A 60948-nucleotide genomic window follows, 5' to 3' on the forward strand; every position below is an offset into this window, starting at 1 on the left:
CTCCCAGCATTAGGCTCTTCTCCAGGGAGTCCTTCCTTCTCATGAGGTGGCCAAAGTATTTGAGTTTCATCTTCAGGATCTGGCCTTCTAAAGAGCAGTCAGGGTTGATCTCCTCTAGGACTGACCGGTTTGTTCGCCTTGCAGTCCAAGGGACTCGCAAGAGTCTTCTCCAGCACCAGAGTTCAAAAGCCTCAATTCTTTGACGCTCGGCCTTCCTTATGGTCCAACTTTCGCAGCCATACATTGCAACTGGGAATACCATAGCCTTGACTAAACGCACTTTTGTTGGCAGGGTGATGTCTCTGCTTTTTAGGATGCTGTCTAGATTTGCCATAGCTTTCCTCCCCAGGAGCAAGCGCCTTTTAATTTCTTTGCTGTAGTCCCCATCTGCAGTGATCTTGGAGCCCAGGAAAATAAAATCTGTCACTATCTCCATTTCTTCCCCATCTATTTGCCATGAATTGAGAGGGCCGGATGCCATGATCTTTGTTTTTTATCTATGTTAGTCTTATCTAATTTCTCCCATAGTAATTCCCTTGACACAGAGTCAAAAGCCGATTTCAAATCAACAGAAGCTGCATACAGGGTTGTATTTAACTACGAGATGATCAAGTATTGTACAGTGATCTTGTGTTGAACAACCCTCTCTAAATCCTACTTGTTCGTCTGCCAGAAAATTATTCTGGTCCAGCTAATCCCGAAGTTTCCACTGAAGATATTTTGTGTAGAGTTTGCTTATTATGCTTAGTAGACTTATCGGTCTATAATTGGCCGGGTCATTCAGATTCCCTTTTTTATGTATGGGTACAATGATTGCCACCTCCCAACCCTTTGGAATTTTCCGTTTTATCAATTATCGTGAATAAATTGGCCCACCATTCTGCATTTCTTTTAATTAGGTCCGGGGGGACTAAATCAAATCCACCTGCCTTACCCGGCTGCAGTGTACCTATCAAATTTTTGATCTCAGAAAGTTGAACAGTAGGCCATAGGGGAAGATTATCCAGACTTCCTGAGTTTACTTGGCATGTTTCAGAGATGTCCAGAGCCGCATAAAGTTCTTGATAGTGTTTTTCCCAAATCTCTGGTAGTATGGTTGAACTTGGATAGGATTTACTTGTACAACCAGAAACTAGTCTCCAGAATTGCGATGTGTTATTTTGTTTAATTGCTTGCCTTAGCAGCTCCCATGTTTTGTATGTATCCTCTAACTTTTTGTTTTTAATTAATGCTTTGTAATAAGATTTCTTTTCCTTTAGTTATTCCCATAGGTTTTGTGTAGGGTTATGTCTATACTCTCTATGTTTAGCTCTTAGGGAATTCTTACATTGCCTACATTCTCTATCGTACCAAAGTTTAGACAGATTACTTGCCAACTGCTTCTGGTTCATATTCAGACTTTTTAGGGATATCTGTACTTCTCCTACCAGTTGTTCAAAGACCATTATGCCAGTATCTATCTGTTCACAGTTTAAGAATATCTGTGACTTTGGTTTCTCTTCAGATCGCATAAATCTTTCACCTGACTGCAGTGGTTGGAAGTGGCTGGAAGTGAAAAACTAAAACAAGATGGAAGCAATGCTGGTTGGGAAGCCTAAGGTTCTGAAGGTCTTTGTGCTTCTTACCTTCAGTGGGATTCAGCTAACTCTTGTTGAATCAGAGTTATACTGAGTATTGGATTCATCATTTGACCAGTGAAGCAAGTTAATGGAACTGCACACACACACACACACACACACACACACACAAAAGCCCTTTCCAACTTACTTTAGCCTGGAAAATGCCTCCCCTGCTTTGATTTGGTCAATCTGGTCCCCTGGATCCATGTCATCGTAACCTCAAGATTGGATGACTGTAATATACCCTACATAGTTCTCCTCTTCAAAATCAACTTGGAGACCTCTGTTGGTACACAAATTTTGCACCCAGTTATTATTGGGCGCTAGATAGTGCATGTATATTACACCCATTTTACAGCCACTCCATTTGCTGCTCATCAGGCACTAAGCTCAATTCAAGGTATTGACTCTCACAGACAAAACCATTTATCATTCTGGACTCTCTTATCTGTTCCACCTATTTCGTACTACAATGACCCTATCATCCTACAGATGAGCAAGATCAACCACTGTAGTCAGCCTCTCTCTGTGGAACAGCCTGCCTGAGGAAATTATGAACGTTAAACAGAATTGTTCAAGAGGGAATTTTTGTAAAATAAGTGTTACAACAGATTGGCCCAGGAAAATGCACCATATTTATATTGGTGTAATACCTTGTTCTGAATTGATTAGTATGTTTAAAAGTTATGCTTTGTTCAGATGACAGTTCAGCTTCAAGGTTCTACATTCCTAGTCCTATTACATCACTTATTAATAGGGATGGGCACAAACTGGGAAAATGGTTCATGGTACATGGCATGCTTGGTTCAAGAACTGTAAACCATTATGAACTTTTAGCCTACAAACCAGTTAAGTTAATGAGACTCATGACCTAGTAAAACAGAACTTGTGTAAGACACCTCATAGGGTATATCTCCCTTCTCAACCTCTCCACATTTGGTGAGGATTGGCTTTACAGGCTCTGAGTTATGCTCCCCCAAGAAGGTGCCCCCAGTAAAGTGCTTTCTGGGGGAATGGCAAGCAGTCATTTCCCCAGAAAGCACTTACCTGGGGGCACCTTCTTTGAGGTGGGGGCATAACTCAGATCTCATGAATCCAACCTTCACCAAACTTGGAGCGCAGGTGTAGGAAAGAAAACTGGAGATCTCCTCAAAGTTAGATGTCTATGGCTTGCACAAGATCTGTTTTATACACTCCTGAACCTGCACCTGTCAAAATGACCACCTGTTACTGAGTAGAGACAGTCTGTCTGGAAATGTAACTGTTTATAAACTGCCACAAGCAGCTGGAAAGTTCATGCTGATTGACCTACCACAGATGTCACTTCATGAACCGCAAACTGGCCAAAATCCATCATGAACATTCATGAGCTGGTTTGTGCCCATCCTTACTTAAGAGATGTGCACTATATACAATATAGATTTGTTTTAAGACATTAAAAAGAAAATATTTATTCATTTTCCTATTATTTATTGTCAGACAAACTTTATCGCAAGTACATACTTGAATATGTGTCATTTCTGTATATTACTGAAGATCAATGTATGGCATCCAATGCAAGCAGAAGTTTATTTAGGGAATGTGATAATTATAGTAACTTTGAATGTAAAAGTACAGATCCCCTCTATAAATGATAGTTTAAGATTTCAGTCATCTTTAACACCATTAATGTTCATATACCAACATTACAAACCAGCAAAGATATCTTGTAACTAGTGTCCACTAAAAATCTCAGAAAGAACTAGCCAATCAAAACATGGGGATCCTTCACCTATCAATCCTGTGTAACCCATGTAATTTAATACAACTGGTAATTGTATGTTCTATTTCATCTAACACAATAATTCATATGAATTGGGAAAATTTCCCACTGCAACATAATAAAATAAAATCCAACCAAGAGAACTTCCTTTCAAGACTAATGCTAACAAATGAAGCCATACTTATCTTCTGACTGTTATCTAAGGCAGCTGGTGGGAAAGCAAGTGGAGCAGGGGCTAAGGCGGCGATGGCGACGTCCCTTGGCAAAAGAGTACCCCCCCTCGGGCCTCAGTAAAATCGTCAAGCGTTGACCGGTTCCCGGTGATAAAAAGGTTGGGGACCACTGATCTAAGGTGTATTTCCTATTTTATGCTGACAGGATGTTTTTCCTGTTTCTGGCATGAATCTCTGCATGAATTAATCTGTTTTCAAATAACTAGAGATGAGGTTATCCCCAGATACCCAAAAGAATGACAATTGAATGTACATGATTTCTAGAATGTGGTCAAGTATCTCAGTGCTTCACTCCCTGAAACTACAGCTAATGTCTCTTTGGAAACACAGTACAGAGCCTCAGGAGCATGTTCTGATTTATCCCAGAGTTGAGTTGTGTCATTTAAATCCCCTTGTACCCAGATGCAAATTCAACTTGGGCATGCCTTCACTACTTACTAGTCCAGCCTATCAGCAAATGAGTGAGTTTATGGAAAGGACCAGCAAAATGAGAAGAGTTTAAAATGGGAAGAGGAAATGAGTTTTTAAAGAAAAGCTTTCCACAAGCTCATTCTTTTGCTGAAATATAGGGGGTTTTTAACCTATGGTGTTTAAATCATGAATAGATGTGGACAAGTGTGGGCCTATGTGACTCATGGGGAGGAATATCATCTTCTCCCCACTTTCTTAATGGGCCTGCTGCCACTCCTGGACTCTTCTGAAGCCACAGCTCCCAGGCTCTCCTGCAGCTGCCACCAGATTCATGGTGGCTCCTGTGCTGCCTTGTTGCTGCCTTGTTGCTCCTGGGTCCAGCTGCATCTCCCAGGATGCTTTGTTGCCACCCGCTATTGTTTCCAGGCTGCTCTACCACTTCCTAGATAATGCCATGTTACTTTAGGGGGAATTAACCATCCCCATAGTTTTTAAAATGATTTCAGATTTTTCTGTAAACTTGGAAGATCACCAAAGTTAGCAGAGAAATCTGTATGGGTTATGGCCCCAGTCCACAGATTTGGGTATCTGCAGATGGTGGCCACATATAGATATATAGATAGAGACTTGGATGATAGCACATAAATCTGTCCATTTTGAAATATCTTTTTTAGGATAGGATGAAACAGAAAAGAACATAGTTAAGGAAGAAAGGTACAGCCAAAAGGAGGAGACTGTCTTGCCAGGTCAAAGTTGGAAATGGTTCTTTTATTAGGATTTGGAAACAATAGGCACACTGGTGTAAAGGTATATTGGTTGTGGTTTATTACTTACTAGAAAATAAGCCCGCTGTACTCTAGATACAGCGGGTGCTAGCTGTTTGTCAACCCCCCCCGCGTCGCGGCCTATCCGTCTGAGCGGCATCCGAGCAGATCTATGTGTGGGTGGGTCAGGGGCGGCGGGTGCTGGTGGGTCCGCTGCCACCAGTCTGCTGCCACCGCCGGGTCTGCCGCCACCGCTGGCTATGCCGCCGCAGTTCGCGGCTCCTCCACTGCTGCTGCCGTTGCTGCTGCTACCGCGGCTGCTGCCACTGGCTGCTCCTCCGCCACTGTTGGCTCTGCCGGCTCTGCTGGTGCCGCCGGCTCTGCTGCCGCCGCCAGCTCCACCACTGCTGCCGGCTGTTCCGGGTCTGCTGCCGGCTGTTCCGGGTCTGCCGCCGCCGGCTCCTCCAGGTGTGCCGGCGCTGCCAGCTCTGCTGCTGCAGCCGGGAAAGCGAGACAGGTAATGGCGGCAGGCGGGCGAATGTGCGGAGAGTGGAAGGGGGGCGGCTCGCACATGGCTCACAATTGGTCCCTTGCCACTGGACTGACAATCGCTTCGCACCTGCCGATTGGCCCCTTTGATTGTCAGTCCGGGGGAAGGGGCCTATCGGCACCCTTCCTTATCCCGGACAGGGCCCACCCTCGGGGCCCTTACTGCTTTATTTAATCCGCTCCGCTAGGAGCAGTTAAAGATAATTAGCAGGCAGTTGCAATATAGGTGTTCCAATTTCACAACAATCATACATACCCAATGAGACAGGTTCTAACTTCTAATCAGCCACCGGTCAGCAGCAGAAATATGGACCCCTGGCCTGAGGTGTACAGCATCCAGCGCTAGATCTGTACTGAGCTTCCAGTGTCCAGCTAACAGTGACTTCTTAAGCTAAAGCTAAAAATCTAAAAAAGGGGGGGTCTCTTACTACCCATCATGTCATGTACAACTCTTTTCCATAATAAAAAACAGAGGCTGGTGAAGTCTCCCAATTATAACACACCCCCTCTTTTTAACAAGCTGAGATCATACGAATCTTCACCCAGCTTCCTGTGTCTGTTCAAAAGGTTGAGATAAGCATGCTTACATATGAACAATACTTGCCGCTTACAGCTGCGTTTCAGCAAGAAAACTAAAAGCAGGACAGCTAAAAAGCAAGGCCTGTCTCTAGACTCATACAAAATGGAGGGAACAGATCTATGTGATGTGAGAAAGGACAAAAGCCTGTCACTAACTCCTCATAACAATATCTTCTGCATAATTTTCCCATACAGAGACCAATAGGAGAGGGTTGTTTAGGGGAGAAATTGGTTGTACCAAAATGGAAATGGTGCCTGGTTATGCTCTGTCATTCAGGATGCACAAAAATCTGGCACTACTCCTGGATACGTGCTTTAGGGCAGGGCAAGTTTGGTCTTGTTGGAACAGATCGGGTTTTGCCCTAGTTCACAAACATTCTGTGTATACTTGAGCAAGTAAAGCTAGACATTCACACTTACACATATCATCAGTGTCTAGAATTTAGTAGATAAAATATTATTTTTATTTATTTATTACTCTCCATGATATGCCCATAGATGGAAACCTACCTGATGTATTTTCATTTTGCTTTTGTAGGAAATGGCAGCTCTGGGTTGAGGTGGAGAAAGAAATAGGTTGGGAAAATAGTACCGAGAGAAAGGGTTAATCCTTCCGCTTTTCATCAATCCCAATTCAAATCTTCCCTTTTGCACAGTTGCAAATAAACCTGAAAAAGTGTCTAGTTTGGCTTAAATAGTCAAGAATGCGTTAATTCAGCCAACCTCAGAGTGGTCAACGTAGATTTAGGTATGAAGTTGCACTCTTTCTAACTGTACAGCATATGGTAGAATCCAGGGGCTGTACTCATATGAAGTCTTAGGAACTGTGGTCATGATGACCTATTATATTGCTTGTTTTAAAATGTACGTATCCTGTTCTTAGAAAACATACATATCCTGTTCTTTAAAGGCCAGCTAAGCCTAGTAAGCAAAAAAAAAATCTCATAGAAATTTGAGGACCTGGAACTGCAATCTTAAAATTCACCTTCATGTAGGCCCTGTCCAGATTTTGGGGTACCCCTCTATCAAATTCAAATACCTTTATTGGTATAATGATAGCAATACATTTATATAAAAGACAAGACATACCCCTCGATCTTATCAAGTTCTGCTTTTCTAACTTCACTCTCTGGAACCTTTTCAGACAAAGAAGGCATTACTTTGTGCAAGGCTAAATGTCTTTCCCTCAACCATGATCCGTGGCAGGTATTGTCAAATTCCAGTAGCAGAAAGACTTTGCTTGCATGGTTGTGATGTTCCTGATACCCTTCTCACATTATTCTGGCTTTTCCTGCTTTCTCTAGCCAATGTGGTTTGAGTCAGAATCATATAGTTAAGTAAAGGTCAAACTATCAGTGCCATACTTAGCAAGAAGGATTCTCCTCTACTGTCCAAAGATGCAAATGTCCTCTGCTCAGTGTTAAGATTTAATACTCTCTTCCTGTTAAAATTGCTAATTGTGCATTGGTGCTTTTGTGTGTATTTCTTTGAGCATTCATTTGAGTTGTATTCATCTGTATGTATTTAAGTTTTATTTAATGCCCGTTCTGTTCAGTTTATTGATCAGCCATTTGGCCATTTCAAACAAATTAACTGTTGTATACAAAATCAGTTAAAATTGGAATATAAAACTGATTTTAAAAAAGGGTTTAAAAGTTGTCCAATGGGTACTTACATGGTAATATAAAATTATACAAACCGTACAATATTAGCAAAAAAACCCAGGATGATTAGGGTTTTAGCTCTAGTTACACAATTTGGACCTTATTTTCCTAGCAGAGAGGGCAAATAGTGCAACTCTATTGGTGACGTAGGCATCCATATCTGACAACAGAATAATCATATTTTCAGTTCTTGAGAGACCTGAGGTGGTAGGGAATATTCTTTTGATAAACTTACCATCATAGAGGGGGCAGTCCATTCCATTGTGCGTGAGGTCCTCAATCATTCCCCTATCACATATAATGCCATTAAAGGTCATCTGTATCTATCTATCTACATATCCTATTCTTAGAAATTTAGCTTCAAAGACCAGCTGACGTGGTAGGCAAAAAAAAGGGTGGGGCTTTGTGTATTTAATAAGATTATTTTCTGAAGAGAATATATATCTAATAACACTTTTAATCTCATATTCAGTGGCATCATTTCCAGTTTATCTACCAAGCTCTTTCAGTAAAAGGTGGGACAAAATTCTAATAATAGAATAATAGTAGTAGATTACAAAAAACCTCTTAATAGGTGGAAGGAAGATTGTAGTGATAATGGTACATGATGGGGAAAGAAGTAGATTAATTGATTAGTCAAATAACACACAAACTAGTCATCTGAGTATTTTTCCATTATGTCTTCACATCTTCTCCACTTTGGTTGTGCACATAAGCATTGGAAATCATTCCTATATCTTTCTCATTGCTTTTGGAGATTAGAGTATACAAACTACCCTTGTAAGGACAAATAGAAATGTATGAAATTCTCTTTTGTTTGACGTGCAATTATGAAAAGTCTGCACTTCTTAAACATGGGTCAGATGGTAGGAAAATAGAGAAAGTATCTTGGGGATGCTTCAGACAAGAGCTAACAGGGAAGTGTAAAGTACTTTCCTTCCCTTTCGGTATGTTTCCAAGTCATGGTTGGAGATTCTTAAACACCTGCTCATTCTGGTAACATTCTGTTCACAGTTGTAAACAAAGAGTCAATTGTTCAAATGTCAGTTTGACTGTTCATTGATCTGTTCATGGCTTTTTGGTACGTTGCTTCAGTATATTCCTTCCTAATAATGTAGCATAGTGCTCTTGACTTTTTGCATATTAGACAGACATATGTTAAACACTAGGGGACAAACCCATTGCATTCAGGAATACAACAGGTGCTAGACTGGAAGGGTAGGCTGGAAGAACTCTGCATATGGCCCCCCCTCCCCCCAAGACCTGGAAAGGCCTACAGGCAGGGAACTCACCGGCAGGGGCAGCTCTCAAGCAGCAGGGATCTACGGATATATCCACCAATGGATGATATCATAGAAAGTGAGTGCTGCATGATATCACCAGGAAATGAACGCATTGGTCGCCTTGAAGGAGCATTGTGCATTTTGAGAAAATAGAGACATCATCATCAACTTGAACTCTGCATAGCTTATGAAGGAAGATGGAAATCTTGACTTGAGGTATGAGAATATTCACCACATTTCAGTTGACTCATCTCTTCAAAAGTGGGGACATAAGGGGACATCTGGAATGCTCTGCAGGACCCGATGCCTCCTGGCAATTCGTTGAACGCCATGGTGGAGGACTGGCAATCCCACCTGGCAGATGCCATCGATACGATTGCCCCTGCACTTATCGAAACTGGGGAAGAATGTGTTTGGCAGGAACCTGGGGAGATTCATCAGGAGAGCTTTAAACTAAAGCCACTAGGGGAAGGAGACGATCAACATAGGGAGTGTATGGAAGGAAAACGATCGGAGGCAGCCCAACCGGCAAGGCCAGCTCATAGGGAACCAAAAGTAAAAGGATTCAGATGTCTTTATACTAACGCCCGAAGCATGGGCAATAAAAAGGAAGAGCTGGAACTTCTCATGCTGATGGAAAGGTATGATCTAGTAGGCATCACAGAAACTTGGTGGAATGATTCTCATGACTGGAATGTAATGGTGGATGGATATGAACTGTTCAGAAAAAACAGAATAGATCGAAGAGGTGGAGGAGTGGCACTGTATGTGAAGAAAGGGCTTACCTGTCAGGAAATTCTAGTGAAGGAGAGCATATCTACAGTGGAAAGCATCTGGGTGAAAATAAGCGAGGGGAAAACAAACAGTGTGGTGGTTGGTGTCTGCTACCGACCGCCTGACCAACGAGAGGATGTGGATGCTGCACTTTGTGAGCAGCTTGAGAAAATATCCAAACGGCAGGACCTTGTCATCATGGGTGACTTCAATTTCCCAGATGTGTGCTGGGAAACTAACTCTGCGAAGCCTCCTCAGTCATGCAAGTTTCTGACCTGCCTGGCTGACAATTTCATTTATCAAATGGTAGATGAACCCACAAGAGGTTCAGCCATATTGGACTTAATACTGACCAACAGGCAAGAGTTGGTGGATGAGGTGAAGGAGGTGGGGACCCTAGGGGGAAGTGACCATGTCCTCATAGAATTCCTTTTGAGATGGGGAGCCAAGGAAGCTTGTAGCCAGACGCGGATGTTGGATTTTCGTAGGGCAAACTTTAATAAACTCAGAGACATGATGAGTGTCATACCATGGACGAGAATGCTGGAAGGGAAAGGAGCATGTGAAGGGTGGGCGCTACTCAAACAAGAGCTATTGCATGCTCAATCAATGACTATTCCAGAAATACGAAAACACTGCAGGAGCTCTAAGAAGCCTATTTGGATGAACAGAGAACTTCAAGAGGAACTAAGAAAGAAAAGGAAAATGTTCAGGAAATGGAGGGAAGGACAGAGCTCTAAAGAAGAGTACCTACAGGTTACTAGGCACTGTAGATCAATCATCAGAAAAGCCAAAGCTGAGAGTGAGCTAAGATTGGCCAGGGAAGCCCATTGTAACAAGAAAAGATTTTTCAGTTACGTGAGGAGCAAATGTAAAGTAAAGGAGGCAATAGGCCCGCTGTTGGGTGCGGATGGACAAACTCTAACGAAAGATGCAGAGAAAGCAGAAAGGCTTAGTGCCTATTTTACATCTGTTTTTTCCCACAGGTCAAAGTGTTTAGGCACATCTAGAGATGGCTGTAGCCAAAGGATAGTGTCTGGGTGGCAGGTTAACATGGATAGAGAGGTTGTCGAGAGGCATTTAGCTGCACTGGATGAGTTCAAATCCGCTGGTCCAGATGAAATGTACCCGAGAGTACTCAAAGAACTTTCCAGAGAACTTGCACAGCCCTTGTCCATCATCTTCGGAACCTCTTTAAGGACTGGAGATGTCCCGGAGGACTGGAAAAGAGCAAACGTTATTCCGATCTTCAAAAAAGGGAGGAAGGATGACCCGGGAAACTACAGACCAGTGAGTCTGACCTCTGTTGTGGGGAAGATAATGGAGCAGATATTAAAGGGAGCGATCTGCAAACATCTGGAGGACAATTTGGTGATCCAAGGAAGTCAGCATGGATTTGTCTCCAACAGGTCCTGCCAGACCAACCTGGTTTCCTTTTTTGACCAAGTAACAGGTTTGCTGGATCGGGGAATTTCGGTTGATGTCATTTACTTGAATTTTAGTAAAGCTTTTGACAAGGTTCCCCATGATGTTCTGATGGATAAATTGAAGGACTGCAATCTGGATTTTCAGATAGTTAGGTGGATAGGGAATTGGTTAGAGAACCGCACTCAAAGAGTTGTTGTCAATGGTGTTTCATCAGACTGGAGAGAGGTGAGTAGCGGGGTACCTCAGGGTTCGGTGCTCGGCCCGGCACTTTTTAACATATTTATTAATGATCTAGATGAGGGGGTGGAGGGACTACTCATCATGTTTGCAGATGACACCAAATTGGGAGGACTGGCAAATACTCCGGAAGATAGAGACAGAGTTCAACGAGATCTGAACACAATGGAAAAATGGGCAAATGAGAACAAGATGCAATTTAATAAAGATAAGTGTAAAGTTCTGCATCTGGGTCAGAAAAATGAAAAGCATGCCTACTGGATGGGGGATACGCTTCTAGGTAGCACTGTGTGTGAACGAGACCTTGGGGTAATTGTAGATTGTAAACTAAACATGAGCAGGCAGTGTGATGCAGCGGTAAAAAAGGCAAATGCCATTTTGGGCTGTATCAACAGAGGCATCACATCAAAATCACAAGATGTCATAGTCCCATTGTATACGGCGCTGGTCAGACCACACCTGGAGTACTGTGTGCAGTTCTGGAGGCCTCACTTCAAGAAGGACATCGATAAAATTGAAAGGGTACAGAGGAGAGCAACGAAGATGATCTGGGGCCAAGGGACCAAGACCTATGAAGATAGGTTGAGGGACTTGGGAATGTTCAGCCTGGAGAAAAGGAGGTTGAGAGGGGACATGATAGCCCTCTTTAAGTATTTGAAAGGTTGTCACTTGGAGGAGGGCAGGATGCTGTTTCTGCTGGCTGCAGAGGAGAGGACATGCAGTAATGGGTTTAAACTTCAAGTACAACAATATAGGCTAGATATCAGGAAAAAGTTTTTCACAGTCAGAGTAGTTCAGCAGTGGAATAGGCTGCCTAAGGAGGTGGTGAGCGCCCCCTCACTGGCAGTCTTCAAGCAAAGGTTGGATACACACTTTTCTTGGATGCTTTAGGATGCTTAGGGCTAATCCTGCGTTGAGCAGGGGGTTGGACTAGATGGCCTGTATGGCCCCTTCCAACTCTATGATTCTATGATTCTATGATTCTAGACGTCCTCTCTGTCCTCGACTCACCACGGCGCTCCGGGAGAAGAAGAGGGAATTGAGATGATTAGAGCGAGTGTGGCAGAAAACACACGACGAGGCTGCAAGAACATCTTATCGCACGCTTATCAGGTCGTATGAGATGACAGTGAAAGCGGCAAAACGTGATTACTTTGCTGCGGAAATTGCGTCCGCAAGCTCTCACCTGGCCAAGTGTTTAGGGTAGTTCTAGCCTTGAGGATGGGCGCCAAAATACTAGCAGATTGGATCTAGGCTGTGAGGCATTAGCGAGCTTTTGTGCAGATAAAGTCTTGTCACTCAGCCGTGACCTTCCCGCCACGCTTAATACAGTAAATGAACTGGAGGCCTGTTGGCCGCCTTTGGATGTGGTGTTTGATGGCTTCAGACGGCTCTCTATATCTGAAGTGGACAGGTTGCTGGGCCGGGTACAGGCGACCACTTGCCCCCTGGATCCCTGCCCTTCTTGGTTCCTCAAGGACGGGGGGCCTAGGGTAGGAGAGCAGCTCCATGATATCGTTAACTACTCCCTCCAGTCGAGGGAGTTTCCGGAGCGGCTTAAGGAGGCAGTGGTCTGTCCGCTCCTGAAAAAAACATCGCAGGACCCGCAGGACTAGGCCAACTACCGCCTGGTTGTACATTTAGTGTTCCTGGGAAAGGTAGTTGAAAGGGCCGCAGCGGACCAGCTCCTGGTGTTCATGGAAGAAACTTCAGTGCTTGATCCATACCAGTCTGGCTTCTGTCCTGGTCACGGGGTGGACACGGTGCTGGTCACCCGGATGATCTCCATTGCCAGCTGGATCGAGGCGGCTCTGCTGTGTTAGTTCTTTTAGATCTGTTGGCCGCATTTGATGTGGTCGACCATGAACTACTACCATGCCGCCTCGCCGGGACGGGGATAAGGGGCACAGCATTACGCTGGATACGCTCCTTCCTCCTAAACCGGACCCAGAGGGTAGTGTTGGGGGATGAGCTATTGAGCTCATTTGGGCTCCCCTGTGGAGTACCACAGGGCTTGGTACTTTCCCCCACACTTTTTAACATCTTTATGCACCCTCTGGCCCAGCTGGTCAGGAGTTACAGCTTGGGTTGCCATCAGTATGCTGATGACACCCAGCTGTATCTCTTGATGGACGGCCGCCTGGATTCCCCCCCCGGATCCATTTGCCAGATGTTTGGAAGCCATAGCTGGATGGCTCGAGTCATTGATAATCAACCCTGCCAAGATGGAGGTCCTGTGGTTTGGGGGGAAGGGAGCAGATCAGGAAGTGCAATTACCCACCTTGGCTGGGACGCAACTGACCATTATGCCCCAGGCAGGGAATTTGGGGGTGACCTTGGATGCCTCATTAATACTGGAGGCCCAGGTCAAGAAGGTAGCGGGCCTGGCTTTTCTCCATCTCCGTCAAGCCCGGCTACTAGCACCCTACCTGTCTCCTGACCACCTAGCCACTGTGATCCATGCAACGGTTACCTCCAGAATAGATTTCTGTAACTTGCTCTACGCAGGCCTACCCCTGCGCCTGATTCGGAAATTACAGCTGGTACAAAATGCGGCTGCTCGGGTCCTCACAGGAACAGCTTGGAGGGCCCATGTCCAGCCTGTGCTGAGGCAGCTGCATTGGCTACCGATTGCTAGCTGGATCAGGTTCAAGGTTTTGGTTTTAACCTTTAAGGCCCTCCGCGGTCTGGGACCCACATACTTGAGGGACCGCCTGATGCCTTATGCCTCCCGCCAGGCGTTACGTTCGGTGGAGACTAATTTATTGGTGGTTCCTGGCCCCCGGGAGGCACGTCTGACCTCAACCAGGGCCAGGGCCTTTTCGGTCCTGGCTCCCGCCTGGTGGAATAAGCTCCCGGAGGAGCTGCGGGCCCTGCGGGATTTGCCATCCAAAACGGAGCTCTTCTGCCAGGCCTATGGTTGAGGCCGGCGCCCCCCCCTTTTTAGATTGCCCCCCCTTTACATCTACATCAGCAGTGACCCCTGGTTTTTCCGCCGCCATCAGGGAGGGTGAGTTGGGTGGGTTGGGGATTGTTTTAGGTGTTTCATACTAGGGGTTTTATGGGGGGTTTACATGTTGTTACCCGCCGCGAGCCTCAGGGGAGCAGCGGGCTTGAAATCTAATAATAATAATAATGATAATGATAATGATAATGATAATGATAATGATAATGATAATGATAATGATAATGATAATGATAATGATAATGATAATGATAATGATAATAATAATAATAATAATAATACGATTAAGTTCAAATTAAGTTGCTGCACACTGCCTGGCAAAACAACCAACTTAAACAAGCAGGACCTGTGGTTCCATAGAAATCTCCTTCCAATGGCAGAGAGATAATGAAATGATTTGCAGAAAGTTGAAACACTGATGTTATTCCTGAGCTCCTACAGTACCACTGCTATATGGCAGGAGTCCCTGCCCATGTTCTTTTTGAGTCTGTGGGCACTTTTGGAATTCTGACATAGTGTTGTGGGCACAACTACAAAATGGCTGCTGCGGGAGGTGGAGCCAGCTATAAAATGGTTTCAGCAGCTTATCTTCAACCACACAGTGAAGATTCTTATGCTGTGGTAACAGCTGCTGCAAAGATAAATGTTTTTAAAAATATGAATAGTCAATTAAAGTTCCATTGGCCAATCAGAAGCCTTTCTAGGCAAAAGCCCATTTGGCTTCTCCTGCTTTCTAAAAATTCTTGGTGGATGCTAGAAACAGTGTTGGTGGTTCCTATGGGTACTATGATGACCATCCCTGCTGTAAGGTGAAATGGGTACAGGTGCCCTCCATCTTAAGCAGGAAAATGGGTATTTAACTGACTACTGAAGAAAACGAAATAAAATGCCATCTCACCATCAGTTTCTCATGAGAAACTCTCCAACCTATCGGCCTTAGAGGTTGTGATTGATCAAAACCCAGGTGGACACATGGGTATTGCTTGAAGGCACTGATAAATATTCCAACACTATTAACAATTTCCCAGATCATACCAAATCAAGTCACATTACTGAATCAATCAGATATGACCACTCCCTGTTGCCATTGGCATAGCCTGAATGAGGCAAGGCAACCTATTTTTCTACCACAGCAGAAAGGGTACAAATATATATAGTATATAAAAAGACTAGCATTAGACTGGAGTTTTGGGTTCAGTTCTACCCCAAAATTGCCCCCCTCTTTCACAAAACACTTCAGGAACATGCAACACATCATGTTTCTCATTCTCCCCCATATTCCATCTCTCATTCCTTCCTAACTACTTTTCCCTTTCTCATTTGATCAGCTCCCCATGCTAAAACTTCCCTCTGCAAGTCCCATCTGTGCTCTCACCTTTCATGCTTATCCTCCTGTCTGGCTGGCTCCCTTTTCTTTCCCTCTCATGGATAGCCTCTCCTGAATCTGTGCCTCCATTCCATGTACCTCCATTCCTCAATCCCCAACAGGCCTGCCTCTTGCTTCTTCCCAGCCTGCTGCTTTCACCCTTCTCTCCCTTGGGGTCAGTGGACATAAAGTAACAGATGAAACACATCTAGTTACCATAAATTTTGCCAGTTAGATTATCGGAGGAGATTTTGTTTACATTACCCAAAGGAGTCTCAAAGCGACTTACATTCTCCTTCCCTTTACTCTCCCTACAACAGACACCCTGTGAGGTGGGTGAGGCTGAGTTAGCCCTGATATTACTGCTCAGTCAGAACAGCTTTATCAGTTCTGTGGTGAACCCAAGGTCACTCACCTGGCTGCATGTGGGGTAGCAGGGAATCAAACCAGGCTCACCAGATTAGAAGTCCACACTCCTAACTGCTAAACCAAGCTAGAGGCCCTGTGACTGGGGAGGAAGGGTTCAGCACATCTCCCTAGCCTGGATGGGATGCAATTGGAGATCGCCCCTCTAGCCTGGAATCTAGGGGTGACCTTTGATACCTCCATTTTTATGGAGGCTCAGGTCATGAAGGTAGTGTCACGCTTGGAGAGAACTCACAACAGGCTTCTTAATTAAAGAAAGCTTTATTGGAAATTACTACAAGGCATAGGACTGAAAAGTCAAATCTGACCAGAGGACAGATTTGCCTCAGCTTATCAATACATTTCTCCCGCCCAAAACTTGACAGTTCCCAAGGGAGGGGAGGAAGAGAGAAACCACATGTAATAAAGAAAACAAGCATACATTCTCATAACCTTGGGGAGGTGACAACAACCCAGGCTCTGCCGAGAGGCTTCAAACAAGAGATAAGGTTATCACAACAAATTGTTAAAACTAGCAAGAATACATGACCTGGGACTTCCAGGCGCCTAGCAATATAAAACCATATAACTGACATGGAGGAACTCAAGCTAATTTATGACAGGAATTCTACAATCCTGACATCCCTCCGCACTAAAAAAAGACTCCCCCTCCCTCAACCGGCGTCCACGGGACGGGGGCAGTCAGGGAAAGCTCGATGGAATGCCCGCAGGAGGCGGGGTGCTTTTACATTCTCTGCCGCCACCCATTCCCTCTCCCCAGAAGGAAAATCTTTCCAATCCACCAAATATTGGAGGTGGCCCTTGTGTATACGAGAGTCCAAAATTTGTTTGACATCGTAGTGGGTGTCTTTATCGATGTAGATCGGCACAGGCGTGGACAGGGGGGGGTGCCAATCATCCGGGGCCGGAGCTCTTCGCAGCAGGCTGGAATGAAAAACCGGATGCACATTCCTGTAAGTTTTAGGTAGGGACAACTCTACAGTCACAGCATTAATCAATTTCACAATTGGAAAGGGCCCCACATATTTAGGACCCAGTTTCTTGGACTTCTGTTGACAGCGCAGGTTTTTAGTTGATAGATACACCAGATCTCCCACCTTCCAGGCAGGAGCAGGGGACCGCTTCTTGTCAGCTTGTTGTTTGTAAGCCTGTTTAGCAGCCTTCAGACTGGAGACAATGTCAGGCCAGCCTGCACTGATGGATGCAGCCAACTTGGTGACTTCAGGGGCTTCATTAGACTTTAACTCCCAAGTGGGGGCTGCCACTAAGTCGGTTCCATACACTATTTTGAACGGAGACACCCCTGTGGAAGCATGTGCCCCATTATTATAGGCAAATTCAGCAAGCGGCAGCAAAGCTACCCAGTCGTCCTGCTGGTGGTTGATAAAACAGCGCAGGTACTGTTCCAGGATTTGGTTCACTCTTTCCGTCTGGCCATTGGATTCAGGGTGATAGCCCGATGTCAACGCTTGCTCCACCCCCAACAACCTCAGGAGCTCCCGCCAGAACTTGGCAACGAACTGTGGCCCCCGGTCTGTGAGCAGACGCCTCGTGATCCCATGTAGGCGTATTACGTGATTTACAAACATGGAGGCCAGTTTGGCCGCGGAGGGCAAGCCCGCGCACGGGATGAAGTGGGCTTGTTTTGAAAACGCATCTACAATCACCCAGATCACTGATTTGCCCTGGCTGGGAGGTAGGTCCGTAATAAAGTCCATGGTGACATCAGACCAAGGGCGAGAGGGAGTAGGTAGGGGCTGCAGCAACCCTTTCTTTTTTCCCCCCGCGGGCTTGGAAACTAGGCAAGTAGGGCACCCCTGCACATATTTTTCCACGTCGGCCCGCAGCGTTGGCCACCAGTAATGTCTCCTGACCAGGTGCAGAGTTTTCACAAACCCAAAGTGCCCAGCGGTTTTGGCATCATGACAAAGTTTCAAAACGTCCCCGCGCGCTTTGGCCGGGACGAAGATTCTTTCCCCTTTGAAAAACAAGCCCCCCTTCTCGATCAAGTCGGGGCGGAGAGAAGGGAACTCGGAGTCTTGAAGCACCTCCTTCTGGACCCACCCCCCCGGGATTGAGTTCCCCGTCTTGGTTTGACTGCGCGTCACCGCAGCCATTCCCAGTTGGGCGGGGGTGAACACCGTGTCCACCAATGGGTCGCGTTTGCTGTTGTACTGGGGCAGGCGTGATAGGGCGTCCGCCAAAAAGTTCAGTTTGCCCGGCAGATGCTTGAGAGTAAAGTTGAAGCGAGAGAAAAACTCCGCCCACCGCATTTGCTTGGCAGAAAGCGAGCGGGGTTGTTTCAGCGCCTGGAGGTTCTTATGGTCTGTCCAAACCACAAAGGGGACGGCGGACCCCTCTAACCAATGCCTCCAGGTGGCCAGGGCTAGTTTTACTGCGGCTGCCTCTTTTTCCCAAATCGCCCAATTTCGTTCCGCCCCCAAGAATTTCTTAGACAAGTAAGCTAACGGGTGCAATTTCCCATCCACCCCTTCCTGTAGGATTACGGCCCCCATTGCCACATCCGAGGAATCTACTTGCACGGTGAATTGCCTGGTTGGGTCAGCGTGAGCCAGCACGGGCTCAGACGTGAACAGGAGCTTCAGCTTCTCGAAAGCCTCCTGACACAGGGGGGTCCACTGGAGCGGGGCACTCGGCCGGCTTGCTGTTTTTCCCCCAGTCTTTGTTTTCAGTAGGTCAGTGAGAGGCAATGCCACCTTAGCAAATTTAGGGATGAATGTCCTGTAAAAGTTTGCAAATCCGAGGAAACTTTGTAATTGCCGCCGAGTGCGGGGCGGTTCCCAGGACAGCTAATCACGCACTTTGCCCGGGTCCATCTCAATCCCCGCCTGGGAGACCCGGAAGCCCAAGAATTCCACCGAGTCTCGGTGAAACTCACACTTGGAGAGTTTAGCAAACAACTGATGCTTCCGCAGCCGCCGTAGCACTTCGCGGACCAATTTTGCATGCTCACCCACATTCTCTGAGTACACCAAAATATCGTCAATGTACACCAACACCCCTTGATACAACAAATCATGCATAATCTCATTAATCATGTTCATGAACACGCCCGGAGCGCCGGCGAGGCCGAACGGCATGACAGTGTACTCAAACTGGCCCAAAGGGGTGTTAAAGGCAGTCAAGTATTCATGCCCCTTCTTTATCCGGACCCGGTAGTAGGCTTCCCTCAAGTCCAGCTTTGTAAAGACTCGTGCCCTCCCCAAATGTCCCAGCAAGTCCTTAATTAAAGGTAGAGGGTAGGCATTACAGGTGGAGACGGCATTCAGCCCTCTGTAGTCTGTGCAGAGGCGCAGGGACCCGTCCTTCTTTTTCACAAAGAGGACCGGAGCTGCCAAAGGCGAGGTCGCTGGCCTGATAAATCCCCGGGCTAGGTTTTTGTCCAAGAACTCTCTAAGTTCTTTCATCTCCCTCGGACTCATCGAATACAGTTTGGCTTTAGGGAGGGGCTCCCCCTTCTTTAATTCAATAGCGCAGTCCGTTTTACGGTGGGGAGGGAGTTGATCGCACTCTGACTCTGCGAACACATCTGCAAAGTCTCGATAATCCTGGGGAATGGCTTCCCCCCCCACAGGGGAGAGCGCGGCCACAACCTGGTTAGGCTGGGACCGCACATGCTGCTTGCATCGGGGTGAGGAGAATTTCACCGTCCCCTTTTTCCACTTCACTGTGGGATCGTGCTCTCTCAACCAATCCAGCCCCAGGACACACGGGAATGCGGAGTGGGGCGCAACCAGGGGTTGAATTTGTTCCCAATGCTTTTCTACATCCAAGTCCATAGGGAGCGTTTTGACCGTGGCCTCCCCCCCCGGGGCGCACTTCCCATCCAGTTGGGTAATGGGTAGTGGTTCCTCCAAAGGCACTTTTCCCACCCCCAAAGTCTCGGCCAGATCTGGGCTTACCAAAGTCTGCGTGCACCCAGAGTCAACTATGCAACGAACCCCCACACTGCGCCCCGACTCGGGCTCCGTGAGGGTCGCCGGCAAAAGAATCAGGGGGGAGGCACTCACCACTCGTTTGCCCCTACCGGAGGCCTGCTGGCGGGGCGGCTTTACAGCAGACCGTCTTCGTTTCCCGACTGCTCTCCAGATTGATTGCCGTCATCCTGGCCGCTACTGTCCTCGGACTCCTCCACCACTGAGGCGACTCCCGCTGGTACCAGGAGAGACTTGGCGCTTTTCTTCGGAGCCGGTTTCTTGGTGGAAGTTGCTCTGGTTGGGGTCCCTCCTGCAGGCTTGGCACTGGGCACCACCTTAGTTGGGCACTGTGCGAGGAAATGGCCAGCTTGACCGCAACCCAAACACAGTCCCTTTTCCATGCGCCGGGTGCGCTCGCTCGGCTCCAACTTCGCGCGGGGCTTGACTTTCTTTGGAGTAGACGTCTTCGCCCCCGTCTTGTTGATGGCTCCTTGAAATGCGGCCGCCCTTTCCAGGTGGCTTTCCATCTCTCCGGCCAGTTGGACCCATCCTGCAACCGTGAGCGGGTCCTCCAGGAGGAGACACTTGCTGGACAATTCTCCGGAGAGACCCCCTATGAACGCGTGCACACGCTGGGGCTCGGTCCAATCTGGAACAGCCAAGGACAGCTCCTTGAACTCCCTGGCGTACTCGACAACGGACATCTTCCCTTGCTTCAGGGCTTTGAGCTTCTTCTCCGCAGTTTCCTTCTCAAAGGGCTCTACATACATGGAACGCATGGTTCTCAGGAAATGGTCGTAGTTACGAACGGCTCTCGGGTTGTAGCGGTAGAGGTTCAAGAACCATTTCGACGCCTTCCCTTCCAGAGCTTCCCCCACGAACCGAACGCGCTCCGCGTTGTCATTAAAGGTGAAACCCATGTCCATCATGTAGGCTTGCAATTGCACCAGGAACGCCGGAAAAGTTGCCGGGTCGCCCGAAAACTTGGCTTTAAATTTGTAGGTACTCCTCATCTCCACTCCACGGAGATGGGGGGCAGGCGTCCCGGGCCCCAGTTCATCGGGACCATGGCTCCTCGCCCAACGCCTCGACCGATTCCTGCCGCTGCGCGTGCCGCCGCCGCTGCTCGCTCCGCCAACGCCGCTCGCGCCGCCGCTGCCGCCGCCGCCTGCTCTTCCGCCGCCGCCGCCGCCTCCGCTTCGGCCCGCTCGGCATCCCCCTCCGCTCCTTCAGCTCCACCGGCGCCTCCCGCTGCTCCGGCGCCACCCTCGGCTCCAGCCCCGCCGAGATCGGCTCCCTCTTCCCTTTGCCGTCGTGCTGCCGCCCTTGCCTCCGCCAGGGCGAGGGCTTCGGCCTCCGCTGCCGCCTGCATCGCCGCCTCTTCGCGCTCCTGCAGGGTGGGGAGTCCTTGTGTCGACCGTCCGCCGACCTCTCGGGCGTCCCCTTGCAGCTCTCGCAGCAGACGCCGCGCTTCGCGCTGTTCCTCCGGATCCAACCGGCCCGAGACGTCCTGCAGCCAATTGGTCACCTTCTCCAATTTCTGCTGTAGGTCCCGCATGTCCCCGACGGGCTCCGACCCGTAGCTGGGCATCCCCAGTTGATCCGGCCACTGCTCATCCCCCGTCAGGTGGTCGTACTTCGACAGCCTCCTGCGTTCGGTGATGTGCTTTTCCAGGAATTCGGCATGCCCCGGAGTCGCCTCCGTAAGGGCTCGGAGCATGCCCGAGCTATAAGGGCCGGCTCCCGCCCCATCGCTCTGGGAGAGGTCCCAGTCCAGGCCCTCTCCCGGTTCAGAAAAAAGGTTTCCTTCACCCTGCATGTTGGCAGGTGAAAGGAGTTGTGAGATTTGACTTAATGTCACGCTTGGAGAGAACTCACAACAGGCTTCTTAATTAAAGAAAGCTTTATTGGAAATTACTACAAGGCATAGGACTGAAAAGTCAAATCTGACCAGAGGACAGATTTGCCTCAGCTTATCAATACATTTCTCCCGCCCAAAACTTGACAGTTCCCAAGGGAGGGGAGGAAGAGAGAAACCACATGTAATAAAGAAAACAAGCATACATTCTCATAACCTTGGGGAGGTGACAACAACCCAGGCTCTGCCGAGAGGCTTCAAACAAGAGATAAGGTTATCACAACAAATTGTTAAAACTAGCAAAAATACATGACCTGGGACTTCCAGGCGCCTAGCAATATAAAACCATATAACTGACATGGAGGAACTCAAGCTAATTTATGACAGGAATTCTACAATCCTGACAGGTAGCCAAGCTGGTATTCTTCCACCTATGCCAAGCAAGCCTACTAGTGCCCTATCTGGCCCTGGAACATTTAGCTACTGTGATCCACATGACAGTCACCTCCAGAATAGACATCTATAAATTGCTCTACTCTGGCTTCCCTTATCCTTGAACTGGAAGTTGCTGCTGGTACAAAATGAAGCTGCGATGGTCCTCACTGGAACATCATGGAGGGCCCATATCCAGCCTGTGCTGTGGCAGCTGCATTGGTTGCCAGTGGTGTTCCGGATCAAGTATAAGGTTTTGGTTTTGACCTTCAAGGCCATTTGTGGTCGGGGTTTGGTGTACCTATTCCTTATGCCCCTAGCAGGGCATTACACTCTATGAATCTAAACAGGCCAGCAGACCCATCCCAAGAGAGTTCTGCCTGGCCTTTTTGGTCCTGGCCCTGACCTTGTGGAATGAGTTCCCAGAAGAGCTGAGGGCCCTGTCAAAGCTCTTGCAGTTTCACAGGAACTGCAAAACAGAGTTCTTCCACCAGGCATTTTGTTGAGGCTGGGTGGCCGAACATCCATCGGGCTCCCCCTCCCAACCCACCCCACCTTTGGTGGTAGGTACATTTCCAATCATTGCATGGTGGGGGGGGGTTGGTTGGGGTTGTTTATTTTAATTTTTTTTCTGGTTTGGTTTAAATTGTATTTTATTGTTGAGAAACTGCCCTGAGTCGGCTGGCTGGGAGGGTGGTATATAAGTCCAATCATAGAATCATAGAATAATAGAGTTGGAAGGGACCTAATGGGTCATCTAGTCTAACCCCCTGCACTATGCAGGACACACGACACCCTATCGCTCATCCAATGTAACTTGCCACCCCCTTAAGCCTTCACAGAATCAGCCTCTCCATCAGATGGATATCCAGCCTCTGTTTTAAAATTTCCAAAGATGGAGAATCTACCACCTCCTGAGGAAGCCTGAGCTGAGAAACTGCTCTGTCAGGAACTTCTTCCTGATGTTTAGATGGAATTTCTTTTGAATTAATTTCATCCCATTGGTTCGGGTCCATCCCTCCAGGGCAAGAGAGAACAACTCTGCTCCATCCTCTATATCAGCGGTCCCCAACCTTTGTATCACCGGGGACCACTCAATGCTTGACAATTTGACAATTTTACTGAGGCCCGGTGGGGGGGGGTAGTTTACTCCTCTACTCTCAACCACTGCCCTAACGCTCTCTGATCGCTATGGTAATGTTTAAACATCCCTTCAAAATAAGATACAGACACGCCACATTTTCATGGACATTTTAACTCATGACAATGACAAATCAATGGGAACCTGAGCTTGTTTCTCTGTCTGGGAGTGATGGGAGACAATGACACCCGAAGTGTGTTGTAAAGGGCCAGGGGGGATTAAGTAAAGGGCCGGGGGGGGAGAAGGCGTCCTTCGTGGCCCACCCCCAATTAGTCGACGGACCACATGTGGTCCGTAGCCCACAGGTTGGGGATCGCTACTCTATATTGCAGCCTTTTAAATACTTGAAGATGGTTATCAAATCCCCTCTCAGTCATCTCCTTTCCAGGCTAAACAGACAAAGCTCCCCCAATCTTGCTTCATACGTCTTGGTCTCCAAACCCCTCACCATCCTTGTTGCCCTCCTCTGGACATGCTCCAGTTTGTCTACATCCCTCTTCAACTGGGGTGCCCAAAACTGAACACAGTACTCCAAGTGAGGCCGAACCAGAGCAGAGTAAAGCTGTACCATCACCTCCCATGATCTGGAAACGATACTCCATTTGATACAGCCCAAAATCCCATTTGCCTTTTTAGCCACTGAGTCACACTGTTGACATGTTCAATGTATGGTCTACTAAGACTCCTAGATCCTTTTTGCACATGCTACTACCAAGACAATTCTCCTCCATCATATATTGGTGTATTTGGTTTTTCCTACCTAAATGTAGAACTTTACATTTGTCCCTATTGAAATTCATTTTATTCAGTTTAGCCCACTTCTTGAGCCTATTAAGATCATCCTGTATTCTGATTCGGTCTTCGGTTGTGTTTGCTACCCCTCCCAGTTTAGTATCGTGTGCAAATTTAATAAGTATCCCCACTTAACCCTCATCCAAATAATTTATAAATATGTTGAACAACACAGGCCCCAGGACAGATCCCCGGGGAGCTCCACTTGTCACTCTTCTCCAAGAGGAAGCTGAACCATTAACAAGTACCCTTTGGGTAAGATCTGTCAACCAGTTATTGATCCACCTGACAGAATTAGGATCCATACTGCATTTTACCAACTTGTCAACAAGAATATCATGTGGAACCTTATCAAACACTCTACTGAAATCCAGATAAACTATATCCACAGCATTCCCCTGTTACAGAAAGGTAGTCACTTTCTCAAAAAAAAGAGATAAGGTTGGTGTGACATTATTTGTTCTTGCGAAACCCATGCTGAATCTTAGAAATCACAGCTCTCTGTTCCAGCTGCTCAAGGATCGACTGTTTGATGATTTGTTCCAAAATTTTGCCAGCTAAAAATGTCAAGCTGACAGGTCGATAGTTACCCGGGTCCTCTTTTTTCCCTTTCTTGAAGATGGGGACAACATTTGCCCACGTCCAATCATCTGGCACCTCATCTGTTCTCCAATATGTGTCAAAAATAATGGACAGAGGTTCAGAGATTACAACTGCAAGTTCTTTTAGTACTCAATAATAAATTCAAAATACATCAATTAAACTAGACAATGATAAAGAGTCATGTTCCTAGTATATATACTTGGCCTAGCCAATCCAGAGGCCCCTGTCAGCTATGAAAGCTGATGAGCATGTTCCTTGTTTTTCTTTGGAGGCCAAGAGTAGATCCTATCTTCTGAACACAAAGTGCCTGGTTCAAGACCCAGATCATCTGATTAATAGTGCTGTTCTTTGCTTTGAACAAACATTCCATTTTGAAGCTAGTAATTGATCATTACGTAGTTCATATCCAGCCACCAAAATGCCCATACAAAATATTCTGCTTTTATACCTCCTTTCCCTTCTCTAGCACACAATGTTCACTTCTGCTTGTATACAATCTAGGATGTAATGTTTACTTTCCACAATAAATCACTCTTCTTGAATCATCCTGCCTGTTTATGCTTTCCATTAACTTCCTTATTCTTAAATTTCATCAACAACACCTTACATGCTTGAGGAAACAATCAGTAGAGTATTCCACAGTGTAAAACAACATAATGCCTTTCTAAAGAATATAACCCTAGCTTTCTAATAATCACTGAATTATCTTTCACATTTTAGAACTCCTTAAGGCATTCTTCTTCACTCCAAGCTGTGAAGTTACAAGCAGCATTTATAGGAGACTCAGACTTCACTCCAAGGAGGCATTTAAAACTGAATTTTGACTCTGAGGCATTTAAAGAGACTGAGCCTCAGATTCAAACTTCACTCCAAGTACAACTTTGTGGTTTGGAGTGGATAAGACATTTAAGGGATCTATCCCTTAAATGCCTCATGTTTGCAATTTTCTATTTTTTGTGGCCATTTTTAATGTTTTCTGATTTCTACTCCTGCTTATCGACATTTTTGGAATTAATGATCTAAAATGGACAGGAATGGGTGAATTTAATTCAGATGACCATCAGGTATACTACTGTGGGCAAGAATCACTCAGGAGAAATGGAATAGTCTTCATAATCAATGAAAGAATAGGGAAAGCAGTATTGGGATACAATCCCCAAAATGACAGAATGATCTCAGTTCGAATCCAAGGCAAACCATTCAACATCACAGTAATCCAGGTCTATGCCCTAACCACTGTTGCTGAAGAGGATGAAGTTGACCAGTTCTATGAAGCCCTACAACACCTTCTAGAAGCAACACCAAAAAATGATGTGCTTATCATCATGGGGGATTGGAATGCTAAAGTAGGAGCCAAAAGATTACCAGGATAACAGGCAAGTTTGACCTTGGAGTACAAAATGAAGCAGGGCACAGGCTGGTAGAATTTTGTCAAGAGAATACAATGGTCATAGCAAACACTCTTTCCCAACAACCCAAGAGACGACTCTACACATGGACAACACAGAAATCAGATTGACTGTATGATCTGCAGCCAAAGATGGAGAAGTTCTGTAAGTCAGTACAAACAAGACCAGGAACCGATTGTGGTTCATATCATCAGCTTCTTGTTGCAAAATTTAGGCTCAAATTGAAGAAAGTAGGGAAAAGCACTAGGCCACTCAGGTATGAACTAAATCATATCCCTAACGAATATACAGTAGAGGTGAAAAATAGATTTAAGGAATTAGATCTGATAGACAGAGTGCCTGAAGAACTATGGACAGAGGTTCACAACATTGTACAAGAGGTAGCAACTAAAACCATCCCAAAGAAAAAGAAATGAAAGAAAGCAAAATGGCTGTCTGAGGAAGGTTTCCAAATAGCTGAGGAGAGAAGAGAAGTGAAATGCAAGATAAAATGCACCCAACTAGAAGAGTTAAGAATGCCTACTTAAATGAACAGTGCAAACAAACAGAAGAAAACAATAGAATAGGGAGATTTCTTCAAAAAAATTGGAGATATGAAGAGAACATTTCATGCAAAGATGGATAAGATAAAGGACCAAAATGGTAGGGACCTAACAGAAGCAAAAGAGATTTTAAAAAGTGGCAAAATAATACAGAAGAACTATACAAGAGTTGAACTATAAGGAAGGCTGAGCATCAAAGAATTGAGGCTTTTGAACTCTGGTGCTGGAGAAGACTTTTGCGAGTCCCTTGGACTGCAAGGCGAACAAACCGGTCAGTCCTAGAGGAGATCAGCCCTGAGTGCTCCTTAGAAGGCCAGATCCTGAAGATGAAACTCAAATACTTTGGCCACCTCATGAGAAGGAAGGACTCCCTGGAGAAGAGCCTAATGCTGGGAGCGATCGAGGGCAAAAGAAGAAGGGGAAGACAGAGAATGAGGTGGCTGGATGGAGTCACTGAAACAGTAGGTGCAAACTTAAATGGACTCCGGCGAATGGTAGAGGACAGGAAGGCCTAGAGGATCATTGTCCATGGGGTCGCTATGGGTCAGACACGACTTCGCACCTAACAACAACAAATTCCTGCTTATGTTGAATTGTACTCATGTAGTTCTATCCTTCATATTGTAAAGATTTCAGTTCGCTTAAAATATAATTCTGGTTTTTATTCTTATTTTACTGGCTGTAAGCAGCTTTGCTCAATATTAGAGAGCATTATTAATACATAAAATAAGCATCCTTGCCTCTGCAGGTGTTGTAGGGCTCCCTACTTATAGTCAAAACAGGGCAGGGACATGCAAATGTCAGCAGTTGCAAAAGAGCCACTCCATAGATGGTAGCAAGTGATTGATTCAAATCTCAGTATTACTGAGGGTTTCTTCCATTACTCATGCCTCATTGAGTATTTCCTCTGCCCTCTGGGCTTGCCCATAATTTCAGTTTCACTTGCTGGCAAACAGAATGAAGTCATAGAGATGGTAGTCTCCTGTTCTGCAGAGCTAAATGGAACACAGTTAACAGTTCCTGTTTGTGGTACCTGATGTCACCAAACTGTGATTCTACAAAGCAAACAAGGTCACGAACATTTGGCCAGTGGTAGCAATGTTTAGAATAGAATTACTGGTACTCACCAACAAAGATGGCAGAATCCCAACCAAGCTGCTTCCATAGGTGCCTGGAAATGGACTTCTCCTTGCAAAGGTTAATAGTCTATAAACCTTTGTCCTGTATGCTGAATACAGATATAATGGTGTGTGTGTGTGGGGGGGTGGGGTGTTTATTTTGTATCTCTATTGAGTTCAACACATGTATTTTTTTAAAATCACCATCTGTTATAGCAGCTTCAGGTTCAGCCAGCACAGATGTTGGTTCGACAGGGAATGCCGTGATTTAAAATCCAGATTACGTATTATTTACCACCAATATAGCTGCTCCATGACATCTTCCTTACCTCCTGAATTTTTTCAATTAAATAAACAACTGAAAAATATAGTAACAAAAAAATTCAGAACTCCACTGAAAAACAATAGAAGCAATTAATCTGGGCCACAATGGATAACAAAACTGGGCAGTTTTGGGCAATAATTTCAAACGCCTTTAGTAGTAAACCTCCATTAATAACAACAATCCCTTCTGAAATTTGGTACAAATACTTTTTGAACCTTCTCTGTGAAGAGAGGACAAATATGAAAGAGACCACAGAACCATTTGTAACAGATGCCCCAGAATAACCACCAGTATCACCTAAGGAAATCTTAGTACTAATAAGCCAATTAAAGTCTGGGAAGGCACCTGGCCCTGAGGTAATACCTCCTGAATTACTGAAGACCCACCCTGATTGGTGGGTTCCACCTTTGGCTGCCATATGCACTATGATTAATAAATCTGGCATTGTGCCAAAACCATGGACAAATGCACTTGTAGTCCCTATTTTTAAGAAGGGAGACTACTCTACCAGAAAACTATAGACTAATCAGTCTCCTTTCTGTCATGGGAAAACTCTATGCCAAACAGCTATTAAATAACCTTCTCAAATGGATCTCTGAAAATAAGATCCTTGGCCCTGAACAAATGGGGTTTTGTGCAGGAAAGTCCACCCTAAACCATTATGTCACCCTGACCCACTTAGTTAATAAATATAGCAGTAAAAACAGAGCCAATTTTTTGTTGCTTTCTTGGATCTTAAGGGAGCATTTGATCCCATCCCCAGAGACTTGCTATGGAACATGTTGGCTGATCTGAACATAGATAAAAGGTTACTGTCAAGTCCAACTGCAAATTGCCTCAGAACCCTGACAGAGCTGGCAGGAGGCTGCAGAGTGCGCTCCCTCGCCCTCGCCTTCCCCCCCCTTCAGGCCTGCTGTGAAGGAGCCTCTGACAGGCCCTGACTGAGGGAAGGAGGCCTTTCCAAGAGCAACACAGGGGAGCCTCAGGGCATTCCTTTTGAGGGGGGGGGGGCTTTCCCCTTCTGCCAAACAGTTGGCTGACAGGGAGGCCGCAGAAAAGCCCCTTCTCTAAAGTGACTGTTTATAAGCTTGACCTGGTAAATAAAAACTCCTATGAACTCAAAGACAAAAGTGGCCCAGAGTTTGAAGTGTATTTAGTTTTACAGGTAAGTAGACAATGAGACTTTGGGGGAAACTAGGTGATCCACCTTTATTAGGCCACAACTTGGCTTTGCAGACAACAACAGGGATTGCAGTTGCAAGCAGTAGATCTCAGGCTTCAGAAGGGCAAAATCACCAGCCAAGCAACCAAGTGGATTCTGGGGCCATGTGCATTCCTTTTGAAGGGGTGCATGAGAGGGGGGAGAGCTTTCCCTTCAGCCTAACTGCCTAGAGATGAGCTGTACTTCCAGGGGATTCTCAGACCCCACTTGGAGGCTGGCTTCCCTAAACCTCATGGGGATACAATGCTACCCAGTCACCCCTCCAAAGTAGCCCTTTTTGCCTGCAGAGCTGGTCTGTATAGTCCGGAGATGAGCAGCAATTCCAGGCCCCACCTGGAGGTTGGCTACCCCTGGTCTGAACATATTCTTTGAAGTGTTAAAGTGGGGCCTCAAAGTGTGTAATGCCCCCACAGCTACCTAGAACCCACCTGACATATTTTAGGTCAAGAAAACATTGCAGAGAAGAGATAAGGTTGCCAGATTGGTGTAGATTCATCTTCTGGAATTTCACACTACCTAGGTGTGCATAAACCTGACTAAGGTCAAGACTGCTGTGCACAGAGGGACCCCCTCTTATGGTTGCCATCTTCCAAGTGAGGCTCTCTACCCCACCACCCTCACGGAGAGTCTGCTATGCGGAGAGGAAGGGAAGCTGATTGGAAACTGCTTTGAGACACCTGAAGCCTGTTGGGTCACTGCAGCCCATTCCCAGTTTTCTCAGACCTCTCACAGCCCCACATCCCTCACAGGTTGTCTATTATGAGGAGACGAAGGGAAAAGTGGTTTGTAAAAAGTGGTTTGTAAACCACTTTGAGACTCCTTTGGGTAGTAAACAGCAGGGTACAAAAATCCAGCTCTTCTTCTTCTGAGCAGCTGTAAAAGAAGCATTTGGCCACATAACATTTTATCAACAGTAAAAAAAATGGAGACAGAAGAAGCAGGGTAGACACCATGTGTATTAGGGCAGGGGGGACAAGAAGGTAAATGATATTGAATACAGACCTGTGAGGGATTGGTTGCCATGCAATTTCCCCCTAAGAAGAGTCTCCAGTCTGATTTCCCCTTCACATATCTGAAGACATGGCTCTGGAAAGCTCATCTGTAACCACTATGCCGCAATTCCCAAAGGTCAGTCTTCTCCCACACTCAACGAACATTCCACACCACAGGTTCTTGACACCCATATCTCCACACCCATATCCTCATTTGTTACCATGCCACCACAACCTCCCACACAACACACATTCAACCCCCATGCCCTTACAGACTGGACAACTCTTCCCCTTCGTCTTACCACTGACAAGGTCTGGCGCCAGTTGTATTCCTGGATACAACAGGCTTTGCCTCTAGTTGATATATAAAACTATAAAACACAGAATATTAGATATTGAATTTCAAATGCTGAATGAAGCAGCTAGCAAAACGTGCTCTCCACTTTTTCTAGGCATCTCTCCACCATCTGATAAATTAGCATTTTATTTCTCTCACCTTGTTATTCCCCAACAATGCAGGGCTTTTATGCTTGCCAGGCTTAACATCCTTCCATCAGCAGTTATGGCAGGGAGATTTCAGAAGACTCCTTACACACAGAGGCACTGCCCATGTAAACAAGGTTCTATAGAAACCATACAGCATGTCTTTTTTTTACTGCCCCATATACAATGCCATTTGGGCTAAAGTTCTAGACTCACTTCTAGTTAAATGTATTGGCTACTCTGAAAAATGCAAGGTACCGTTCCTTCTTTCCAATCAGGATCCAGATACAATTGATAAAGTGGCTAAATTCTTACAAATGGCAATTAAACTGCGTGAACTTAAGAACCAAACACTGTATTCTGATTTGTCTTATTTTTTATGCCAATAAAGGTTGTTGTTGGTTCAGACAGCATAAAGGGCAGAACAAAATATAGAAAGCTTACAAAACAAACTCTAGTTCTGCCCTTGCTATGCCCTTAACCACCACTACCTCACATGTTGGAAAAAACTGTCATGACATCACGATGTCCCCTGTGGGATTGTCATGCTAGCATTACAGTGCTCCATTAGCGTAAGGGAATTAGTGTAAGGAGATGTAGCAAGAACTTGGGATCTCCACCAATTTGGGGGGGATTATTCCCTTAGAGAAACTCAAATAGATGTTGAACTAGAAGGCTTTTTATTATGGGGAATTAAAGAGAGAGAACAAATACACGAAATCACACTGAAACACACGCACACATATGACTTACTAAGAAAATAAAGGAGGAAAAGAGGGAGTACCCTATATACTCGCATATAAGCCGACCCACATATAAGCCGAGGCACCTGATTTAACCACAAAATCTGGGCAAACTTATTGACTTGCATATAAGCCGAGGGTGGGAAATGCAGCAGCTACTGGTAAACTTGCATGGTGGCCTGTTTAATCCATGCTCCATCATCACAGGCTCTCCCATCCAGCCTCCCCCCAACAAATATAAAAAAGTCAAGAGGATGAATAGCTGCTTACTTTGAGTAAGCCTCAAATTGTAGTCTTAACTAAAGTATGTCCTCAACAAGTAGCGAAACTGGATTGCCCTTAAAGGCTGCACCTGAATCCTTGAGGTTCAGCAGCCTGGCTTTGCTTGTAGAGAAGGTGTCTTCTTCCCTGCTATTGTTACTTGGTATTATGAGAACATAACCTATTGCTAAGAAGGGTCACACTGATGCTGGTTTTTTTTCACCTAAAATCCTGATTGGATGCTACTCTAACTTGCAACCAGGATACTATTGACCTAACTCTAAATTGGTACCTGAAATTGATTGATCTTTTGCATAGGTTCCCATATGGGAATTTCCCATAAAGTATCCATTTTTGTCTATGTCAAATGTCAGCATTTTGTCAGTCAGTCAGTCAGCATTTTGTCTGCCTTTGCCTACTCATTGCCTTATGCATTTGTGGACTCACAAACTACTCAAACACAAGCGTCCTTGTTCTTAAATTGGCATGCAGCCCAATACAATGTAAGTTTAGGAAGAAATAGATCCCAGACCAATCAAACAAGGGTAAATTCAAAGTGGCCACAGACAGAAAATCAAATGTGTCGCTAAATAGCTTTCAAAGTGTTCCAGCATGCTATTCCTGAGCTGCTTGTGGGAGGGCAGTATACAAATCTAATAACTTATAAATAATAATAAATAAAAGATAGTTATAATACACCGGGTACCCATAAAACACATTTCTGTATAAAAAGTAGGTTTACAACTGCCCAGTAAGAGACAAGACATAATCATGATTAACAATCCTATTTCCTGTGCCTATGAATCAACTGTGTAAGGGCCTTGTCAAAAGGAAAAACCATTTGGTCTAAGACATATTGGCATCAGTTAGAGAGACTCCACATTTGGTCCCTTGTGATTCTCAGGGTTGGTGGAGATTTGGGAAAAAATATAACCTTCCCACCAAAATCAATGGTATCTGTAGATACTCTACTTTTCTCTGGACTGTACCCATATATGCATAAATATCCCTTAAAAATATTTGCATTTCAAACTACTCACAGTTCAATATCAGAAAAATTCTTGGAGATTCCACTGTACAAGGTAATTTCCCGCCTCACCTCCATTGGGTCTGTCTGAGTTTGTGGTGAGATATTAATCATTTCCTTTAGCATCAAATGTGTATATAAGCACATCAAGGTTCTACTCAGAACATCTCAGAAACCTGAAGTATTTTGTACTGCCACAATGCTATACAACTATTTGATTTTCCTGTGCATTGGAGCTTATGCTAGTTGTAAACTAATATGCAATCTAGAAATACAATCAAGTGTTTGTGAAATTCAGAAGAATTTTTGTGAAATTGAAAAAGAGGTACACTACAATTGCAGAAAGAAGTAATCTATATTTGTTTCAGTTTTAAAATCTTGTAAATGTTCCATTTTCAAAATTTTCTTCTATATTTTGTTCATTACAGCTTCACAGTCATCTACAAAACTCAGAAGAGGTAAGAAACTTACATGTCTGCTTTTCCGAAGGAAGCAAAATAGTGATAGAATGGAAGGAATGAAGGAAATCAGATTTATACACAGGAGTAGATCTCTTCCAGCTACAATATTCAGTAATCCAATTGAATCTGTATGAAATAGTCAGATAATCATTCAAAATGGCATTGGGAGGGGGGTGGTATTAGATGAATTACCCTTCTCTGTTCAGGACTGGGCCCTTCTAAACTAATGTGCTTCTTGGGATACCAGAATCCACAATCTAGATATATTTACAAAATAAGGCTTGCAGTGATCAATAAATCAAGTGGGACTCCTATTTTTTCTTTTAAGTGTTAATTTCCATTTTATCATTTGCTATTTTCAGATACGGCTAGATATTCCAGTAAACCTAGAGGTAAGAACTTGAAATTTCACTTCTCTGACAAAAAATATTAAATTTCAGATCATGTTTGGGCTGCCATGGGAACAGTTGTTTCTGCTGATGAGCAGTGAGTAGAAATGATAGGAAAGTGGTTGGGGTTTAGGTATTCTTGAAACAACAGATATCCATCACTTCCCCCCAATTTGTACTATTCTGAAAGATGGAGTTATTTATGAAAATAATGGACACTCTTCAAATACGTTGGACATGAACCAAGCCACACTTATGCTCATCAATTTCATTGAAATGTCAATGTCCTGAACAGGACAGATGTTAGAATATCAAAGCAACCATTTTACCTTTTAGATATGAATAAGAGATTTCAATAGCTATCCATTCTGTAAGAAACAGGGAAAAGTCTTGGAGTCTTCTTGAATCCAGACTTACTGCTGGATAGCAGCTGGCAGCTGCTGTGAGGAATGCCTTTTCTCTACTAGTTAGCCAGCTGCAGCTTGTGCTGAGCACAAATTATCTGACCAATATGGTACATGACCTGGATAAGTCTAGATTAGATGCAATGTTATATGAGGCTGTTCCCGAAAACTGTTCCAAAACTTCAATTAGTTTGAATTGGTTTAATTATGTGTTTTGTTGCTTTTAATGTTTTTTTTAATAAATCTTCATTAGGTATGTTTTTAATTAGGTGTCTACCTTGGTTGCCCTTATGAGGGCAGAAAGGCAGGGTATACATTTGGTTAAATTAATAAATAAAAATGACAGAGGCATCACTTTGCATAGCATGCACTTCTACTGTGTTGACATCTTTGCTAATCATATATTTTTTAAGTGTGGCAGTACATTGAAACATAACAGGAGTGGTAGAAATGCAATAAATATACTGCTGTCACAATTCATGTTTGTTCCTTCATGTGGGCCCAGATTTAGAATTCCACTGGGATGCCCTATGATTAGGTATCTTCTCTATACACTAAGCATGCTCCAAATCTGGACATGCGAGAAAGAACAAACATGATTTGTGACAGCCATAGACACACATGCTCCACCTACAAGTGGAAATGATAGGAAGCTATGCAGGAATAACAGATTAGGTCCTGCCTTGTAGAATAGTGGTCTCTAAATTCCATACCTGTGAAGCAGTGCATAGAAATGGTATGCTTACTGATATGGACAAAATGTAACTACATTTATAACTACATAATGCTCTCATTCCAGGAAGCATGTACAAGATTTATCTTGAACACATATATCAAATTGTTGAATCAGTCATCTGTGAAGATTACTCAGGAAAATGTAACCACAGACTACAACAACATACTCTATCGCCTTCAATCTCTGGCTGAAACCTGGCCTACAGAGGATGTAAGTCTGTTTTTCTGTGAATTTCCATAATAGCATAATCTATATTTTGAGTTTCACTGATAGTTTTACAGACAACTTGAACAACAGTGGTAAGGTTAGCATTAGTAAATCGGCCCTGTAACATTTCTCCCCAGGGCCCAGCAGGCTTCTCTCACCCCTCTCTGACAAATGGCCATCAAGCAGGCAGGTGAAACACATCCCTGAACGGAGGTTGTGGTAGAAAGTCAATCTTTTTCTCCCCAGCTTCTCAGTTAGGCAGGATCAGGAGTTCGCATTTGGACAGTCCTGCCACCACCACTGTCTCTGTGATTTTCCCTGCTCCCAGTCACCACCAAGGGGTTCAGCCTCCCAGGGGTTGCTGTATAGATCTGTTAACGAAAAATCAACATTATGTCTATTATCACAACACCCTTGAGTGAACCAGAATGCAGTCTAAAAAAAGAACTAAAATATGGGAAAGGTTACTAAGCCAGTAAAAACTTAACGTTCCTGAACTCCCCAATCCTGCCTCACTAGAAGTATGCAGACAGGTGCATGGATGCTTGTCCTTCAGCACAACTTCCTACTGTTATATACACATGGGACAGCTCCTTTTCAGGTCTCCTCCTGTGTGTACCAAGGAAGGCAGTAGACAATCTGAACCTCAGGTTCCTGGGTTTTGTTGTAAAAGTAGCTCTTCCAACTGGATGAGGTCTTTCCTAGCTCAGCTGTCGACTTTTGGGCCAGTCAGTCTCCATATTTGTCAAACATTTGCCCCTCTGCCTCTCAGTTATGACACCCATCGTTTTTTGCAGACTCATAGCATCCAGAGTTACAATAGTCCATCCAGATGCCATTGATCCAATTTGGTGTTCTGAATCTGTTCTATCATAGGCAGTCTCAACATGAGGAACCGTGTGGAGTGGTGGCAGCTCTTTCTGAAACAATGTTTTAAAATAACTGTACAGCCAGTCCAGTCGCCAGTCAGAAGCCCTGCTGAGCAGAAGCCCCACCCAGAATCACCCACTTTATAAAAAGATTTTGAGGATATCAGGAAAGGGGTCACTGGGCAGAATTGCATGCACGTGTTGGAGGCCCCTGGTCTAAGCAGATAGATAGGGTCTGGGCTTAGGCTTTGAATGTAATTTTCAACATAAACTTTCTCTTGAACAAAACAAACAGGACCAGAACTGCAGCACTAAAGAACAAAGCAACCGGAATCTCAGAGACAATCTTGGTGTATTCCTCCTGCAAGTCTTGCCCACTTTTGTAGACCTCAGACAGACAACTTGCCCTGTTGGTACCCTGCCGAAGACACGGGGATGCTAATAGGTTTAAAAATGAAATCACACTCTCTAATGTATGCCAAACACAATATGTGAAGATTGTGATTATCTGCATGTTTACTTGCAGGTATAAGCTATGTGAAAAGTTATGCTTCCTGTCAAGAGGAACAGCTCAATCTATTTAAAACTGTGTACATGAAACTATTTGCCATTTTAAAATATGTGTATATTTATTTATATATTATAATATTTATAAAATAATTATTTATTTGTGTTCATGATAAAGAGCATGATCTTACTGTTCAAATCACTTCGTGTTGAACTTAGTTCTGTATGGCCTTTAATGAAACAGCCCCCATGGCTGCACTTATTTCAGATGGGATATTTAGAGAGAGGTTTGTCTGGCCTATTGTGTCTTGGAGGTCCTCATTCGTCTCCAACCACTTCAACCCCTTAATAACACTCTCTTGCTTTAAGGATGCCTTCATTCTCTACTAGGTAGAGGCGTGAGGAAGGATTTTTCTAGCACATGCCTCTCTTAATTGTCCTCCTGTGGATCATGGCTATGACATTAATGTTAAAAATGTGATGGTTGGGGTGGAATGAATGAGGGTTTAAAATTATATAACATGCCTGTTCTGTGTTTTAATCATAACTTAATTAATTTATTTATTTATAGATTACGCATTATTTATATGGCATCTGACAGGACAAAGATAAATTGAAATTGTAGCATTGTGAATTTGAATAAACCTTTGTGTACAAATATGCAGCTTGATAGTTATGATATACTAGAAACAAAGCCCATTTATAAAAATGGGCATATTTGGGGGGGGGGAAGGCTGCACGGGCGGGTGCCTTGTCAGCAGCGGCAGCAGAGCAGGGGCGCGGCGGCCGAGCAGGAGTGCGGCATTGACGCTCCGGAGCTGGTGGGTTGCAGCGAGGCCCCTCTCTGGGGGGTGGTGCGGGCTGTCGGAGGGCCAGGGAGAACGGTGGGTGGGCCGCCAAAGCGACGGGCGGCAGTGCGGCATGAAGGGCTGCACTGGCGGCAGACGCACAGGCGCCCGCCGCCTAGTGGGGCGAGGCGGCCATATTAGTGGCCCCTAAAGAGGGAGCCCACCGTGTGGATGCGGCGGGCATGTTGGATTGGCGGCAGCTCCTCTCTGGGGAAGTCCCATAGCTGGGCGTAGGGAAAGAAGCAGGGCCGCCGTGTCTTTGATGCAGCGGTCCTGCTTCTTTCCTGGTGGCCAGGACTTACCTTGCCAGGAGCGCAGAGGCGAGGACAGCTGACTCTGGAGACGGCCGACTCTCCGGAGCACTCATCCAAGGACAGGCCAAGTAGCTAATGGGCGTGGCTCCCAATTGGCCACTTGGCCCTTGAGTGCCACTCCGACGGGTGAATCAGGAGCCGCTTCACATCTCCAGATTCGCCCCTCTGAGTTTTTATCACGGACAAGGTCCGCCCCCTCTCCCCCCTTTAGCCCTTAGCCTTTTATTTATACCGCTCCGCTGGAGTGGTGTAAAGATTATTAGAAATCATTGATGACAATCTATTGTAAATATTCTACTTCAGTGGTGGCCAAACTGTGGCTCTCCAGGTGTCAATGGACACATGCTGGCAGGGGCTCATGGGAATTATAGTTCATGTACATTTGGAGAGCCACAGTTTGGCCACCCCTGTTCTAGTTCACTGTGGTTTGTTCTGGTTTAACTCTCTCTGTACCTCTGCCACCGAGCATTGATTTTTGTAACCCACACTAAGTTTCATATACTGGCATATATATTATTGATAATTATGGGGGAAAGGTTTGAAATCAGATTATCTTCTAATGATAATCTCAGATCGATGTTAGTGACTGTTGCCCATTCCACGCACGGTGGATAATGCACCTTCAGTGCACTTATGAAGTAGATATTCCTGTTTTGGGCAGGAAAATCCAGCTGCAAAAGGATATCACTGGGCTCAAGTAGACACACACTTCTTCTTCTTGCTACACCAGCACCAGTAAACTACTTTGTACACTTAACCAGCAGAGTTCCCATACCTGCTATGCCAATGCTGGGGCAAAGTTCTCATTCATTTACATGTAACATTTTGACGTCATTTTCATAAAGTGTAAATTCATATTACAAGTGAAGAATCATGATTAAATGCTTTCCCTTTCAAATAAAAAGGAAACATCTATCTTCTTTTCCATATTTTCTATCCATATAATAAAATGTATCCCATGACCACTGATGACTCATTTCTGAAATCAGGAGGTGATCGACCCTGAGTAGGGGTATTCCGACAATAGGATAAACACAGTCTAAGGGATCTGCCCAGCAACCGCTGACAAGAGCAGACTGTCTTTTTTTCCTTTTGTATAATATGTCCTACTCAGGGAGTAACTGCTTCCTTCCCACCTGGAATTTCTCCATTGATGCAATCAGACAGGGTGAGGCGAAACGGCTGCTGCTCTTACTGGCAAGGGACTGCTGGTTGGGGCCATACTGGCTGCCAGGGACTGTTTGGCTCCTGCACACCTGCCTGGCACATCTCCAGGGGTCACCCATCCCAGGACACGGTTTGGCTTCTGCGGAGCACTCTGGCCCCACTCTCCTTCGCTGATTTGCGCACTACCACATACTACATTATTGCTTTACATGCAAATGATAGCACAGCTGGAAATATGTCATCATCTATGAGCAAGGCATTCTTGACCTTTATAACTGGACAGGTGGCTAGTATGGCCATTCCCAAACAGCCACTAAAACCTTCTCTTACCATTTCAGCAGTTTTTATCTCATTATAAGCTTCTGCCCAGGTACCTCATGAATACAAGCAGGGCATGTTTAGAGGCCAAAAATGCCACAGGGACTTTGATGTGATCTTATAGCAGAATCATAGCACAGAATCAATACATATAGTAGTCCTAGCAGTAGTATACCGAAGATCCTAAAAGTATTTGTTATATTTGTTACAATATTCCATGTAATTACCCTGTGACGTTCTATGTAAACCGCCCAGAGATACATATGGAAAGGTGGTATAAAAATCTAAATAAATAAACTGATAAGCTACAAAGTCTAATCCTTAAATGATGCCCTAGCACCTCCAGAGAAGGCAAATAGCCCTGGTGATTCAGGGTGTAACTCCTTAATGTAATTTCTTCTTATATATTTGTGTTGCAAATCCCAGCAGTGGGGTTATTGTTGCTTAAAATGCATAGAGCTCCACTTTCTAGACCTTACCTTATTGTGCAGCTACTACTACATATACAATACAATACAAAAATCTTTAATAGCATCCACAATACAAAACAATATACAAATCAGTTCTGCAATACAAGTCAGAAAAGCTGTAAGGAAAATTACAGCAGGCAAGGGAGCAGCAAACACAAAAATTCAAAACCAGTGACATCTACCTCTTTAACCTGTGGGTCATCACCATAGACAAAAACTTGGCTATGTCAAGTGCTGACAAAACTCACAACCAAAACTTCTATAAGAAGAAAGCTTTAATTGGCAGGAGATCAGAACACCATAACGTTCGAAGTCAAATCTGTTCGATATAAGAACAGCAGGCACTTATCAATACTTTTCTCCCGCCCAAAACTTGAGCATTCCCAAGGGAGGGGGGGAACCCCTCACCCAGGTGTCATCCCAGGCTTTCTGCCAAGGTGTTAAAGTTAGCGCAGCCTTGGTCAGGCCGGCGCCTCAGACTAGCTGATAAGCTGTTTACAGGAACCGGGGTAACATTGTTTCACAGTAGGGGGAATATGCAGTGTGAAAATGCAAGGATCAAAGCAATGGGGAATCAAAGGCAAAACTACAAGCAGGGGTTTTGGTTACATGGGAACGTTTTGGTTACATGGGAACGTTCCAGCAAAGGCACAGCACAGACACAGCAAACAAGATGGAGTCAGACAGGTTCACTGAACATTAATCATGGCAGGGAGCAGGGACTGATCCTGACAGGCTACCCGCTCAGTGGTCTCCGAGCAACCATCAACAAGCAGCAACTTGAGCCCTGCCATCCAAGACACCAGGGAAAGGTAAAAGTGGGGAGATCAAGTCAGAACGTTTGTTGTTATACAACTCACATCACAGAGTGATATGGCAAATTGAGTCTGATTCTTTATGGCAATACCTGCAGATTCTTTCATACTGCTACATGTATCAGTAACATCTTGTAACTGATCACTTCACTGATCTGCTGCTTCCTCAATCACAGACATCACAAAGCCTGTTGTGTACAGCCTATTGGAATACACAAGATCTGTAGTATGCATGATTCAACAGTACATATGAAGAATATCCTACAGGGGGCATCAAGAGAGACATTTAATTAGCATATTTAGATCATAAACTTCCCGGTATTTTTTCAAATGCTCTCCTCCAGTGTCCTAATTAGCTCATTGGAGACTTCCTGTTCCTCTGAGCATATTTCCTTTCTGCTTGCCTCCATAACAAACACAGTGACTGAAGAACAACAGTTAGATCTATCCTCTTTCTATATAAAGTTGTTTCTCTTCATAATAAAACTATTTTAGTCTTTAAGCAGCTTTATGCTTTACTCCCCTTTGCATATTTAAACTCTGACAACACAGCCAAGCTGTGTTATACAACTACATTTCTTCCAGATTCAGGGCCCACTACCAAGCATGCTGAAAACAACAATGAAGCGAATAAATGAGTTAACAAGGTTGGGCTGGGCTGGAACACACCAAGTTCAAAAGGCAAAGGGACAGATAGTTGCCACTTATGATAGAAACTCTCTAATGCATCATGGACAGTACCTTTTTCCCATGAGGCTTTTCTCTCAGCAGCTTTAGGTTCTAGGCCCAAGCAGTTAGAATTGCCATAGCTCATCTTCTCAAATCATGGCAATTTAATTTGCAAATTTTACCTATTATTCTTTTGCCTGCTCCAGAGGAGTATCACAAAAATGAAGATGGGCATTATGGCCTTGCACATGTCAGGTTAGGAAGTTTGAACTGCAAAAATATTGTTTTGTTAAAAATACAAATATTTATTATAATTACTAATTATAGTAATTAGTAATTTATAGTAATTTATTATAATTACTAATTTCAGCCTGGAGAAAAGGAGGTTGAGAGGGGACATGATAGCCCTCTTTAAGTATTTGAAAGGTTGTCACTTGGAGGAGGGCAGGATGCTGTTTCTGCTAGCTGCAGAGGAGAGGACACGCAGTAATGGGTTTAAACTTCAAGTACAACGATATAGGCTAGATATCAGGAAAAAGTTTTTCACAGTCAGAGTAGTTCAGCAGTGGAATAGGCTGCCTAAGGAGGTGGTGAGCTCCCCCTCACTGGAAGTCTTCAAGCAAAGGTTGGATACACACTTTTCTTGGATGCTTTAGGATGCTTAGGGCTAATCCTGCGTTGAGCAGGGGGTTGGACTAGATGGCCTGTATGGCCCCTTCCAACTCTATGATTCTATGATTCTACTAGCTTCAAAGCCCGTTCTGGGCCCTGGCCAGGCAGCTTAAGGTGGCATTGGGCTGCAGCTTGCAGCTGGATCAAGTGCCAGTTCGTTAGCAGGCCCAGGACAGAGCTCCTTAGCAGGCACTCAGCAGGCCAGGAGGCCCTCAGCAAACCTTCCACCACAACCATTTTCCTAGGGCCCTCTCCCCTTACCTGCTGAGGCGTGTCCGAAAGCACAGTGGCTAGAGTACAGGGTCGGAGGGCGGGAGCTGCAGGGGCAGGGCCAATCAGGGTGCAGCCAGCTTTGCTTTGCTGGATGCACTGATTGGCCCTATTCCAACTTGGCCAGCCAGACACGTCCCACCCACCAAGCTGTTTCATAAATATATATTAAAGGAACGTGGGTTCTTCCACAGGCCAGAGAGCACAGTGGGTGCAGGCAAGGGCTGGCTCGGGCTAGCCCTGTGCATAATCGGAGGAGCCGGGCCTTCCTGCCCAGCTCTTCCCCCAACCTACAGCGTCCCTGCAGGGACGCCTCTCACTCCTGCCAGCTCTGTGGCTCTGACAGGGACATCCCCCCACCCCCACCATGGTGGGAGAGCAGCATGCTGCTTCCCACCATCATGCAGCAGAGGGGCTATGTCCCCGATCCCCACCCCGGTGCCACTGTCAGCGCTTCAGCACGCGCCCTGCACTTCCAGCTCCACGTTGCCTGCACGGGGCCATTGAACTGGGGCAGCCATCGTGCACCCCAGAAGCTCCACCCCCCTGCTTCCAGCTCCAGCACAATGACACAGCGGCAGCTCAGCATAGCTGCTGCCGTGCATAATTGGTCTATGCCAGGTTTTCTGTTTTCTCTGACTATTTTTCCAAAGGAAGAAAGGCAATGTCTCCTCCTTACTTTAAGAAACAAATTGCCAAGCTTGGAAAGAGAGAGAGCAACCAGTTTCTCCTTCCCCTCTCCCTGTGAAGTATGTGTGGGCTGATCTTTAACTCTTTCTTTTAGACAGATTTTTTTATTTTATATCTAGTTTAAAATAAAAAGTTCACATGTCATATTTTGCAGTTGTAATTCACAGTAGAAATTAGAATGGCTGTTTTAACATTTTATTGCATCATATTAACAGCTTTCAATACCAAATCAGTGTTAGCATAAGCTGTAAAAACTCAAGGGTTTCACGCTACAACTGCGGCATGAATATTAGTGTTTCAGTGGTGGAAGCTGCCAGACCTACCTGAGATGACAGACTGGCTTGATAAAACTGGAGAACTTTGCAAAATGGCCAAGCCAATGAGCTTAGTGAACGAAGACCATTGGAAGAGTTCCAAGACCACTGACACTTCTATATGGACTATATAAGCAAGTAGTCTCTATGACATGTATTAGCTTAGACAATTAATTGGAGATTGTTATATTAACTGTAAATCTGATTTCTGTTTTTTCCTATCTTATTTCTAATAAATAAAGATAGAAAAATACTCAAAATATTTTAAGCACTTGTAATACATTTTAGCACTGATGGGATAGCAGACCATTTATAATATGAGTAACCAGAAGACAAACAATCCCTAAAGATTGTTTAGAAAAAGGGTGCTGATGGTAATTAAGTTTACACCACAAAAAAAGAATGGTTCGAAATGAGTATAATAACAGAAGAAAGAACCTACCCTAGGCTATAATAAACAATTTCAAAATAAATGTAACTAAAAATATGTTATCTCTTCTTTTAATAGAACAACCAAAACGGCCTCCAGATTAAAACTGTTTTCAAGTGAGTTTTCATCAGTGGTTGTTTTTCAACTTAATGTTTGTTAGTGAAGTCCTTCAATAGGATCAATTCTTCTTGGCAGAATTTAAATAATATATATATGGCCTTTGGCTCACAGGTACGGGGAAGTTTAGTCGAAAGACTAATTAAGTTAGCATGGCTATATGCATAGACCGAATGTCAATGAGGAATACATACAATATGACGTAAAATCTTCCCCTTGGTTTCTGAGGTTTTATGAAGCTTGTGATGTTCCAAGATACAATCAATGAATTATCGTGTGTGCTTTCTAAAAACTGACATATCTTTTTCCTGATGGTAAGTTCAGTACTAGACATTCAGTTTTTATCCATTGTGATGATGAAATAAATACATGAAAGAGGCAAAACTCAGACCACTTCTGCACTGAGGACTCATCCAGCTGTCCTTCCACGATGATTCCTGTTTTTAAAGTTTGAGATTGTAATCTGGACCATTCCCTCTTTTTGACCCCGAATTGTGCCACAGATTACTTCTACACTGAAGTCTGAGGAACAAAAAGTGGAAACTTCATGACAGCCTTTAAAAAAAATGTGTCACATGTTGAAAATGCCCAGTCATCTGCAAGTGCCATTTTGTTGTCTTTGAATGCCCCCCTTTCCAAGTCTGAAATCATTCTGTTTTTTTTAAATCACCCCAATTGTGTTATGATACTAAACCATAATAAAACAAAAAGGTGAGTTGTCATCTCGGGCCATTTCCACACATGCACACCTTGGAGCTTGCTCTCCCCCAATCTAAGCCACAGCCATCCTCTGCAGCATGGAGTTAGATTGGGGAAGCAAGGAGACCTTGGTGCTCTAGCAGCCAATCTGAGAGTTTACCACAGGAGGTGGCTATGGCTCGCATTAGGGGAGGGAAAGCACCAAAGTCCCTTTGCTTCACCAATCTGAGCCACAGCCATTCCCTGTGGTGTAGGCTCAGATTGGTGAAGCAAGTGAGTTTCAGTGCTTCACATCTGACAGCTTCTCTGTGCAGCACTGGGGAGGCACATGCGCCTCCACCCATCCTTCAGGAACGAAAAAAAGCTTTGCTTGTTACAATGTAGCAGCATTGTAATGCAATAACCCATTTTAAAAAATTCACCTTGTGGGGAGGAGGAGACGAGGGAATGTGAAATGAAGGGAAGCTATTGGGAGGAAGAGACATATGGAAGACAGGAGTGCTAGGGTGCTTTTTCCATGAGAGGGGGAGGCAGGGGGAGGGAGGATGGCAATGAGGAAAGGGGCATGTCCAAACACTCAAAATATTTCATGGTGGGTGCCATGAAAAATGAATGCACACATTTCCGCATTGGCCTTGATTCAGACCACATTTGCTCCTGGTTCAAGAAGTGAAAAACAGATTTCTGAGGATTCCCTTGCTGCAAATCAAATCTGTGCCTAAAAAGGAGAATTTCAGTGTGGAAATGGATGAAAAACTCAACCATATGCAAATGCAAATCTGAGCCCAAACCCTCGTGTGGAAGCAGTCTCAATGTGGCAGCTGAATATAGTCAAGAATTTTTGTCAGTATAAGTCTATCCAGAATATGGACATTGGTTTAACTGGCCTGATTATGTGGGTGAGGGATGCTATAAAGTAGACTTCTGACTCAGTTAATATGATAAAGGAAATTCTGTGACTTGCACATTTTGTCTATCGTTATACCACAAGTTTAATCTCACTATTAGATCTTCATCATTCTCTCTCTCTCTCTCTCTCTCACTCACTCACTCTCTCTCTCTCCTCATGCTCAGGTTTTACTCTAAGGTATCAGTATCAGTATCATCTAGTAGAAATTTTCCCAACCAAAGATGGTGAAAGTCTAAATTCATCATTGTAATTTTTCCACCTGTGAAACCCTAACTCCTCCACAATATTTCTCTTCCTCAGGCATTGCATTTATGAATCTTTACACATAGTCATCAGCCTAAAAAATTATACTGTCATTTTTTAGCTCTACAAACCACTGAAAATAAATCCTAACTCCACAACTGGTATATCCATACTTATAATTTTAAGTTCTCCAAAATGCTCATGTGCTCAAAATGCTCAAAATAAGAAATTTGCAAGACAAACACTGAAGTTTATGTCATAACCAATTCATCTGATACCACTGAAGTGAAACTTTCTAATGGAGGAGGGGAAAAAACACTCAGAAAAAGAAGACTTTAATTGGTGTATCAGTTAAAACCTCCTTTATTTCATCTCCCTGTGTGTGATGCTGTATCCTTATGCTCTGCTGCAAGGCAGTGCTGTTGAGAGGGATATCTACATGTTTCTCAAAAATATTATTGTAAATAATAGTACAAATTTGCAAAGTGTAATGTGAAAAGCAGAAGGTGAAGATGTGCCACTGGATAACATTCAGAGTGTTCTCAGGACCTAGTGAGTTATTCAAGAGCTAGTGAGTGATGGTACCGCATAACCCACATAAAAGCAATTTCTATGTCAAAACTAAATTTATAATTGCCCAGTATGAGACAAAACATGATAATGCTTTACAACCCCACCTTGTGTGCCTTTGAGCCAGTCTTGCAAGAACCTTATAAAAGAGGAACATAACCATTCAGTCCTCAGTGCTCTAAGGTTGGAAAACTTCTGGAGATTTGGGAATGGAGCCTGGTGTGGAGTACAATACCACACAGTCCACCTTGGTGGGGTTCAATGCCATACAGTCCACCCTCCAAATCAGCCATTTTCTCCAGGGGAACTGATCTGTGTAGGTGGATTTGAACTGTAATTCCAGAGGATCCACAGGTTCTACTGGAGGTTGACATCCCTAGCTCTAAGGTACTTTGGCATCAGAGCAGGTCACAACAGATAAAGGTGTACAATTCAATTTTACCATTATTAAAAACTAAACTATAAATGACTTAAGAACATAATTCTTATTTATTTATTTTATTTATTAAATGTATAGCCTGCCTTCCTCCTGGGACTCTACGGTGGGTTACATAAGAGCAAAAATCCCCATTAAAAAAATGACCCTACAAACAGATTTATTCCCACAAAAACCAAGACAGCAAGATCCTTCCTACCTCCCACCATAATCTAACAAAGGGATGCACTAGATGTTATAGTGAAGCCTGAGGGGGGACATTGATCTCATTAACCTGGCCTCAACCATAGACCTGACAGCAGAGCTCTGTTTTTTAGGCCCTGCAGAACTTTGCAAGTTCAGTCAGGGCCCTCAACTCTCCTGGGAGCTCATTCCACTAGGTTGGGGCTAGGACAAAGAAGGCCCTGGCCCAAGTCAAGGCCAGGCATATCTCTCTGGGGCCAGGGACCACCAACAGATTAGTACTCACAGACTGAAGCACCCTGCAGGGGGCATAAACAGTTAAGCAGTCTCTCAGATAGGCTGGACCCAAGCCATAGATGTCATTAAAAGTCAAAACCAGGACCTTGAACTTGATCCGAGCCAGAACTGGTAACCAGTGCTGCTGCCTCAGTACAGGCTGGATATGGGTCCTCCAAGATGAATCAGTGAGGACCCTAGCAGCTGCATTCTGCACCAGCTGGAATTTCTGGGGCAAGGACAAGGGTAGGCCAGCACAGAGGGAGTTACAGAAGTCCCTTCTAGAGGTTACTGTCGCATTGATCACTGTGCCCTATCAGTCTGGGGGCTGGTAGGGCTCTAGTAACCTCACTTAAAATATACAATATATTTTAAATATATGTACTATATATTTAAACTTTTTCTGGCTACTATATCCACTTTCCATGTGCTCTCATTTTTTGCCTTCCATTTCATGATTTTTTTAAAAATTAAGTGCTATTGTTTTGCCAAAGATTTGAGAACAAATTGAACTCTCCACAGATATTTACTCTTCTCTGGATTTTGCCCATATATGCAAAAATCTCCCTTAAAAATATCTGCATTTCAAATTAAATGCAACTTAGCATCAGATAACACTAGGAGATTCCATTATACAAGGCAAATTTCCCCTCCACCTCCTTTGGGTCTGCTTGAATATGTGGTGAGATATTAATCATTTCCTCTAGCATCAAGTGTATATAAGCACATCATGGTTCTACACAGAACATCTCAGAAACCTGAAGTATTTTGTACTGCCACAATGCTATACAACTATTTGATTTTCCTGTGCATTGGAGTTTATGCCAGTTGTAAGCCAATACACAGTGATAGACAAACAAGCATTTCGGAAATTCAGAAGGATTTTTGTGCAATTGAAAAACAGGTATGCTACAATTATGGAAAGAAGTTTGTTTAAATTTTAAAATCTTGTCTTGTAAATGTTCCATTTCCATAATTTTCTTCTATATTTTGTTCATTGCAGCTTGACAATCATCTTCAAAAGTCAAATGTGGTAAGAAATGTAAACTTCTGCCTTTTCAGAAGGAAGCACATGGGTGATAGTATGGCAAGAATAGGAAAGTAGATCTGTTCCAGCTACAATGTTCAGCAATCCAGTTGAATCTGTATGAAAGATTCAGACAATAATTCAAAATGCCATTTGGGGGGAATGAGAATACTAATTTTTATTGTCAGATTTATTATCCTTCCCTGTTCAGGACTGGGCACAGGTAAACTAATGTGCTTCTTGGACATTAACACAAGCCAGATATGTTTACAAGATATGATTTGCAGTGCTCGGTAAACAAGTAGCGTTCATATTAATTTTTTCTTTTATGCTAATTTCCATTTTGTCATTTGCTTTTTTCAGACATCACTATGGATTCCAACAAAAAGAGAGGTAAGAAATTGAAACCTCATTTTTTCTGAATAAAAGTATTAAATTTAAATTTCAAATGGTGTTTGAGTACCACTGGAAGATTTTTTAATATTGATGGGCCATGGGGGGAAATATAAGAAATGTGGTTGGGGTTTAGGGATTTTTGAAATAATAGATATCCATTACTTCCCTCAGAGTCACATTGTTCTTAAAGATGGTATTATCCATGAAAATACACAGGACTTGAACCAGTCCAAACTTATTCCCATTAATTTCATTAGAATTTGAATGACCTGAACAGGATGGATGTTAGAATATCAAAAAACCCACTAGTGAACTTTTTTTAGAGCTGAAAGAGGGATTTTGGTGTCATCCATTCTGTATGAAACAGGAACAGGTCTTCAGGGGCTCTTGGGTCCAGCCCTATTGCCTGATAAGCAGGTGGCAGCTATGGGTAAGAGTGTTTCTTACCAGCTGATTGTGTAAGGAGCTGTGGCCTTTCCTGGGCAGAGAAAATCTGACCACTATGGTGCATGTCCTGGTTATATATCTAGATTAGTTTATGCTATCATCATCATCATCATCATCATCATCACTGGATTTTTATATCACTTCTCTCCCATAATGGGCTTGAGAGCTTTACAAGATGGCTAAAAATACATAAACAGCTTAATTTAATTAAATTTAAAATTAAAATTCTAAATCCCCCTGTCTCTTTTTTTTGCTCTTGATGTACTTGGAAAAATCAGTTGGTGCAGAATGCTGCAGCCAGGATACTTGGTGGGAGTGGGTTATTGAGACCTTATCACTCCAGCCTTGGCCTGTTTGTTCTGGCTCTCAGTTTGTTTCTGGGTACAATTCAAGCTGCAGGTGGTTGTACTTTAAAGCCCTATATGGTTTGGGACCAAAATATCTGAAGAACCATCTACTACCTTTATGAACATACCTGACTACTGTGATAATCTTCTGAGGTCCTGCTTTGGTGTCTCCAGCTTCTGAGATTCCAGAGGGCCTTGTTGTTCTCAACACCAAACTGAAGAACAATCCCGCCATTGACACTTTTCTTTCCCTTTTTGTTGCCATCTTACACCAGCAGATGAAATCAATTTTTACTTGGCATTTTCTTAGTGATCCCTTTTTCCTGCCCAATGTTTTGCTCAATGTGTAATTTAGTTATTGTGTTAATTTTTAAATTATCTGTTTCTGTTAGTTTCATGGGGTTTTAAGATGTGATTTTATAAGGTGGGTTTTTAATTTGGTAGCTGCCTTGGCCTTGGCCACTTTCTGAGGGCAGAAAGGCAGAGTACTAATCTGGGAAAATAAATAAGTAAACAAAAAAGATACAGGCTCCGCATGGTGTGCATATCTATTTCTACTTCTATTTTTAATTTTTAATGTTTGGGGTCTTCAGTTGGGTCCATTGGCTAGAACCGCAGGGCTAGGTATAGTTGGGTTTAGATTTTAATTTTCCACCATCTGTTGTTGTTGTATATATTGTACGGAGTTTTATATTGCAATTCTAATACTTGTTTGTGAACCGCCACAAGACAGGTAATCGTGAGTGGCGGTATATAAATAGAAACATAAATAAGTAGATTATAGTAAAGTCATATTTTGCAAAATGTGGAAGTATTTTGAAAAACTGACATCAATGGTAGAAATACTATGAAGATCTGAAGAGCAATATATAAAGAATTATCCTTATCCATTGTTGTTCCTCTATATATTTATGAAACAGCCTAGGGGGTGGGATGTGTCCGGCTGTCCAAGTTAAAATAGGGCCAAAGGGTGCAGCCAGCTTTGCCCTGATTGGCCCTGCCCCTGCAGCTCCTGCCCTCCGTCCCTGGACTCTAGCTTCTTTGCTCTCAGATGCCTCAGTGCCTGTAGTCAGCAGCTGGTAAGGGGAGAGGGCACTTGGCTTGTGGTGGAGGGCTTGCTAACAAGGGCCTCTTGGCCTGCTAGGCTGGCCCTGCTGACGAGGGCCTCCTGGCCTGCTGACTGCCTGCTGACTGCCTGCTAAAGAGCTCTGCCCCAGGCCTCCTAACGAGCTGCCCAGCCCCCACCCATCCCACTTGATCTGGCTGTGAGCTGCAGCCCAAAGCCACCTTAAGCTGCCTAGGCAGGGGAGGTGACCCTTTCAAGGCCCGTTCTTAGGAATGGGCTTTTAATCTAGTAATGTAATAAAATACTGGCCTTTTTATATAATCATACACACACATTACTTCTACTGGAAGGCAGTTGACATGATTTGTGAGCTGCACAATGGGTCCTGCTTTATATAACAAAGGCCTAAAATGTTAATTTATTTTATAATATCCTTGGAATTCCATATACCTGTAAGGCAGTGCATAACACTGGTAAGTTTACTGATGTCTGCAAAATATGACATTATTTATGATTATAACTCAATATTGTTCTAATTTCAGGGGGCATGTGCAAAGTTTAATTTGAACACATATATCCAATTATTGAATCAGTTATCTGTGAAGATTACTGAGGAAAATCTGGCCATACGCTATGGCCACATGCTCGATCACCTTAAAATTCTGGCTGGAGACTGGCCTGAAGAGGATGTAAGTTGATCTATTTTTCTTTGAATCTAAGTAACAGCATAATAATCCATATTTAAGGTTGGGAGAAACAGAGGCATAGTACAGCTCAGTGTCATCACATCTCAGAAACTAAGCGGGGATGGTACTTGAAAGGGAGACCACCAAGGAAGGCTCTGCAGAGGAAGGCAATGGCAGACCACCTCTGCTTCTCACTTCTTGAGAACCCCTTACTGAGCATCCTGTTTGTCAGCTGCAACGTGATGGCACTTGACACCCCCCGGATACACACATTTCAATTTAATAATAAATAAATACATTATTAGAAATTAATCAATAAATAATAAATTAATTTGATGAATCGAAATAATGAATACATTTAAAGTTTCAATGACAGCTTTACTGCCAACCTTGACCAAAGTGGCAACTATTGGTAAATCTGGCACATCATATTTGTAGATCATACACATAGTGTTGATCCAATTGGGAATGTTGAACCATTTCTATAATAGAGTGTATAAACATGAAGCATTGCTGTAACTGCTCTGATTCAGTAATAGTATTTGTACAGTGATAGTGAACACAGCACCAGATAAATGACATGGATCAGAGCTAAATGACTCTGCTCTGCTTATCAATCTGCCTCCTCTGAAGTTCTGTTGCAATTCTCTAAACTCCTATTAGCATCTCAAGATGTTACCATCTAAGTCAATAATAATTGTTATTTCATATTCCTCAAATGTTGCAAAACATGAAAAATGGCCAGTTGCCCCACTGAATTGATACCAACGGTCACTATACCATCTGTTAGGTGAGAGATATTGGAGACATCAGTGCAGACCTTGTCAAGAACTGAAGCTAGCACACTTACAGCAGTGTAGAAGACATCTCAATACCCTTGTTCTAAGAGCTAATCTCATAGGGTGCAAGGATCTGAAAAAAGCCTACCTCAAACTTTCTTTTCAATAGACGGGAAAGAACATGGCCTGTTCTACTAAACAAGAGGACACCCTGATCCTCCGAGCAAAACTTTCTGACTTCCTGCTGAGGACCCTGCCTACTCACGTGTGCCTCCACGAGACAGCGTGCCCTCATCATTCTTCAGAGAATGAAAATTGTTCAAGACAACTGAATGGTAACTCAAAATAAGCTCTATGAACTATGCAATCATCTGGTGCATTCACCGGGAAGCAAGTTCCACAAAAATAATGGAAGATGCTTTCAACTAAAAGGGTGGGCTGAAAGCATTTGACAATCTGTGTACACCTTGCCATTTTGAACTATTTGTATATTTATTTATAAGTTATAATATTTATAGCATAACTATTTTTGTCCATGGTGAAGAGTTTGATCCTGCCGTTCAAGTAATCACCTGTTGAATTTTGTTCCCTGTTGCCTTCATTAGCCTTCTTGAGAGTTTGAACTTCACAGCAGCATTGTAAGAAGAATTGTACCCTTTGAGTTCAATGGATTTAGAAGGGCATAAATATGGGTAGAATGGCATAAATGAGCCCAGATGAAGTGCTAATTTCAAATCAGCTATTTAAAGAGAAGTCAGGTAATGGTTTAGAGGCCATCTTTTATTTCTTGTCATGCCTAATAATTCCCCTGTTTTAAGGAAACTTTTACTCACTACTTGAAAGGGTTGCTAGACCCTGACATTCTCCCAGAATTACAACTGATCTGCAGACTTTGGAGGGTGGACTCTCTGGCATCATATACCCGCTGAGTTCCCTTCTCTGCCCACATTCTGCCCTCCTGATGCACCACCTCCAATTCTCCAGGAATTTCCCAAACTGGATTTGGTGATCCCATTACTTGATGCAGATTCTTTAGGATCGTAATCTAGGAAGGAACTGTTCCTCCTCTATTTATTTGTTAAAAAACATTTTTACTCCACCTTTCTCCTGACAAGGATAAGGCATCCTCTACCTCACTGAGATGGCGATCAAGGGAAAGTAGAGAGCAGGTTTACAGACATTGCTAAAGTCCCTGAGAGGGTAGACTGTTGTGCACTTTTGTGCACAGGGGGTATACCCTGTGCACTTCAAGTACCTTCTTAAGGGCGTTGTCACCTGGACCTCCTACAGAAGTCTCAGACCTGGAGCAGAAAGAACAGCAAAATATAATGCTAAATTTTTTCATGTGGCAGAGAATTTAGCACTTCCACATAGTTCTTGCTGATAGCTGGTGATCTACTCTTTGAGAAAACCCAGTTGCAAGTACTTTTATGCTTTGTCTACTAACAGTGCAATCCTATATTCAAGTCCATGGGCTTTGAAAGGTGTGATTCTGCTGATACTCTCGTTCTCCTTTCAGTCATGACATAATATTGCTAACAAAATGTAATTGCTGGGGTGAAAAGGTTGAGGGTGATATAGTTATATGGTATAATGATTATGGTATATTTTAGTCCTTAGTTTATTTATGTATTTATGTATTTATGTATTTATTTATTATGAATCCTAACGTTATTTATATGGCATCTGCCAAGTGTGATATACTTTTAAAACAGGTTTACAGATAATGCATTTGTGAAAATTCTGCACATTTGCACATGGATTTGAATAAATTCTTTTGGACTAATGTGTATCTCTGTCATTATTTAAAATACATTATTATGGTGATTATGTTATTGACAATGTATTCTAAATATCCTTATGCTTTGGACTTTTTTTGGATACATACCGTCTGCTTCCATAAAAGTATTTTTGCTAGCCACACTCTTGATTTTATAAATGAGCAATGATGATAATTTAGAGCAGGGGTCCCCAACCTGAGTCCCATGGGCTCCATGAGGACCCCAACCTCTTTCTGTGGGCCCTCCAACCTGCTTGTCTGCTGCTATCACCCTCAGGGCATTTCCCCTCAGATCCATACTGCCCTTCCTGCCTCAAGAGGCACCATCTACTGCTTTTCTTACATAAAAGACAATAGCAATGATGTTTGCTTTGGTCTTTGCTAGCCAGCAAAGCGCAGGCAACTATGCCACTCAGCTTTCTAACTTCCTGTCTCCATGAATTACCATGTTGAAGCTATGTTAAGGTGACCAGATTTTAACACTGGTAAAGCGGGACACCATTGACCGGGGGGGCTCTTGATTAAAAATTTGGAGCAACAAAAAGTTTCATAGAACGCAAAAATAGTATTGTAATATATATTTTTTAAATTTCAACAAGTAAAATTTGTCAGGTGCCCCTAGATGTCCTTCCAAAAGTGGGACAATCTGGTCACCTTAAGCTATGTATATATATAAGGAAGGTAAAGTTGCTGTGTGAATGTGTTCAGGAGATATCAGGTTTGCTTTTACACACACACACACACACACAAGACAGGAAAAGGACAGGAAAAGGCTTGGTATTTTTGCAAGAAAAGGATACAAAGTGTTTTGCATATTGAACATTTCTAGAAGCTCCACCCATCAAAGCAAGCAGCTTCCAAAGTTACTGGTGAGGTTGCTATTGCTAGCAAAAGCATTGTTCCTTCCACAACAAGAGCTGCAGGTTGCTCTGATGTCTGGCCTTGTTTGCTTCCGCCTCTCCTCCCTTCCTCAGTCCAGCTAGGAATCTTCTTATACATCTGTGACTGCAGAAGCTGGTGAATGGCCCCTTGAAGTGTAGGTTAAGGCTTACAGATGAATATTTACATGACGTTTTAAGATTGTCTGTCACAAACCCTGACTTGGACATCAATGCCTTGGCTAACAGAAAACAGCCACAAAAATCACACTGACTAGGTAAGCATTCCACAGTAAAATATTGTAAAATATTTTTCCAAAGTGTATTGAAGTCAACATTTCTTCATTTACCTTTGGAAGTTTACTTTTGATCTTAATAAATAGGTTAATAATACTTCCAACTTCAGCCCATTTCTTCAGATGCTATGAGTCAATCCTTCCTATGTAATTGGAGCAGGGGGAGGGGACAACAGAGGCATGGCTCTATAAAAAGTAGGAAGTAGAGAGTGGAGTATAATTTTGTAGATTTAAAATCCAATCAGGAAAACAAGAGACTATTCATTTGTTATGCTAAACTGAAATCTCTACCTTGTACAGATATTAACTCATTCGAAATTGCCAGTGAATACTCTATGTATTTTTTCTGATAACATTTGAATTGCATTATGTAGGAAATATATTTATGTAGGAAATACATCCTTTCTACATTCCTTAATGTACTAATTAATCATTTTTGTTCATTTATAGGCTGCCTTTCTCACTGAGAAGGCAGATTATAAAACATAAAATATTATTCAATCAAGCAGCATAAGAATCCAATAAATACTGTTGTAAGGATGTGGTTACAATATGAAGATGAACAAGATGAACAAACAAAAAGAAAAATTCTGCCATAATATAGAACATTGATTACCCATGTAAGGCAATAAAAGAAAGGAGATACATTGCTAGGGTTGCCAGCCCTATGGTGGGAGATACCTAAAGATTTGCAGGGGTAGAGCCTGAGGAGGGTTCAGTTTGGGAGGGGAGGGACTTCAGTAATGCCATAGAGCCCACCTTCCAAAGTGGCCATTTCCTCCAGGTGAACTGATCCCTGTCTCCTGGAGATAAGTTGCAATTGCAGGAGATTTCCAGCTGGAGGTTGGCAACCCTCTTGCAATAATAATCCAATTCCTTTATCAAAACCACCTCCTGGACTGTTCCATTATGTTACAGCCCTAATTGCTTTATAGATATGTCCTCCTGAATATTCCTGTTTTACACATTCTGAAAAACTATAGAAGTCTGGGGGGCCTTCCTGACTTCTTCAAGCAGAGCAGGACATCAGAACTCCTACATAAAAGGACTGCATGATGAAGATTTACTCTTAGAAACTGAAGACTGTACTCAATGCAAATTGATTCTGGGATAAGATTTTGTTACAACCCTGGTATTCAGATGTAAGATTTGTCACATGATAAAAAACAGTCCTGAACATTCCCAACAGAGGGCAGTAAATATACATGGAGTATAGGCTTCTCACCCATCCATCATTTATATGGATTATTCAGAATCCGGGAATTCTGCCCATACAAAATAGGACACTTATTCTGCATGTAGTTTGTCCTTGTGTACCCAAAGAAAATTTCTTGGCTTTAGTTTCAAAAATATGAATTCAAGAATGAAGGGTTTCTAGACAAGGTAAAGACTTGCTAATTCCTACAGCCATCACAAACAACATTTAAAAAAAAAATTAAAATTGCCCATCCCATGCCCCGAAAAAGGAGGACTTGTTTTGTAGAAATAGATCTTAGTGATAAATAAATAATTGCAATGCATCCCAGTCTTGTTTTACATCTCTGTGATCGATAGGTCCCCCAATTTTCCCTGTTTTCTTTCTGTTTTGTTTTTTATGGAGATTGGGAAGGAGAGTGCCATGAAAATGTTATTAGTGTTCTTGAAAAGGGCTGAATGGACAAGAATTTCCCTCCCCTCCCACCCCCACCCCCACCCCGGTACAATGGAGGATCCATACTCTGAGGAAGGTTGTTAACTGAAAATCTCTGAGAAAAGTGGGGAAACAACTAAACAAAAAGAAGTTAACCAGCGAAGTTCTGTTTTGGTGATACAAGGTGTACAAGGTGATAAAGCTCTTCAAGAATCCAAGTTAGACAACAAATACTGTTTAGAATAAGGTTTGTAACTTTATTTAAGAAATAAGATACTAAGCAATCACACTTCACATATGACAGGGGGAAAATAAGACAGAAAATGGCCTTATACTCTGTGGGTGAGAATTTACTGGTCATTCCCAGCCCCAAAGAAGCACACCAGGGCAGAGTCTACACTTTGTTTATTCCATTGTCAATCCTGTTGAATTCCGATCGATTTGAACTCGAGTCTTCCTCTCCCCCCCTCCCCATTGAAATAGGAAAGTGTTCTGCACATGGTTAGGGTAGTTCAGAAGAGTGGGGAGGAGGCAAATGGAGACTCTTTCTTTGTTTTCTTGAAGGGGGGGAAAGGATCGAAAAAGTCAGAGGAGGGAGGAAAAAATCCTTTCTTTTCTTGAAGGGGGGGGGGGAGGATCGAAGAAGGCAGAAAAAAAATTCCAAGACCGAAAGAAGTTGAGAGAAATTAGGGGCTTCTCTTTTAAGGCAAGTTTGTCACGACCACCTGTGGCCAATCACGGGTCATCTACCATGGAGGAGAGCCCAGATTCAAAACAGCCTTTAAATATTGAGGGTTAAAAGCACTCTAAGATATCGCACAATAAAGGTAGGGTCACTCTGGATCAATCCTTCTTGCTGCAGAAGGAAATTTTAAATCGCCCCAAATCCAAACGGAAATCGCATTCTGTGTAGAGGGCAGGGACTGAATTGACCTGGGATTAGAATAAAAGCTCCGTGCAGTTTATACCCTGGACTCAACCAGGGCCAGGGCTTTTTCAGGACTCAACCAGGGCCAGGGCTTTTTCAGTACTGGCCCTGACCTGGTGGAATGAGCTCCTGGATGAGCTGCAGGCCCTGCAGGCCCTTCCAGCATTCCACAGGGCCTGCAAGGGAGCTCTTCTGCCCGGTTTACGGTTGAGGCTGGGGCAGTGCGGGAAGATCGATGGAGCCCCCCTGGTGTGAAGCTGCAACTTGATTACTTCATCACTCCTGTCTCCTCCTTCTAGAAGTAGGGGTTGGGGTTGGGGATAGGGGGGTTTCTCCACTGTGTTATTGGTCTGTTGGTCTGTTGTATTTGCATTTATTGTCCATTTTAATAGGGTTTTAATGGAGGTCTGTAACCTCCCCCAAGCCTGCTTGGGAGTGGCAGGTAATAAATGTTGTAATAATAATAATAATAATATTTAATAATAATTATAATAAAGTTTGGGGAAGAGGGCAACAAGGTCCATATGATTACCTATCTTGCACAGATGGAGAAACTGACTGTATTGAGGGAGGAGGTCAGCAACACGAATGAAGAATCTGAGTTGAGCATCACCAGAGGGGAGTGAGCACTCTTGGAGCTCCAAGGAAGGGTTTTTATACCCTTTCCTAAGTCAGATATGTAAGAGCCTCTTGTGGCGCAGAGTGGTAAGGCAGCCGCCTGAAAGCTTTGCCCATGAGGTTGGGAGTTCAATCCCAGCAGCCGGCTCAAGGTTGACTCAGCCTTCCATCCTTCCAAGGTCGGTAAAATGAGTACCCAGCTTGCTGGGGGGTAAACGGTCATGACTGGGGAAGGCACTGGCAAACCACCCCGTATTGAGTCTGCCATGAAAACGCTGGAGGGCGTCACCCCAAGGGTCAGACATGACTCGGTGCTTGCACAGGGGATACCTTTACCTTTTTAAGTCAGATATGTGGTAAAAAGTCACATAGACAAAAAGTGAGCTTTGGACAATGGGTGCAGATGTCCCCTTTCGGTGTGATAACAAAAGGTTGATTGATCCAGGAAACTTTGGACCTGAGCCTATTTGCATGTATCAATTTTCAAGTCAGTTTGCCAACTCTTTTAAATCATCGTTTTAAAAAACATTTTTAAAACATTCCCATTTATGAATGAGTGGTGATACCATGTTGTTTCCCCCCCTGGTGATTATGTACCTTCAAAAGTTCCTTTGTTAACTCTGGGAGGGGGATGAGAGTTTGAGGAGGGAATTCCATTGCTAGGCAATGTCATTCACATTCCAACTGCCGTCTGCAATTAGCATTTCAATTGCAGCCAGTATCTTTAAGGCAGAGAGAATTGGTCTGAGGATATCAAGTTATGAAGGACTGATTTCTGGGGGAAATCGCTCTAACTGGCTACCAGGAAGCCACCCAGAGTTAAGGCAAAGCCCTTTCCTTCTTAAGAAAAAGACACACGGAACACCCAGGCTGTCCTTGGGCTATTATGGGTAATGGGAAACTGAATCAAATTGCATCTTCACCTGATCTCTGACACTGAGGAAACAGAAATCAGCAGCAGGCACCTCGAGCCCCCAGCCTCCCACCATAGTCACTGATCAGAGGTAGAGCTTTGCAGTCTCAGGAGCAATCACGGAAGGCTGTAGAGGATATGCATACCACAGGGTAATTTCTACTAATTTACATAGCAATAATATTGGCTGGGTTGCCAGAGCAAATGGCATGTTCACATGATCAATGACAAAGCCAGAGTATCAGCAGCAGGCACTCAAGCTCCCATAGGTAGACGAAGGACTGTGAGCAATAAAGGGGAGGAGACCAAAAACACTGGAATTGATGCATCATAAAGGTACGTTCTCAGTGCCATAACACAGTAAAAGTCACCATAATTTCAGAAGCCTTGCTGATAAAACACTGCCAGAACTGTGGCCAGTGTTGGCAATGCAAAAACAAAAATAACATGATGGGTTTTGTGCTGCGAAAACAATGCCATGTTAAGAATTAAAACAATGACACCTTTTTGGCAGTCATTTTGCAAGTTTTTGGTGATGCATAATAAACTCTGGTTTGGTTTAGGTAACTGCATAGTACAATAAAGCTTTTTGTCAAGCTGGCATTGTGTTGGGTGAATAGGAAGGGGATTTCAGAGGTAAGAAAGCACTTCTAAGATTTAGTGCCGTTTAGTGGGGTAGGAAGTCAAGAAGGGATGCTCTGAAGTTGCCAGTGTTGTATGTGTATTTCCCACAGATGCAGGGATGCTGAGTTCATGAGATCAGTCAGTCATGCCTAGCTTCACAGGTACTCTGCAGAGAAAGGTTGGTCTAACTTTTGCTTTTTGTCTAAGCCAGAGCAAATGTTCAAAGTCCAGAGTCTTAACTGAGAGTCTTGATTGAAGAAGCACATATATGCATGTCCCATGATGAGGTCTGTTGTCATCCAGGGTTTCTGACACCATAGAATACAGTCCAAAGGGTCTGGTTTTCACTGGTTACAATTCAAGGTCTGATACCACAGGCAACAATTCAGGGGTATGGTTGCATTGGTTACAAGGTTTGTATAAATATACACTGTAGAAATAGGCAACTTCATTCCTGATGAATCTCCTGGTTGTTGGCTTTCAATACCAACAACCATGGTCTCCTTGTGACACCATGCAGAGGCTTCTTCATAAGGTTAACCATGCTGCATGAATGTGTCCGTAAGATTTCACAGCAGTTTCTACCTTGCAATGGTCTCTATTAGGGAAATGGTGTAATTGTCAGAATTCTTTTTCATATTTTCTTCCTGTCATTAACTTTCAGGGACCATTGAACCTGTGGTGGATTTGGGACAGTACAGCAAGATTTGCCTCTTCACCTGCTTAAAAAATATCAGATTCATCTGCAAAATGTATTGCAAAGCATCACAACAGACCTTATGTTTTCTGAGTCTACATTTTCAGAAGTCTGTCATGTCAGCCCCTTCACAACCCTGGAAAGCTTCGCTGGACACTATTAGGCACGAAAGATTTCCCGTTGACCTTCTGGATAATTGTATTAGCACTGATATCTATCCAAAGTGCATCTGTGCTCCCCCCCCCCATTTCTTAACTATGGAGGAGGAATTCAAGAGGGTAGCCATGTTGGTCTGAAGCAGCGCAATAAAACAGAATTCAGAGTCCAATGGCACCTTTAAGACCAACAAAGATTTATTCAGTCACTGGTCTTTGATTTTGTTTTATGGAGGAGGAACTTCTGCATAGCAAATGACCTGCCTGATACTGACAGGGGAGAACTAGACTTCTGCCTCTTTCCCTCAAAATCCACGCTTTGCATTTCCTGCCTAATATGTCCCAAGCTCCAAATTCACAGAATGATTCAAGCAAATACTCCCTTTTTACCAAGCCCTCCTGAGCTGGTACTGTAAGAGGGGGGAAATGTTTGCACCATACTGATGATGCCATAAAGCAGTCATCTACTGAGTCACACTTTTCTGCAACTAGGCTTGCCAGCTCTGTGCTGGGAAATACCAGTACTTTTTGGGGTGAAGCCAGGAATGGGCAAGATTTGGGGCAGGGAGGGACCTTACTGCAGCACAGTTCCACAGAGCCCACCCTCCAAAGCAGCCATTTTCTCCAGGGGAACTGATCTCCGTCACTGGGAGAGGAGCTATAATTCCAGGGGATTCTCAGGGCCCACCTGAGGACTAGCATCCCTATCTGTAGCCCAGTCAGAAAATGAAAGAAATTGACAAGTGTATGG

At 43.8% G+C, this 60948-nt stretch overlaps 1 protein-coding gene and 1 long non-coding RNA gene across 2 annotated transcripts; both read left to right on the forward strand.

Annotated features, from left to right (window-relative positions):
• Positions 1 to 33156: 33156 nt before the first annotated feature.
• Positions 33157 to 36807, forward strand: LOC143831265 (uncharacterized). The gene is made up of 5 exons (XR_013228775.1): positions 33157 to 33271; positions 33375 to 33404; positions 33770 to 33799; positions 35000 to 35146; positions 36308 to 36807. It is a non-coding gene; the product is annotated as an uncharacterized LOC143831265 (long non-coding RNA).
• A 10888-nt stretch (positions 36808 to 47695) lies between these two features.
• On the forward strand, positions 47696 to 53455 carry LOC143831266 (uncharacterized). Its single transcript, XM_077324325.1, has 5 exons — positions 47696 to 47834; positions 47934 to 47963; positions 48321 to 48350; positions 50756 to 50902; positions 51848 to 53455. Exons 1-5 carry the CDS (start codon positions 47712 to 47714, stop codon positions 52025 to 52027), a joined length of 510 nt encoding a protein of 169 aa, XP_077180440.1. The 5' UTR covers positions 47696 to 47711; the 3' UTR covers positions 52028 to 53455.
• The last annotated feature ends 7493 nt before the right edge of the window (positions 53456 to 60948 follow it).

Source organism: Paroedura picta, chromosome 3 (genome assembly GCF_049243985.1).
Source record: "Paroedura picta isolate Pp20150507F chromosome 3, Ppicta_v3.0, whole genome shotgun sequence".
Taxonomy (NCBI): domain Eukaryota; kingdom Metazoa; phylum Chordata; class Lepidosauria; order Squamata; family Gekkonidae; genus Paroedura; species Paroedura picta.

Excerpts from the sequence above, each read along its gene's own strand:
- LOC143831266 (XM_077324325.1), top strand. The coding sequence starts at position 47,712 with ATGCTATACAACTATTTGATTTTCCTGTGCATTGGAGTTTATGCCAGT. Across the intron at positions 48,351-50,755 it reads GGATTCCAACAAAAAGAGAG|GGGGCATGTGCAAAGTTTAA; the intron begins GTAAGAAATTGA and ends TTCTAATTTCAG. Across the intron at positions 50,903-51,847 it reads GAGACTGGCCTGAAGAGGAT|ACGGGAAAGAACATGGCCTG; the intron begins GTAAGTTGATCT and ends TCTTTTCAATAG.